The sequence below is a fragment of the Salminus brasiliensis genome, chromosome 2 (genome assembly GCF_030463535.1).
Source record: "Salminus brasiliensis chromosome 2, fSalBra1.hap2, whole genome shotgun sequence".
Taxonomy (NCBI): Eukaryota; Metazoa; Chordata; class Actinopteri; order Characiformes; family Bryconidae; genus Salminus; species Salminus brasiliensis.
Genome location: NC_132879.1, coordinates 14,058,933 through 14,131,021, shown reverse-complemented (window position 1 = coordinate 14,131,021; position 72,089 = coordinate 14,058,933). Strand labels below are relative to the sequence as shown.

The 72,089-nt window shown below is 40.4% G+C and overlaps 1 protein-coding gene and 1 long non-coding RNA gene across 2 annotated transcripts; both read left to right on the top strand.

Annotated features, from left to right (window-relative positions):
* The first annotated feature begins 29,788 nt into the window (after window positions 1–29,788).
* On the top strand, window positions 29,789–31,037 carry LOC140549833 (uncharacterized). The gene is made up of 3 exons (XR_011979035.1): window positions 29,789–29,905; window positions 29,989–30,162; window positions 30,607–31,037. It is a non-coding gene; the product is annotated as an uncharacterized lncRNA (long non-coding RNA).
* Window positions 31,038–42,222: 11,185 nt separating this feature from the next.
* On the top strand, window positions 42,223–47,394 carry drd1a (dopamine receptor D1a). Its single transcript, XM_072673574.1, has one exon. It carries the CDS (start codon window positions 43,572–43,574, stop codon window positions 44,640–44,642), a length of 1,071 nt encoding a protein of 356 aa, XP_072529675.1. The 5' UTR covers window positions 42,223–43,571; the 3' UTR covers window positions 44,643–47,394.
* Window positions 47,395–72,089: the final 24,695 nt, after the last annotated feature.

The window sequence follows — 72,089 nt, the reverse complement described above, 5'->3', positions numbered from 1 at the left end:
CACCGCCCGTACGATTGCGCCATCGACCTAGTAGAGGGAGCGGTCTTACCTAAGGCACGGGTTTACCCCCTCACTAGGGAGGAGGAACGGGCGATGGAGGATTATATAGACGAAGCCTTAGCACAGGGGTACATCATGCCGTCTAAGTCTCCCGTAGCGTCAGGGTTTTTCTTCATTCAGAAGAAAGGGGGGGGGTTGAGGCCGTGTATAGACTACCGGGCACTCAACGCTATTACCAGGCGCTTCCCCTATCCCATGCCGTTGGTCCCGTCTGCCCTCGAACAGTTGCGGGGGTCCCGAGTGTTTAGCAAGCTGGATTTGCGCAGCGCGTATAATCTCGTGCGAATCAGGGAGGGGGACGAGTGGAAGATGGCGTTTATGACCACCAGGGGGCATTACCAGTATCGGGTCATGCCGTATGGCCTAGCCAACGCCCCCTCCGTCTTCCAGTCATTCATCAATGACGTCCTGAAGGACTACCTCGGACGATTCGTGGTGGTCTTTCTGGACGACATACTGGTGTACTCCCCCGACCTGGTCACCCATGTGCGCCACGTCCGCCTGGTCCTGGCGAGACTCAGGTCCCACCTGCTGTTTGTGAAACTGGAAAAGTGTGTGTTCCACATGCCGGAGATACCTTTCTTGGGTTACATCATCAGCGAACGGGGGGTTCTTATGGATCAGGCAAAGGTTCAGGCAGTCCGGGACTGGCCGACACCAGGCTCGGTCAAGGAAGTTCAAAGTTTTCTGGGGTTTGCGAACTTCTACAGGAGGTTCATCAGAGACTTCAGTAGTTTGGCAGCGCCCATCACGTCATTGTTAAAGGGAGCCCCGCGGCGCATCACTTGGACGCCCGCCGCGGAGGACTCGTTCCAAGCACTCAAGCGTGCTTTCACGTCGGCCCCGTTGTTACGACACCCCGATCCCCGTAGGCCGTTCGTGGTGGAGGTGGATGCCTCCGGTACAGGGGTGGGGGCCGTCCTGTCACAGAGACAGGAGGTAAGCGACCGCTTACACCCCATTGCGTTCTATTCCAAGAAGCTCACAGGAGCAGAGAGGAACTACGGGGTAGGGGATAGGGAGCTCCTGGCGGTTAAGATGGCACTGTCCGAGTGGCGTCATTGGTTGGAGGGGGCTGCCCACCCATTCCTAGTCCTTACCGACCATAAGAACCTCGAGTATCTCCGGCAGGCTAAGTGTCTGAACCCCCGACAGGCCAGGTGGTCCCTGTTTTTCGCCAGGTTCCAGTTCCACATCACATACAGGCCGGGCTCCCGTAACACTAAGGCGGATGCCCTCTCCCGCATCCACCAAACGGCGGAGGGGGGGGAGGTCGACCCGGTACCCTTGTTACCACCTTCGGTCTCAGTCGCGGCGATACAATGGGACCTAGATACGGAGATAGCCGAGGCACTTTCCCGCACCATCGTTCCCACGGTGTGCCCCCCAGACAAGGTCTACGTACCGGGCTCGTTCCGGGAGAGGCTCGTTGGCTGGGCCCACGCCTCTCCAACGGCCGGCCACCCAGGTGAGACCCGTACTTTCCACCTACTGGCGGCCAAGTACTGGTGGGAAGGGATGCGGGCAGACATTCACCGTATAATTGCTTCATGTAGCACCTGCGCCCTGTGCAAGACCCCCAAGACGCTCCCTTCGGGGAAGCTCATGCCTCTGCCCGTCCCCGACCGCCCGTGGTCTCACCTGGCGGTAGACTTTGTCACGGATCTGCCCGAATCCGGGGGTTACACGGTGGTGATGACGGTGGTGGATCGATTCTCGAGGGGGGTTAAGTTCATCCCGTTCCCTGCGTTGCCCACAGCAATGCAGACGGCCCAAGCCCTGGTAGACCAAGTCCTCCGGAATTTCGGAATCCCGGAGGACATAGTATCAGACCGAGGGGCCCAGTTCACATCCCGGGTGTGGGGTGCGTTTTGCGAGCACCTGGGGGTGAGTGTAAGTCTGTCCTCAGGATACCACCCTCAGACCAATGGCCAGTGCGAGCGCACTAACCAGGAGCTGGGGAAGTTTCTGCGAATCTACTGTCACGACTACCCCAGCGACTGGTCGCGGTATCTGGTTTGGGCCGAGATGGCCCAGAACTCGCTGAAGTGCGCGACCACTGGCCTCACCCCCTATCAGTGCGTGTTGGGCTACCAACCCCCGTTGGCCCCTTGGACTGCTGCGGAGACCCCGGTACCAGCAGTAGATGCATGGATGCGCCGCAGCGAAGACGTCTGGACCAAGACCCATCAGCACATCCAGACCTTCCTGCGGCGCTACAAGACACAGGCGGATAGGAAGCGTGGGGAGACCCCGTCATACGCGCCAGGAGATCGCGTATGGGTCTCCACTCGGAACTTTCGGACTGGTCTTCCGTCTCAGAAACTGGCAGCTAAGTACATGGGTCCATTCGAGGTTGTCAAACACATCAATGAGGTTTCGGTTAAGGTTCGTTTACCCCCACACTCACGAATGCATCCTGTGTTTCATGTTTCGCAGCTCAAGCCTGTGGTGTCAGGGCCCCTGGACGAGGCCACCCCGGCGGACACGCCGCCGGGTCCTGTAGAGGTGGAAGGGACACCCGCTTACACGGTCCGGCGAGTACTGGACTCCCGACGGCGCGGGGGCCGGCTGCAGTATCTGCTGGACTGGGAAGGGTATGGTCCGGAGGAACGCTCCTGGGAACTGGCTAGTAACGTCCTGGACCCGGCATTGGTCCAGGAGTTTCATGAACGCTATCCGGACAAGCCGGCTCCCAGGCCTCGCGGTCGCCCCGAGTGGGCCCGCTCCCGGACGTTCTGGGCTCTCAGGCATCTGGCCGGCGACCGGGGCGTCCCCGTCGGGGGACCCGACCGGCCGCCTCGGGGGGGGGGGTACTGTCAGCCCTGCGGCGCCGCGCCCCCCCCAGGGGCGGCTTCGGGCCGCGGTCCACAGGCTCCTCGGAACATTTCAGTCAATGTTGGGTTAATTTCTATGTTCACGTACTTTCTGTTCCTCCCGTGGGTTTTTTCACTAAGGACTTTTATGTTGACAGCGGCCGCAGCAAGGCGCCATGTTTTCTGTTTAGTTCGGATTTGTTTCACCTGAGTGCTGGAGTACAAAGGGAGCAAACGCAGAGGCATTGGCGCCGAGAATTACTCTTGCGATGCCAAGCTGTAAGGTTGGCTTCATGGTCTGGAGACTTCTAGGAAGTTCTACAAGTTCAAATAGTCTATGCTCTATCGGAGCGGTTTCTCGTACAGGAGTTCGCTGTCTGGTTGGTCGCCAAGGGGATTTGGCGTCCGGTTCCCTAGCACCTGAGTCGAGTAAGTTCGTCAGCGCCTGACGAGCGCGGTTTGTCATTTGTCCCCTCTCGCTTTGCTCCCGGACGGCTTTCCAGCCTCAGGTGGTTTTTTCTTGGTTTATCCCCTTTCGGTTTTCACCTGTTTGTTTTCTGTTTCTGTTTATTGGACCCTGTACTTTGCTGCCTCGTTTGTTTGTGTTTTGTTCTGTTTGGTTTGTCCATTAAAGACGGTTTCTCCGCATTGCTCTGTCCCTGCGAGTGTTCCCTTGTCTCGCCTAGCCAGCATGACACAAAGTGAAAACATTTTCTATTTACTTTATTTAAATTGTGTTTTTGTCCTTCAGTAAAGACATATTTTAGTTTATATATGATTTCAAATAAATCATACATATAATTTGAGAAAAACTAATATGTTTATTTGTAACAAAGTAGAGTAATTTTTTAAAGTTTGTCCAAAGTATCTTTTTTCAGTTTATCTCTAAATTGCACACAAAGACAAATGACCAGATCCAAAGTATGACCATGCTAATGCGCAGGAGCAATAACAGTCAAACTAAATGAATCAAGAAGTTGTAAATGTTCCTCAACTAAGGGTTTAAAAGGAGAACAGATGTAAATATCAATTTTTAAAAAATCTGCAGTTTATCTGTACTAGGTATTAGAGTATTAGGTCTGTTCTAAATACTCTCCCACAGCATTTAAAATGGTTATAAAAATAGTTGTTGTGTGTCTCCTCCTCAACCAGTGGTTCTAGATGGGTTAAAAAAGGTACAGTCATTAGGAGACTGCTCCACAAGGTGCTCCAAAACCCATGTTTCAGCCACAAAGAGAAAGTCCAGCCCACAGCAGATGATTCAGTATAAAAGTCTTATTTGCCAGTGACCTTGCATTAACCAATGCTATATTAAGGGTATCGTGTGTAAAAAATGAAATGTTTGGCAATATATATTTCAGAGAAGATGTCATTTAAGTTGACACTGGTCTAACTGGACAGCTGCAGAGAACTGAATAAATAAATGGAATATGCTTGTCCACAGCAATGCCTTCTCAGAATTACTTGGCACTACATGGTATAGAACAGACTGTAGATAAATCCAAACAGGACTAGCATAGCCAGATGCATATTCACAGCACACATCATGACTTTCCCATTTGTACATTCAGGATTCATCAGTACATAATCCACTTATTCTCAAAAGGTTGTGTTAAACTGTCAATAAAAATACTTCTCACAGACAAACACTTTAAAGAGAGAGCAGACCATAAACCACATCTTCAGATGGAACAGGAGAAAATATTCTTGGCCTGGAGTCCTGGTTGGCTTTCCTGTGGTCTGTGCAAGGCACAGGCCCCCTATTAGTAATTGTAGTTGATTTCTGTGGTCATGTGTGTGTGTATGAGTATTTGAAATGCTGAGGACATCCTTCAGCCAGATTTAAAAAATTGGTGTGATAATAAAGACATACTGTACATCTGAGCTGAATCATTGTTTAAGTTCTTTCAGTTTGCAAGGTTCTTCAGACAACTCTTGCAGAACTGACTCATTTTCTCATGTTCTTCATTAACAGGTTCATTGCTCACTAAAATGGATCATTTTCAGGATGCTGACCCCAACACTCGGCCTACATATGCTATTCATTATTCACATACATAGAATTATTGTATTTTCAACAGTGTTTGCAAAGAAGCTGTTTGTTGAGCTTGCTGTGTGCTGATTTTTAATGGTCCAAAAACAAGCATTGATGGTTTATCAGATATTTCTAGCTTTTTTATTTAGTGGGTTAGCATTTCTGTATTCTGAATTTATATTTACAATTCTTTTATTCTGTTGCATCCCAAACCTGGATAAATCCACGTACTCCTTAATTGATCACATTTATTACAAAGTTATCTCACACACATTTTTCAAGGATATTTAAATGTATTTATTTCTAAGTCATTAACTTATCAAGTATTATATTATATATTGTGAAATTTTGTAAAGACAAAGCAAAAAAATGTCACATTATAAAGAAAAAGCATTTAAATAAAATGTAAATGAGAATTATTAATATAAAAATATATTTGTTTTCTGCAAATAAAATATAGATGCTAAATATCAAAATGACATTAATAAATACTAACGCTGTGCATACATCTTCTGGGCGCACTGTTGTATGTTCTTCAGAAGATCCTGAAGTTCAACTTTGTGAATTGATGCTGGGTGCTTACACTGAATGTTCTGTGGATGAAACACACAGACATGTAAAACTCTCAGAGTTAATCAGTCATAAAGATGATCAAATAAATAATTTTTTAAACATCTATTAAACATCTTTCTGTATTCAGGGAAAAGAGCTGATGCTTTCACATCACAATGACTCACTCTAGTGTAGGCCACCAACATCCTGGGCAGCAGCCAGCCCTGTCCATTAAGTCCAAGGTCTTCTGCTTTCAATGTATCGAGAACATTTCCTGCTTTGCAGAAGTTTTCATGCTAGAATAATGTGGAGTTTCCAATATTATTATAATTTTAATATAATATCCTATATTATTATTATTATTATTATTATTAATAAAATTAATACAAAAAAGGTTTATGTAACTTACAGTGCAGTGCTTAGTTGTTATGACTTCTTGAACCATTATCTGTGAAAGCAGAAGAACAGTTGTTAGGTGAATGCTTTTTACAGGACGTTTTACAGTAAATAAGCCCACTGCTCCCAGAACTAAGAAAAACTGTAACTAAATAAGGTCTTACCTTCTTTGCCGTATTGCTTAAGGAGGTTTCCAATTGCTTCACATTATCCATGATTTCTTCTAAAATCACACTCTGAAGTTTATGCACATCTGAAGGTGCAGAAGGTGCTGCAGTAACACCTACAATGATCACGAGGAAAAACCAGAAGATCTTCATGATTCAGGTGGTGTCAGTCAGTTGTCAGACGCTGGAGTGCTTTGTGCCTTTGTCTTCTTATAGTCCTGACAGAGGATGTGAATGTGCTTACATTGCCTGTCTGGTAAGCATTTCAAATATCTTGATTGAGATGTCCTTGATTACACGTCAGCCTGAAGTTTGAAAATCACCACTAACTGTGGTCTTCTGATGGAGATGAGGACTGGCATTAAACAGAACATTTCTCAAACAGGTAATTCATCATTAATGTTACAAGAAAATAAGATCATGACCAGTTCACATTTCTTTAAGGCTCAGAAAATGTGTTTTTTGAAAGGCTTTTCTGATCTGCAAGGTTCTGTATTGTATTGTATTGTATTGTATTGTTAATTCTTGACTGCTAAATCCTCTGTTGTTAACAACTGATCCGAGTAAGCAAAAGCTGTCCACCACCTCACCATCATCCTACATCTTCACCACGAATGGTAAAACCAGTGGCTGTTCCCATATTTTCTCTCTGTTCTTGAACTTTCATTGTAAAGGCCATCAGATATTCCTGATTTCCACTATGATTTGGAACCAAAGCACTGAATTCCTAACCATGGAACAATGAACAATAGAAATCTACAACAGCACCTCAGAGAAAACAAAGGCTCTTGCCCTAAAAACAGCATCCTACGTCACAGTAATGGCCCACTGGATTTCAGACAATTTGGAAATGACTACTTAAAACAAAAGAGCTTAGAGAAAGCTACACTTTCATAAAACATCTTGAACATCTACAGCATAAAAAGATGACCATAACATTGTTGCCACCTGCCTATGGCGTCACAACAAATCTGACCATTCGAGGTATGGACTCTACCAGACCTCTGAAGGCATCCTTTGGTGTCTGGCACCAAGACGTTAGTAGCAGATCCATTAAGTCCTGTAAGTTGTGAGGTGGGGCCTCCATGGATCACATCAGTGAGCTTTAAGTGCACATGACCCAGCTACCAGTTGACCGGTTGTCCTTTCTTGTACCACGTCTGGTAGGTACTGACCAGCGCATAGCAGAAAAAAACCCTCAAGACCTGCCTGGTGTTTTGGGAATGTTCTGACCCAGTCGTCTAGACATCACAATTTGGCTCTTGCCAAAGTGGCTCAGATCCTTATGCTTGTTCATTTTTTCTGCATCACTTTTAGGAACTGACTGTTCACTTGCTGGCCAATATTTCCCACCCCTTGACAGATGCTCCTGTAGATGAAGATAATCAATGTTTCTCACTTTACTTATCAGAGGTGCAACTTCAAGCAGACTTAGAGGTAGGATTTCAACAAATCTATCCGTGAGAGCTACCTCTTTCAAGAGTAACCACAACTTTTGGGATAAAAACATTTCAGGATTTTAAGAGACACTTCCAGATATGATGGAACAGTACATATGAGATGATCTGCCGCGCATCGTAGCAGTAAAACTGTCTAGAATGGTGCTGACCACAAGTGTATAGTCTTTCTTGAAAAAGTTGAGCACAGTCTATGAAATACCTGGCCTGTGGGTTAAGGCAGTATTAATTACTTTCTTTGTGTGAATGCTGTATTGTGAAAGCCTGGACAAATCTGTCCTAATAATAATAATTAAAAATAGGTAGAATTGTGGCCTTAATTTTAAAGTTAAGGTAATATTATTTACTTACTTCGCTAGTTCAGGCGGCTTCTGCATCTGGTAGAAAGCCAGTTTCCCGTCTCTGATAAGTGAAGCTAAGAATAAGAGATTTGACAGAGGTAAAGGGAGGAGACAGGGTGGTGGAGGGTTACAAAGACTTGTCATAGACATGCGAACAAGGCTGAGATGGCATTTAAAGGATGTGAGATTGGGAGGAGGGTGCAACTCTCTTCTGGCTGGTCTTCCTCTGCGCACTATCAGGCCCCTGCAACTTATCCAGAATGCAGCGGCACGGGTCGTCTTCAACGTTCCTAACTTCAGCCATGTCACTCCTCTGCTGTGTTCTCTTCACTGGCTTCCTGTAGCTGCTTCCCGCATCAGATTCCAAACCTTGACGCTGGCCTACAAAGCCAAGAACGGACCAGCCCCTCCGTACTTGATGGCAATAATCAAAAGCCGATCCGCACCAAGAGCCCTTGAAGCTTCAAGTGCGTCTCGGCTGACCTGCCATCCCTCAAAATCCACGGAAGACAAGCGTCCAGGCTTTTTTCTGTCCTGGCACCAAAGTGGTGGAACAAACTTCCCCTGGGTGTCCGAACGGCCGAGTCGCTCGCTGTCTTTAAACGCAGACCGAAGACCCACCTACTTGGGTGAATAGTAGAGTGGTCACCTTATTGACTTGTGTTTAGGAGTGTCTAAACTTAGAGGTATCTTTGAATTTTTAGCCAGCTTTTTTTTAGCTTTTTTTTTAAATCAGCTGAGATATCCACTAGCCTTTTCACATGTGGACTATTTTGTTTTGGTAAATAATGTGTAGGCCTCAAGGCCTAAGGCCTCATAGTGAAAGTAGAATAAATAGGCAGGACAGTCAGTGACAGCGGAATAAAATACTGACCCAATGAAGTCCTTTTTTTTTATGCCAGCATTTCGGGAGTTCTGGCATCACAAATTTGAGAATCCCTCAGGGTAAATCATCTCACATTTGATTTATTTGTGTGCTTTTATTTTAATTAAACCAAAACATTACAAATGTGTACCCTACTGTAGGACTGAATAGATACTGAATAATGAATGGCTTCATGACTGATGTCAAGAAAAAAATAACTGTTGTTCCATGGTTATCACAGTGCAGCTCGCTTGAAGTGCTAAATGTCCATTCTATATACTGTGACATTAAATATGTTTATTTTAGCAATGGAATCAGTATGTATTATAATTGCTTGAAAAAAACCTGTTTAAAACACTGCCCTGGTCCAGACCTCGCCTGTGTTTACACTGAGCTCCTGTCAGTCTGTTTGACACGCTCTTCAGCGCCCCATTTCCCCACCCCATCTCCTTAATGAGCCATTTCTCCACCTCATCTCCTTAACACTCCATTACTCAACCTCCAATTAAATGCCCCATTACTCCACCCCAGTTCCTTAATAATCTATTATTCCTCCCCATATCCTCAAGATCCCATTACTCCACCCCATATGCTCAACACCCCATTACTCCACCCCCATCTCCCTAACACTCCATTACTCCACCCCATCTCCTCAACACCCCATTACTCCAACCTCATCTCCTGAACAAGCCATTACTCCACCCCATCTCCTCAACACCCCATTAATCCACCTCCATCTCAATGTCCCATTACTTCACCCCATCTTATCAACTCCTCGTTACTTCACCCCATCTCTTTAACACACCATTATTCGCACTGTGCTGCATATAAAGGGTCAACATTCCTGCTCTACATTGTACAAACTGTTTTTGTAGCTACAGCAGTACATTTTTCTACTATACAAAACTGGATCCTAAAGAGCCATATTACTAATATTGCAGCACCTAGATGTCAGCAAGCTACATTACCCAGTAATTCAGGCTATTGCAGTCGTAATTCTATGTGGCTTATCATCCTTATTTGATGATAACAACAAAAGTACTAAAAGAGGTGAAACCCAACTTTCAGTCTGGTCATGCTAAGCAGTGTAGGTCAACTTGTAGGGCATGGCAATGCTCTATTGTGCTTCTAAGCTGGTCCTTGATGGTCTAGGTAGTTGAAAGGTTGGTCATTCAGAAGAAAACATACCCTATACTGGTGAGCAAGCTGGTACCACTGGATTACTTCTGACTGGCAAATCATGCTGGATTGTGCAGTGGTTTAAGATTAGACTGCAGTCTAATGAAAAATTCATTTTTGTCATTGAAAATCAAGCTTAGTGCCAAATATGGGCATCGTGAAGACTACAGGATGATGCATGACTTCAGTGGTCTACACCATGCCTATTAGATTAAACAGGTGCAATAACAGTGTGTCACAAACATGTATTTTTTACTGAAAATAAGACATGCTACCCATACCTCAGTTGATGTCTGGACATTTTAGCAGCATTCATATTTAGCAGTGATCTGAACTCATTTTCTTCACAGAGAGTTCATTAAGAAGAAATAATTTTCTTATCTCAAATTCGAATAGAAATATCACTAATATAAATGTGACATAATCACAACAACACAGAGTGCATAATACTGGGACAGTATCTGACCTCGTCCAGTTTGGTGGTCAATCTTCCAGACTGGTGTTAGGTATAACTAGGTCAGTGGCTTAACTGAAGCTTCTTTAAAATCTTGTAATATTTCCATGAAAATGTTTGTATTATTACATAATCTTGAAGCAATTGTGTTGAGGGACTGCAAAATGTACACCTTATGTCTAGGAAGCATGCCATCTATCTTGATAGAGATATTGTTGATTACACGTCAACAGGAATTTAGATAAAACCAATTTCCCACCACCAGCTATGGTCTTCTGCTGGGGAAACTTTCTGTGAAAACAGGTAAAAGATTATTCATGCCGGAAGCTATTAAAAGTGCTACTGGCAGAGGGTTTTTTTTTGCACCAAAACTGCTTTACTTTCATTTGAAGGACAAAGAAGGACCAAAATATATTGAGTAAAGTATGGAGGTGGGTTTGTGATGATGAAAAAGCTGAAGTACATAGTCCACAAGACCAAGGATTCCCTCTGGAAGAATGATTTCAGGGCCTTTGGTGGTCTCCTAGCTTCAGCTTTAGCTCTCTAGTAAGTGTGTTAAAATATATGCTAACAAAAGGGCTGTGGAGAGAAGAGTATGTTTGGTTTTGAGAGGTCTTTTGAAGCAAAAATGTAAGGTGAGATCAAAAAATGTTTGAGGTGAGACTTTCACCCAGAAAAGGATCACCCTAGAACTTTCTTAAAACATTTGTGTAATTAGAATGATGAATATACACTGTGTGCAAAATTATTAGGCAAATGAGTATTTTGATCACATCATCCTTTTTATACATGTTGTCCTACTCCAAGCTCTATAGGCTTGAAAGCCAACTACCAATCAATTAAATCAGGTGATGTGCATCTCTGTAATGAGAAGGGGTGTGGTCTAATGACATCAACACCCTATATAAGGTGTGCTTAATTATTAGGCTTTTAGTATTAACTTCCTTTCCTTTGCAAAATGGGTCAAAAGAGAGATTTGACGGACTCTGAAAAGTCAAAAATTGTGAGATGTCTTGCAGAGGGTCTTGAAATTGCCAAACTTTTGAAGCGTGATCACCGAACAGTCAAGCGTTTCATGGCAAATAGCCAACAGGGTAGCAATAATGCGATACTCAGGGACATGGCCAAGGTAAGGAAGGCTGAAAAACGACCACCTTTGAACAAGAAACATAAGATAAAATATCAAGACTGGGGCAAGAAATATATTAAGACTGATTTTTTAAAGGTTTTATGGACTGATGAAATGCGAGTGACTCTTGATGGGCCAGATGGATGGGCCCGAGGCTGGATCAGTAAAGGGCAGAGAGCTCCACTCCGACTCAGACGCCAGCAAGGTGGAGGTGGGGTACTGGTATGGGCTGGTATCATCAAAGATGAACTTGTGGGACCTTTTTGGGTTGAGGAAAAGGCCCCCAGACCTACTGCCAGTTTCTGGAAGACACCTTCTTCAAGCAGTGGTACAGAAAGAGGTCGGTATCGTTCAAGAAAAACATGATTTTCATGCAGGACAATGCTCCATCACATGCATCCAAATACTCCACAACGTGGCTGGTCAGTAAGGGTCTAAAAGAAGAAAAAATGATGACATGGCCCCCTTGTTCACCTGATCGGAACCCCATAGAGAACCTGTGGTCCCTCATAAAATGTGAGATCTACAGGGAGGGAAAACAGTACACCTCTCTGAACAGTGTCTGGGAGGCTGTGGTGTCTGCTGCACGCAATGTTGATCGTAAACAGATCAAGGAACTGACAGAATCTATGGATGGAAGGCTTTTGAGTGTCATCGTAAAGAAAGGTGGCTATATTGGTCACTGATTTGTTTTTGGTTTTGTTTTTGAATGTCAGAAATGTTTATTTCTAAATTTTGTGTTCTATTGGTTTACCTGGGGAAAATAAACAAGTGAGATGGGTATATATTTGTTTTTTATTAAGTTGCCTAATAATTCTGCACAGTAATAGTTACCTGCACAAACAGATATCCTCCTAAGATAGCCAAATCTAAAAAAAACCCACTCCAACTTCCAAAAATATTAAGCTTTGATATTTGAGTCTTTTGGGTTGATTGAGAACATAGTTGTTGTTCAATAATAAAAAGAATCCTCTCAAATACAAATAATTCTGCACACACTGTATATTTGTAATAGATCTTTGCTTTGTTTTATTGTCAGTCTTTTTTCATTGCTTACTCAGATAAAGTAGAATTTATAAAATATGATTTAAGACAGCTCAATTTAACATGCAGTGTTATTCTTTGTAAATGAAATAACCAATGACTTAAACTTAATTAAGTTTTTGAGCAAAATAGACTACAGATGAGTTACAGGTACATTTTAAAACTAGGATGATTACTAGCAGAGATTACATTACAGCAGGGCCTCAAATACACTGCCCTATAAAGGGTCTAGTCCTGTCAGCCAAATGAATTCAGAATCCATCTTCTACCCAAACCGCGCTGACTCTACCATATAGGCGGGAACAGGGAGACTCTGCTTAACTGCAGAACCAATTAGAATATGTATTTCAGCCATGGGTGGGACAACCAAGTCATATGCTGCAGTAGAACCAATCAGAATCAGATAGAGGTGGGACAACAGAGAGGCAAACACAGAGACAGAATCAATCAGAATCTATATTTTAACTAAGGGTGGGACAACAGAGCCATACTTTGCAGCAGAACCAATCATAAACCTCTATTTCAGCTAGGGGTGGGACAACAGAGTCAAACTCTGCAACAGAACCTATCAGTATCTCCATTTTGGAGAGGGGTGAGGCTTCTCCTAAACATGGATAGTTGTTAATAAATGTTTTCACTGCAGGCCATAAACTAATATTAATACACTTATTCACTGTTTATGTTAGTACATGTCCACAGTACAGTTTGTATAGTGCTACCTCACTACAACAGGACCTCATGTTCTCCAGAAATGTTAACTAGCTCAGTTAGAGTCTTGTGCGCACCTGAATGGCTAAACAGGTTTACTGGGAAATGTCATTGTATTACAGTTCTGACAGACGCCCTGTATACAACTTGTCAGTCAGTCAGTCAGTCAGTCAGTTGTCTATTATCTAACAGTCAGAGGGAGTTGTCATTTGTCAGTTCCTGTTCCAGTAGCTGTGTGCTTTGGTAAAAAACCTAGGGAAAGAAATGGTTCCTCTATGGCAGTTAAAAAGACAAGTAAAATAATTGTAAAAAGTAACTGAAAGTAATCAGATTATGCTACTGTAATATAGTAATCCTTTGGATTACATTACAGATAATCAGGAATCTGTAATGGAAGTCTCTCAACCCTCTGCTCTTTTTTGACACTTTTCTTAAAGGGTGGATTGCTGAGAATAAAGCCTTATTAAAATGAAAGTGATTCACAAAAAAGGTAGAACTGAAATATGTAGGACTACAAATTTTGAAGACCTAGGCCCCCTACAGAAAACCGGTGACATTACATGTAATCATTATGTCCAAAAATGCAATCTACAGGGGTGCACTGAGGTGCACTGATTAGATTCAGGTTCAACAGCACCAGCATCTCGAGTTACCACAATACCCTGTGTCCATGAACCCCTGGATCTGTGACCTCTAGCTAGGGAAACCTTAATTAAATTCCCAAAGCTAAACTAAGCTAGTGATTTTTTTTAGCCTAAACTTGAAGATTGAGACTCTTGAACATTATCTGAAAGGTTGATCCATTGTTGGGGGGTTTATAAGAAAAGGCTCTTCACCCTGTTGAAGCCTTCTGAAATCTGTGAAGTAGTAAAAAGCCAGGACCCTGTGATGGTTTGAAGTAGGAGATAAGGAGATGATGTCTCGCTTGACATAACAGATAATACAATAAGTCCATAGTGGCACCCTGAAAAGCTCATTTTGCTAGTTCGGACCAGGCCTTCAGCTTATGACGATTAAGGAGACGCCTGTAAGATAGAGGTGGGAACTCAGAGAACATGGGGCTGGAGTTCAGGTGGCTTCTGGTTGTGGTCAGTCCTGCCAGTCTGCCATTCCCCCTTCTGATATGTGGAGCCAGGACTGACCAATGACAGGGTTAAAAGGGAGGTTGCGGGGGAGCGCTGGAAGATGGAAGTTATAGAATGTTAGATTTGTGAGGACTAGCTGTAGATTGGGAACTCATTTGCTGTATGTCTTCCATGCTGGACCATGTTATTGTCCAGCAGACCAGCAGGAGGCACTGTTTTGTTGGGTTTAGATGTGTTGTCTATGAGATTACTTTGCCACACTCTTTTTGTGGACATGTTGCTTGAGGTTGTGCTTTTTGACAGGCCTCGTTTTACAGTGCACTCTTCAACAAGAGGCAAACATACCCTGAATCAACCATGTGTGAACACACCACCAAGACAACCGTTGAGGAATAACGTGGTACGGTGTGGTCTTTGTTGGGTGATGGATCATTTTGAAGGAAGTAAGGAGAAACGGATTGTTACTGATTGTTGTTTTGTATTAAGTAGTAATGAACAAACAAAGAGTCTTGAATCATCTGACAACTGTGATCATCACATAGGTCAGAGAGGTGCGAGTCGACAGACGGAAGAAAGTTCTGGTTTCATTGTAAGCTTCCAAACCTTTTAGAGATGATGATGTGCCTTTACGAGCATATGTAAATAAAGTCCCGAAGGCATTAGAGAATGAATGCAGGTTCCTCCCAACCCCTCTATCCTTTAACTGGACCAAAAGAAAGAGTGTACATTGATGAAGATGGTGAAGTTGTGCACGTAAAATCAGGTATGGCAACTTCTGATGTATTTTTATTGTATTGGAAACAACAACTAGGACACCTGCATGTATATTTAATGCTTTCTTCTTCTTTTCAAGCTTCAAGATTCATCTCAGTCATCCATTTCCACCGGATTTGGACCTGAAATTTGCATTTGCCCTACACTCTGCTATGCTAAACTGCAGCGTAGACCATGTGTCAGCATTTGTCAGTAAGTGTGCTTGTGACACATCTGTGTCTGATGTGGCCTCAGCATGCGTGGAAGCGATTCTTATCTCTCTCTCTCTCGCTGTGCAGCTTCCTGCACAATCAAGTGCAGTCTCAGGTTTGCTTTATGGACAGCAGTTTAATGCAGCAATGATTACTTGCTTAGGCCATGTGAGCTGTTTAGTTAGACCACTTGCTTTCACTTGTTGTCTAATCACAGGACCGTAGTGACAATCTTATGGGACACTAGAAAACAAACAAATAAATGATTACATCAAGTTTATATAAATAAAGAATTAGAGTTATGAAGTAGATTCTACTCGCTCTGTTTCATACTGGGTAGGTAAAGCCAGGACACAGGATACAATAATAGACATGGTGCATTAATAGACAGTTGAGGAGAGAAGCACTTCAGGCATTTAAATTGGCTTTACTCGACAACACAGTGATCTCTGCTGGAGACCTTGAGGCGGTGCAGATGTTTATGCCTGTGACTCATCTGCCTTCTGATACAGGGCCTTCGCTCTGCACCACTGGCTTCATGTGGCCCTTGACCTGCTTTGTGGAGAAATGCTGATTTGGTGAAATGAGTAAGAATAGAGTGCACATGCTAGCAAAGGGAAACCTCCTTTTTTAATGCAATGCACTGTCCCTACCTCACTGCATCACTTTACATTAGCTTTTTTACATTAGTATTTTGGATAGACATGCAGTACTGTTCAGTTTAGTTTTAGACGCCTAATCAACCTGTTTAAATGTGTTCATTTTAGCCAAAGGAGATCACAAATGATTTTTATATGTTGGTAAAAGAAACTCCAGATCACAGATCACATTAGAACAGATGCAGGTAAACATAAATGCAATGAAAAGTAACAAGAATTTCTCACATTGAAGAAAGTAGTGGAGATCTTGTGAGCTAGTTTGAAGAACAAAGCTTGCCTCCAGCCAGTATAGTGTGAACGTGTTTAATTCCTTCAGCTGATTTAACCATATTAGCATAACAGCACTGATTTATTAAACCAGGGGTTGATATAGAGATCTATTAATAATACTAGACTATCATGAGAATAACTTTGGAGACTTTTAGCATTAATGGTATTTGTGTTTATTCTGATATTAGTGTCACAGGACACAAACACTTACTGTCCAGATAAGGAGCTTTTTTATTTTTTAATTGATATTTTATATTATACTATTTTTATTATATGTTTATATTACAGCTTTTGAACAGTACTGCAGATTTAATTTGACTTCACTTAAAGAACTGTATTCTAAATGAAATGAGTGACTGTGAAGAGCCTTTCCCAAGATTGAGGAATCTATTCGTAGTGTAAATGCTCTATGAAAATAAAGCTCCTAAAAACACATTTCAATATAACTTGATATAATATATATAGTACTAAACCTGGGCGTTAAGTGAAGAGTTCGGCAAAAATATGATGAAACACTTCTCAGAAATCACCAAAATGCACTGATCAGACCTCTGGGCGTGTTCAGAATGCTCTGGGTGTGGTCTTAATATTCTAATAAACGTTCATGACTGACAGCCCTCTATCACTCTTTCACTTGTTTACGTTACCGTGGCAATGCACACAGCCTTCAGAAAGAGAAGTTATATTTTTAAGGTTTTTACTTTGAACTGGGATTGTGATTTCACAGATCTTAAGGGTTTACTGAGGTTCTGATGTCTGTTACCAGCACATACATAGGTGGGGTATGGTTGGGCGATGGTCAGCAAATCTCCCTGGTTACATTGCCGCATTGGTACCTCCAATACATTGTGGCACCCTGCAGCTAAATACCACAGTGAAGCGAAGAGGGGTCGGGCAACGAACGAAAGGGACGTCGGGGCAGGCGGCGCAGCCACTCCCCAGTCACAGCTTGAGCTTTAGCTTGCCAGGTTTAGCCGAGCCATGTTAGCCTTGTGATTGGTCAGGGGTATTCTGACGTAACCGTGACGTAACCACTTTTAGGACCAGGAAAGGATAAAGTACAGAAAGCATTTATTAAACTTTGGGAAGATATTCAGAAGACATACTTTATACATTCATAGTGGAGGCCCTAAAGAGCCAGAATAGCTTATTTAGAAAGTTTAAGGTTCCCTAGGAGCATTTTCCATGTAGGAATGCAGGAATGGAAACCTTGCATGATACCACTACACCACTGGAGCAGATCTTACAGAAACATCCATTAAAAGAAACATACCATTGAAGAATCACTTTTAGGTCCCTAAAGAACCTTCCAGGTTCTGAGTTATTTAAAGAACCTGTCCTTATTTACTTACTGTTGCATAGTTTATTATGTGGGGGTTTTATGTATTGTCTGTATTACAGCTGACTGTTGTACTGTACAGCTTATCTACTTCTGTAGCTAAACATAGCACAGGATGGTTTATCACTAAACACATGGCTGTAAAATGAAGGAATGACAACAATGTTTGACTTCTATGACAAGTTATTATTAGTGGTTCTGCTGCAAACCCATGATCAAGAAAATAAAACTATTCTAAAACTACTACTACTACTACTACTACTACTACTACTAATAATAATAATAATAAACCTAAACAACTGAAGACCTTCTTACTTAATGGATTTTCCTCTCTTTCCATCTGTATTGAAAATCCCTCTATCCTACGTACATTTTCATCACCCATACCCCTTCCATCACCAGCTTTTTCTGCCATCTAGTGGGCATACAGCTATATGTCACAGGACATACCGACATGGACAGTGTGGGCATTTCTGTGGAGATAACTCTGTAAAGTCAGTCTGGAAAATTTGCTGGCTGAGTCATCTGCACTGTGAGTAACCTGACGGCGAGCTAACGCTCACAGGTGTGAAGGCTGGTAAGGGGTAGCAGCGTAATGGGAGGAACAAGGGCTGACACTTCCTCCAAAGGCGCATATCATCACACCATCTAACTTATGTGAGCAGCACTTCAGCTACTCATACCATAAATAGCCCTTGAGCTTTAACCACTAGCCTCTGTAGAGACAGAGCCATGTATACAAACCAGTCCTACGCAGTGACAGTGACAGTGACAGCGACAGTGCCTCATTGCTCATAAACGTTCATTGTGGGAATCTTTGTTATGCAAATTACAAAGGAATAGATGTCAAAGTATAAATTACATGGAAATGGAAAACTGCATGGAATTATGATGCTAAGTGAGCGGGTTGGAGAGAGAAGAGTAGAGCGTGAAGTGAAACTACTCAATCCGAAACATTCGTCTAGGAGAACCAAATAGGTAAAGGAAATACCTTTACGGTTTCAAATAAACTGTAATTGGGTAGAGTACGGGGCATGGTTTTGCTGACTGACAGTGGGGTTATCCTTTACCCCATCTTAAGAACGATAATCCATCTTTCGCTAACTCCACAGCTAACTATCGTAAAAAGACTACGGGTTCCACCAAAAATTTGAGGATGCCAAAAATCAACAGTTGTGCATAATTTATAATAATAATAAGAATATTAATAATACTAATGACAGTTGTGCAGTTATCGCATTTCGGCCTACCTTTGCAGTTTCATTTTTTTTTCAACATGAAAATGACACACGAACACCAGAACTCCTTGCCAGAAAAGCCCCATGGTGAATTCCGCTGAACGCGAACTATTTTGTGGGCAGAGGCAATGGAATAACCTCATACCTAGGTAAACCAGTGCTGAAGATGGTGTTAAGACAAAGTGACAAAAGTGTCATTTCATCAAATGTAATAACCAATCAAAATGAGTCAGAACTAAAAAAAAATGCCGAGCGTGCAAATATGCAGGTCGCAAAAGAAACGAGTAAATAAAAATAAACTGTGCCTAAAAGATGCAAAAGTAATCACAAATAAAAATCTGCAGATTGATGGTATTCAGAGGACACACAGCTTTGTGAACTGGGTTCTCAGCATAGAAACATGGTGAAACAAAGAACGGTTTAACCTTCCTAAAACTACCGAGCTCCCACATTGATCTGTGAGAGAGTTTCAGTCTGGCGGGGATGCTATAGCAAGTGTTTATCCTCGATTCAATCAGAAGAACCTCTGTCCTTATTATCACTGGGCACAGTCTGTGGCAACACTAAGTGCATAAAGTAGGCTAACAGCTAATGGGCCGACTGAAACAGTGGAGAGTAGAAAAGTAGAAAAGAAAAAGGAAGTGAAAGCTCACATGCTTCATAATGGTTGAATGAATCTTCGTCCCAGAATGTCTCATTAGAAGACAGAAACATGTAGCCTGTCTTCATTGAGATCATTGTAGATGTGCTTTTTTTTCGTTTTACAGAAAACTGGCTCAAATCTCCTTCAACCTAATGAGAAGCTGAAGAACATTTTGTTCTAGGGTCGCTCAAAGTGCTAAACAGTGCTATTTAATCACAATGCTAGCTAACTGATGTGCAGCCAAGCTAATACTTGCTCGAGTACACTACAAAAATAGTGATCTACGTTTCACACATATATAAACCAATATCCTTCAGCTTCCATTGCTCATACTTGCATATGGGCAGTGATGGCAGTGGTCAAAAGCCAATCCATACCAAGAGCTCTCTGAGCTTCACGTATGGCTCTTCTTGACCCGCCATTCCTTAAGATCCATGGATGACAAGCATCCTGGCTTTTTTCCGTCCTGGTGGAACGAACTTCTCTTCGGTGTCTGAACAGTCGCTCACTGTCTTCAAACGCAGACTGAAAACCCATCTCTTCTGAGAGTATGTGGGTGAAGTTTAGAGCCGAGTATTATTGTCTCCATACTAACTTTTGTACTTAGTAATATCTACACTTAAAGGCATCTTTTGGATCTAAGTCTTTACGAACTAGCTAAGGATATTTACGGAGTAAAAAGCACTTGTGTAAATCGCTTTGGATAGGAGCGTCTGCTAAATGCCTTAAAGGTAAATGAAAATGTAATATCATTTTAAATTCACTAAATATGAGCATGCTGCAGTTCACGATCATCTGAATTCAATGCCATTAAGACGTTTGTCTACAATCACAGCAAAGCGATACATAGCACAAGCCATACTAAGGCAGTGTTGAGGATACTGGAAGTAAAGATTACTGTGGCGAACCTGTGAACACCACTTCAATTCATATTAGCCTCATTAACCACGTACTTCAACTCACTGTTAGCTACTCCTTTGTTAGCCAACACCCATCCAATTCATCACTGCTCATGACCAAATCTCATTTGGGAGGTGGGCCAGTCCCAGCACATCAGTGACAATGACATGCTAGTGTCTGTGGTAGTGTGTGAGTGTGGTTCTGGTACAAGAAGTGTATGAGGGCACAGCAGTGATGCTGGGGTATTTACACATCAGTTTCACTGTTAGATTGAAAGAGGGCCACTATTCAAAAATATGAATATTTTAGTTTGATAGTTTTTTAAATGTGGAAATGTTGGTTGACCTTAAAATATGACAATACACTGAAAAGCTTGTTCTTTGTCATATTGGTAAAAAGCATACATTATTCATCTCTACCAGATGATGTGTGTCTTGTAGTTCTCCAGCAACTCATTGTTTTTGTTAGTTTTTGGATTTTACCCAACCTTTCCCTCCAATACTTAGTTAGGTCTCCCCCTATCACCTGATGCACCAAACTGGAAGGGTGAAGGCTAAGGTGCTTCCTCCAAGTCATGTAAAACCACCTCATCTTTTCAAACGGTTCAATGAAACAGCTCAACACACCTGGAGGTGAACGCTGACTACAAATCTGGTTATATCAGCTAAGAGATTTATCTAGGATCCAATTATCAATGATCACATTGGATCTGGTGATCTGTTGATGTACCCACCCAGAAAGACCAAGGCTAATTATGCTGGCTTTGACTTCCCAGGATCGAACTCAGAAGGCCCCAGCAATCCATTGCAGTACTTTGCTGTGGACATGCTTTCAGGTTCTATGCTATATTTATATTATACATATTGTTGAGTGTGGTTGTATGTCTAAGGTTTTACCATTAGCAGTTTCTGCACTAATATTGATCAACTCACAGTCATATCCAAAGTTTGAGCACCATTATGGGAGAAACATCCTCAAGATTAAGCAGGGAGGAGCAGGTACAAACTAATGCGCGGCGAAATTAGTGGTTGGTGTGGCGCAACAGATAACACCACTAAAAGCCAGTGAGCCGCCATGCCATTTGGGAGACTGGGGTTTGATTCCCGGACTAGGTGACTATGCTGCGCTACACCATTAAGAGTCCTTGGGCAAAACTCCTAACACTACACTGGCCCTCCTCTGTAATACGAGTAACTCTGTAAGTTGCTCTGGATAAGAGCGTTAGCTAAATGCTGTAAATGTAAAATCTACCATGGATGTTTGATGTAGATAAACAGATTGAAGTACATTATGCTGTGTGGACTTCTTCTTGTATGTTCAAGCAACACCATCTGTAATTGCTGACAGCAATTGAACAGACATTTCTCTGGAATTGTAAGTGATTTCGATTACTGAGTATGTTTTTGAGGACTGAGAATAAGATCCCTTTCCTATTTCATTTTAATCTTCTCCCTGTTTGCTGTAAAACATCAACAAATCACTGAAGTCACTGAACACCCCTTGTGCATCCCTGGAGTTCAGTCAAACATTTAGAAATGGAAGAAGTATGGCACATGTGTAGAGCAGGCTATCCTCACAAACTGTCCTTGCAAAAACGAGACTGGTGAGGGAGGCCAACAAGACGTGTATGACTACTCTAAAAGAGTTTAATTGATGATGCCTCTATAAAGCTTAATGGTAGGGATGGTGTGGTTATGGTGACGTGCAGTGTTTGATGTCTGCCAAAAAATAAATTCTAGTCTGATGGCCAAAAAGCTCCATTTTGGTCTAGTCCTTCTTCCAGTTGACCCTGGAGTCTCCCACATGCCTCTGGGTGAACTGTAGTCCATTTAATTTTTAATTTAACTTTGCTGTTCTCCAAAACCTTTGTCTGGAGAGGAACCTGGGAAACAGTTGTCATGTTCAAAGCCTCTTCCATCTCGGCATCTACTTGCAGTTATTGTTTTTGCAGTAATATTAATTTTACTGTTGCTGTCTAAAAAGGGTGTTCTTGGCAAATCCCTGTTTAGTCATGACCTGTTTAAATGGCTGTAGCTTAGCTTGCTAGAAATACTGGGAGTTTTCACACACATACAAAATTGATCTTGTTTAATTTAATTTAATTTTACTTTAATCCCAAAAACAGCTGATATTAGCAAATTATCAACAATTTTAACAAAGAATTTTAAGCCAATTTTGTCTTTTTGTCATTTTTGTCTTTGTAGTCTCCAAAATTACAAACAAGTTTTCAGTAGTTCTTTGTTGACTCTGATGCTGTGTATGTGCTGTAAAGGCACTGCCAGTTGAAAACTAAACCACCAGTTTACATACATTTTCTCTTTTTTTTTTTTTTTTTTTTTACCAAAAAAGTTTCATCAGGCAAATAATTATAATTAAGAACTAATAAACAAGTATTTACATTTTTTATACTGGCATAAAAAGAAAACATGAAAAACAAGTTCTATCTATTGCATATGAAGCTTATTAAGTAAAATGAAAAAAAAAAAAATATATATATATATATATATATATATATATAAAGGTGCTGTTGCAGTGCATAGAACCAGTGCGTCAGTAAGTTTTTTTTTGAAGAAAATGTTGCTGCCTCCTTAATTTTTGAGGTAGAACTGCAGATAAACATCAAGTTGAGATTTGCTTAGTGAGTTACGAATGGGTTGAACAGGTTCAAGTTATACACCAGGGTTTCAGGAAACACTTGTTATTTTAAGAATGTTCTTTAGCATGAGGTTACAAAGTACTTAGCATTACAAGTATTTTGGGGAAACCCACCTCAGATCATTTAGGTGTGTTAGAGCAGCAAAAATAGTTTTTTAGAGATCCTTGTTGTTGGGCCAATGAGAACAAAGGGCACGAGATTGACCCCCAGTGGAGTTGGCTTCCACTGCAGTTCTTCAAAACCACACAGTAGAGTGAGATTATTTTGACAATGATAGATACAGTACACACATGCTACACAGCTATTCTTTTGTGATGTATTGGTAGTGTTCTGGAAAAGCCTTTTTTGGGTGGCTGTGTTAAGATTACAAATACAATGTTTATAGTGTAAAGTAGTGTAAACCTTTTTAGTCTAAGCTACTAATCGCCCATGTGTCAGCTGTCTTATGAGTCAATAAAATGCAATGTGGCCAGACACTGTAGATTTTTGTCATTTGTTAAAGTCATAATGAGCTAACTGAACTGAACAGGGAAGTACGATGTCACACATTAAGACCAAGATATGAGAAATTCCTACCAATTACAATAAATATGAATGAAAGTCCATATATAGAACACCATAACCAGCAGGAAAAGCCCTGTGACAAGGCAGGCAACACATTCTTCATTAATAGTATATGTTTCACACATACTTGCGTCTTGGTACAAAACTGTCATTCCGGCCTTACCATGGGTGACAGTGTTATCTATTTATATGGTCTCCAAGCAGCAAACCACATGCAAACTCTGTCACTCGAGATCAAATGCTAATGTTTAGTATGCGGATGTAGCTTGCAGAAATGACTCAGGCCCTCAGTGAGGTCCAGCTGGGGGGGTCAAATTAGTTACAATGACACAATGACTTATCTTTGCAAAACGAGGTAGAGGTAGAGGAGTCTAATTTGAATCAGTCTGTGGAATATAAACAGTGCAGCAATTAAGACCAATTATACGTTCTGACTGTCACAACAACGCCTCAACTTAATCTCAACTTAATGAGCCTCTTTGCATTTTTAATGTACAGAACCATTCAAAAATTTGGACACATCCGGTTAAATGTGTGCTGATAATCAAATGCTACAATGACCATATTTTTATTAAAAAAAAAAAAAAACATTGTGGAGTTATGATGTCATGGCTGGGAGGTTTCAAGTAGGCCTAAGTTGTAGGACCATGGCAATGTGTATGTGTGAGGGTAGGAATACCTCTCAAAACAGGCAACTACAGTGTGTTTTACTGGGGACACATGTTAGTAGTCACAGTGTTGTGGCTGGGGGGTTTTAAGTAGGCCTAAGTTGTATATACGTGTGTCCTCATTGTCCTCTTGTTTTAAAAAAAGAAATATGGTCACCCTGGCATTTGGATCAAATTTCTAATAAGCACACATTCAACCAGGTGTGTTTTGACGATTTTATTTAGTATAACAATTTTGAAATGTTGAAATGTTTGAACAGTGTAATAGCAACTGTTGTTTTGTAATTATACTATATTATATTATAATTAAGGAGCTTCAAATGGTGCTTTGTGTGATACCATAGAATAACCACTTTTGGTTTCAAAAAGAGCCATGTTTGTAATAGAGATGTGTGAGGGTGAAGAACCTTTACATGAGATGAAGGTTCTTTAGCCTTTTAACTTTTTTTTTTAACCTAACTTCTTCATGCTCACACATCTCCATTACAAACATGGTTCTTCTATGGCAAAAAAAGTGGTTTCTCTATGACAGAGGTCAATAATTGACGGACGTTGTTCTAGGTCCTGAACCTGTAAACACTCAACACACTCATTTGAATGGATCTTTGTTGGAGCACCATTACTCCAGAGAACACAGTTCCACTGCTCCACAGGTCAATGCGGAGGGCTTTATACTCCTCTAGCCCACACCTGAAATTAGGCATGGTGCCAATAGGTTCATGTTGATCTGCTTCAGAGCGTGCTATTTTATTGGCAATGCTTCTCTTCAGGGATTAGACTAGCTGTGTGTGCTGTCAACAATGGATGCAACTTAAGATTAGCTTAATACATGCATTAGATGGAGTGTCCACTTGGACATTTGGACACATGAGTGTATGAATGTAAATGCAGTTCTTTGATTTATAATATGTAAACAAAGTGATTCAGACTGGTTTGGTGTGAAATGGACTAGTTATATATATATATAGTCTGAGGAACATGTGTAGGTTCACTGGTGGTTTTGCATAGTGAATAAAATGGCTATTGTGTTGTAGACATAATTTGCAACACCTTGTTCCTATCACCATCACTGTAAATAAAATAGATGTGTTATGTTCTTAACAGTAAGCTGGTTCGCACTAAACTACTCACAATGACTTATTTTACACATCAACAGATTATGTATGAACAACTCCCCCCCTTTAGTATACAAAGCACTTATGGACCTCACAATACCTGTTATTTTATATTCAGCTAAGTGTTTCAAATACTGATGTAATTGCTGTCTCCTGTTATGTAACAGAACTGAGTGTATGTATCTGCATCTATGCACAGTAACTGGATTGTTACATATGACATATGATTTTGTAGATTAAAAAAAGTGTGTAGTTGCATAGCCAATGTTAGGCCTATGCCATTACTCCACAACCTCGATCGTATCTCCGCTGCCTCAGCAAAGCCACAAGCCGCTAAACGTTCTCATTAATCAGCTACATCCATCAGATAACACCAACCAGATCTTTTTTTAGGTGTGATCATTGCAGATCATTAAAAAGCTGATAAAGGCTGGTAGATTAAAGCATACTGATAAATACTGTTTATTCACATTAGTTCATTCAAATTCATCATCAAAAAAGTTATATATTTATGTCTTCATTAACGACACAACTCAAGTTGTCATGAAGAAAACCTAATTTTTCATTTGGCATTTTTGGAACTTTACTTGTATGACCTCATGGACATACAGTGTGAAAAGTCAAGAGGACAAAGTCTCCTACTCATCTTTTAACAAATTTCAAACATGCAAATAACAGAAGACAAATGACTCACTCCAGCAATGGCTATACATAGATATTTGAGATAGATTTGTAAAAGTGCAGAGATACAATATAAAGTACTTGGCTGTACAAACTGTCTCCCATGGGTGGGGACTGGGGGTTCCCACTGAAGAACTGATAGTTCTTCAGTATTTTCATAAAGAATTATTCAAAGTATGTCTGAAAATCTTGTACATGCAAGATCCAATCTGATCACGTCCCAAGATATTCAACAGCAATATCTGTAAATCTTTTCCAGGAGGAAAAAGTTATCATTCTTTTTAGGATGACAGTGATCATAAACCACAAATGGTAAACCTTAACAGATAGCCAAGCACACTTCAAACACCTTAACCAATCATATTTTATATCTACCACTATTGTTAACCAGCCATTCTTCGGTTTCTTTCTTTGTTGTGACAACCTCAAGACTGTATCTTTGTTCACCTGTGTTGACCTGAACCCCTATAAAACATGGATTGAAGAAGAGAGTTCACAAGTAAGTACTAGAGACTTTAGAAAAGCCTTGAGAAGATAATTAATATGATTGAATATCATTATAATTTATATTTGTGACACTATCATGCAAAGTCTTTTTTGACTTTCTGCCACGTCACTGTTTTTTTTTTTTTTTTTTTTTGCAACAGTAGATGCAATTGTTTAGAAAAAGGGGCTCATTGCACCAGTTTGGCAGTATTTTGTTTCACAACCATATGAACACATAATTCCACTGGATGTTTAATAGTGTTACATGCCCTTTGTGCAAAACACAGATCACCACGTAGAGTGGTAACAATAGCAGTAAAAGCTCAGGATTGTATTACGTCCCGATGGCTTTGCCACACTCACATATCTAAACAATTTCTGGACTTGCTCTGCTATAATGCTGGGAACCCATATATCATTTAATATATTCTTACTAGGAATTCATCTCAGTGTTTGTGTTTGAATGAGTCTTGCTTGCTTAATATATATATATATATATATATATATATATATATATATATATATATATATATATATATATATATATATATATTAAATGGGGAGAGAGCCATCTCCCCATTTAAAAAGTAAGACAATTGTGCTCTCTCAGGCTCCGGCTGCTGATGGCAGGCAGCATGACCCGGGATTTGAACCAAGGATCCTCAGGTCATAGTGGCAGAGCCTAGTTCACTGGATCAGCTGCTCAATACTTTAAATCAGTAATTGCAAATTCGTTTTCTTGAACATATACATTTACTACTTAAAAATGAGCCACAGGGTTCTCTGTGCAGTGCCATAAAAAACTTTGGTTCCCCAAAGCAGTGGTTCTCACAGATTTGCAACACAGTAAGAGAAAGGCTTTTCACCATGTTTGAAATGTTTAATGGTCTTTAAAGTTAAATAACTAGAAAGATCTATAATCTTTACATTATAAATATCTACTGAAAGTTTTTCATGAAGTTGTTCTATGGCATCATGCAAGGACCACTTTTTGGCACATCTAAGGCGGTGTTGTTTAGTGTTTGCTAGATGATAAAACTCCTGAATGAGAAATACGATGTGTAAATCCAGCAGAAAAATAAAAGGAGAAGGAAAAAAAACAGAATAATATAAATTGTATAACAATAAAGTTGTTGCTGTGTGATAACATCTAACTTACTACATTTAGATAATTAACTAGAAGGCTCTCTAAAAACAATAGAATAGATAACGTAATCACAAATGTAAAGGTGAAGTGATATATAAATCTTCTCCAGAGCTTAAGTTTAGAGTGAAGGTTTAGATTTAGATTTAAATTTAGAATTTTTACAACATAAACCAAATATTTTACAAGTTTGGGCTTTCATCCATTCATTACAAATGAGAAGCTTACACTTATATAGCTACAAAAAGTCATCGTCATTTTCCAAATCCCTAAAACAAGCATTGCATGTGGTCTGGAACATGTACTGGCTTTACAGCGGCTGCAGATGAGGGTTTTGCAAAACTCACCTGATGACTCATTTGTCTGTATTCCTGCAGTTGTTTCTAATGTATTTTATTTTTGTCATGTGTATTTTTGTCATGCTGTATTGTAAGAATGTAGCTCAAAGGATTGCAAACTCATTGTCATGTTTATGAAACCAACTTCTGCGTGTTGACACAGTGCATTGTCTTGTTGAAGTAGCCCTCAGAAGACACGTAAATTGTGGTCATGAAGTGATGCACATAGTCAGCAACAATACTCAAATAGCCTGTGACATTCCAGTAATGATTGATTTACAAAAAACAATTACACCATTACACTGCCGGCAGGTTGTGTCCATGGATTCATGCCTCAAATCACGATTTATTAAACCTGGCCTCATGAGTCTGTGCCTGTTGCCGCCTCAACTTTCTGTTCTTGACTGACAGAAGTGTGGTCTTCTGCTTCTGTAGCCCATCAGCCTTAAGATTGGACATGTGCATTCTGAGATGCTTTTCTGCTCACCACAGTTGTACAGAGTGGTTATTCAAGTTACTGTAGCCCCTCTGTCAGCTTGAACCAGTCTGAATATTCTCTGTTGTACACGCTCAGCAGCAAGGAACAGACGCTCACGGGATGTTTTTTTCTTTATTACTCCATTCTGAGTGAACTCTAGAGACTCAGATCAGCAGTTCTAGAAATATCTCATTAGCACCAACTATCATGCCACACTCTGAATTATTATTTGTGTAAAATCTAGTAATATTACTTTACCGCCACAGTCCACATGCTTCTTTCTCTTTTAGTGGCGGATCTGTATCTCTCAGCTTGTCCAGAAAAGTTAGCTTCCCAACTCTAGGGAGAGGCCAGGAGGGCCTCTCTTAAGCTCACACTGCCACAAAGTGTTTTGGTTCCCTAAAGATCCATGTTCAAAAACAGAGTCAGTGTGTGTGTGTGTGTGTGTGTGTGTGTGTGAAGAAGGCTTAAAGAGTTTGGAATAATTTAGGGTGTATACTATTTTAAGTGTTCTTTATGTGGAAGTTCTTAACACTGATTAATGACAGACTGGAGTGTGATTCTCTGGTCAGGCAGCAACACCAAACGCCATAAATGTAAGCATACATATACATATAAAATACAGATAGGTATTTTGCATTTTGAATGCCATGCCACAATAGATGTGCTTAATATGAACAAGAACTATGAACTATCAAGGTAAGAAAAGGTTACATTTGATTTCAGGTTGACTTTAAATAGGTTGTCCAGTCATTTGTGCATTCAGATCAGAGATGGATATATAGATATGTATTGGTGATATAGAGGAGATCTTATCTCTATCTCCAGGGGATCCCCCTTCGAACACATGAAGCTATTAGAAGGGAGACCAGTGGCCAACAGAGGAAATCCATGGCAAGTATTATCAGAGATCATCTGATACTAAATAAAGTTCACAGAAGTACTTAGTAACTTGTAGCATGCCAAGTAAACTCAAGTTGAAGGGGCAGCTCAGAAATCCCAGAAAAGTGAACGAGCTGTTGGATGCTGACTCACCTATAACAAAACACCTTGGAATCTGGGAATTAAAGATTGCTTGATTACATTTATGGTGTCCAAAAAAACCTAAATAAAGTTATGTAAAGTTGCACAACTGTGCTAAATAAATATATTTAAAAATATATGCACAACATTTGGATGTTCCAAACATGCGTACCTACAAGTTTTCCACGTAGGCAGTTTTCACAGTCAGTATTTTCCCAAAGATGACTTTACACGGTAATTTTTTTTTGTGTGTGGTGAACAAACTTCCTGTCTGGTATATATATATAAAGGCGAGAATGCAGAGAGAGATCATTATCACTAGAAAGCATCTCTGTGAAGAGGAACATGAGGACGCTAATTTTTCTCATCGTGCTGTCTTTCGGCTTGGCACAAGGCAGTTTACATGCTTTAACAGAAATCATAACTGATCTCACAAATCTCACCGTGCCTGTAAGTACAGATGCTGCTGCTGTTTATTGTCATATGTTAACATGTACATGTATTGGTTTTATATCTGTATGTTGTGTTTTTAGGTGAATGCCAGTTCAGCTTTCCTGATGCCTCTTCTCCACAAATGTACTTGTGACATACAGGCAATGGAACATTTGCAAGACCTGCTAAAGAATCTACCAACAGATTCTGACAGTGTCCTTGTGGGCAGAATTACAAAGAATTTAGAGGCCGTTCTTAACACCAAAAATGTTCAGGTAAGTCCAGACTCTTTATGTTCGAATAGTAAATCTTCACTAGCGTTTTTGGCTTGGTCTACTAATAAGGTGACTGAACTAAGGTCTGACTCCAGCATCTGATTTTCTAAATATTTAATGAGAAATTTTACACTATGCACAGTTAAGTAAACCCCATAACACAGAAAGGCTTATTACACACTAAGGCGTATGATCCAGAAACTACAAGGACTTCTGTACAAACTGGTGGGGCTGTTCCTTGTTAATAGAAGTGTGTAATAAAACTTTCAGGCCGCCAGCGGGCCCAAGGCTGTTTAAGGGGTTTAAATAGCAATGCTCTCAGTGTCAAAACCAATGTGTTGTAGTAACATGATGTAACTAAAACTGAAGTTGGTAATGAATCAGTAATTAATAAATGTTTTTCTTTGAATAAATTGTTAAATTACTCTTTTTCTTTTCTTAAAGGAGGCCAAGAACATGAATGTACATTGTCAGCGAAAACGTAAAAGAGCATCAACTGTCAGAAATACTCAGCACTGGGCAAATTACATTGCCAGTATTCGACACTGGTTTAGAAATTGTTCAAACCATGCTTAGGTTGTCTATTGAACTATTTATGCATATTTATTTGGAAGGCTGTTATTTATTGGTAATTTATATTTATTTTTGCTGAAGTGTTGGTAATATTCACCTTTTGTAATTGTCGTGACTTGACAATTGAATGGGAAAAAACTGCTAAAAAAAAACTAAGATTATAAGTAAACAGTTTGTCTGTTGTTTCCAGTGTATTGCAACAATACAGTGCATCAGATCTGCAAATGCAGAATGGAGAGGCTGGCCTTTATTTTAAAGGCCCAACTAGACTTTATTTGTTCACATAGTAGAAATGACTTCAATAATGCCTAAACAGTATTCCGATGCTGATTTTTGTTAAAATAAACTATTCTGAGAAATTTGTGAAACTGTGAAGAACGTGTCTGCTGTATTACTCTTTCATGTCTCATTATGAGCCACAATTTAATTAGTCTCTTTTAACCTTTTAATAAATAGCCTGTTTTATGCAACAACAGAACTGTGATACATTACATGTACAATACAGGTGACTGAAACTCCGGCACAGCATGAGTTAATGTCTTCCCCTGATTGCAGAGAAATACGCAACTGATTTAACTCAGGGAGGGCTTGTTAATGAACGGGTCCAGGTGTAAGCCTCTTAGCTCAAAGATGACTCTTCAGTTTTGAGGATCACACTGAACACTAAAATGCTTTTGAGAAACCCTAAGATGTTGAATCTTTTTAGGAGCTTTGCTCTGAAGTTTTGATTGCATTCGGCAACATTCATGTTGGATGAGCACCACTCCACCTCATCCCCAACTTCCCAATGTAGTGTATGGAGCACCAACCATTGTTTCAGAGAACTGGAATTCCACTGCTCCACAGCGTAATAGCCCTCTGTCTGCTCCAGAGAGTCCTATTGCATTGTCAGTACTTCTCTACAGGGACTAGACAAGCTGTGTGTGCATTTGCACATCTGTGTCAGCAATGGGTGCACCATATTCTAGCTGAATTCATTCATTAAAAAAGGGGGCCACAAACATTTGGAAATATATCTGCCTATTTATATCATTAGTTGGGACTGTAGCACCAGGATGGGGACAAAATGTTTGTCCTCAGTTTCAGTTCAGTTGTGTAGATTAAGTGGAGAAATGTGGAGGTGCTAAACCCCAACACAACTATATTGCATAACTCAGTCCACTTTCTGTCCAGTGGCTTTTTTGTTCTCCAGCTCCAGACCTCTATTTAACTCCAGTGCTGTTTCTTCTCCCTGCACCTTTTCTCATCTTACAATAGGCAATGTTAAAAATGCACTTCACCTGACATGGACCAGGATTATTGCCACAGGGGGAGCTCTCAGAGAGAGCTGAAATTCTTTTATTCATAAACTCCTTCTGCTGTGGATGAGACTTGACACGGACATGCAATAAGATAGCTGATAGCTATCCCAGCTATCCACCTCATCCACTCTTTGTATTGCCTTTATAACAGGGGAAGCTGTCACATGCTGTTAGTTTCTATCATTGCGTTTCAGCATCATCCTGATACTGCTGTAATGCAGTTCCTTTGCATTGACCAAACATTGTATCAAGTATCGAGTCAAATTTAAATGCTTCCTCCTGATGTCCAATTGAAAAGGTATGATGTGCTATGACAACATCTGTGAACTTAACAAAAACTAGACTAAACAACTGAAGTATAAGGCGGAATGAAAAACACCTTGCAAGTAACTGCAGTTTTAGTACAAGGATGATCTGTGATGTACAAGGGGTGATTGCATTTGGGCATGCCAAAGGCCATAGTGTGAAGGAAGTAGCTATATCTACCAGCAGCAGCAGAAATCCCAGTCTACATGAAATTGTCTTCAGAATTGTGGCCGAAAGAAGAAACTGATGGAAAAGGACTGCTGGAATGTCTCACGGCTTGTGAAAAATCGTTTCAACGCAGGTCCTTCTCCACCACTCTCTGAAGGAACACTCCGGAGGAAGCTGCATACCATGAACAGACCATGAACATCCCAGTAGACTGGAATGTCTGCCACTGCTGGTAGACCCGTATGACCGTACGCTTTGAGACACCTACAAATACAACTCCTACCTTTACACCATGACCTTTGACACATTCAAATGCAATCCCTTCATTTTGCCACTCATTGCCGTGAGATTGTTCACACATCGAATAAGACATTCATCATATTCTACCTATTCTCAATCTATTAATCCCATTGAACATCCTGCATGTATTTACAGCCTGATCATGCTTGTGCAACTCCATCTGCAGGAGCCTAAAGAGACTAATATCTAAAATATGGTCTCTCTCTCTCTCTCTCTCTCTATATATATATATATATATATATATATATATATATATATATATAGTACATTGTACTTTTTTTAAAAAAGGAGTAATGAGCTAATAATGAAGATCTGCAGCTGCTGTATCCTCTCTTTATGATCATAATATCATCATGCACGAACGGACAGGCTAAACACTAATGTTTGTGAACCTATGTAGCTATGCTGCTTTCTATGCTATTACAAATAATGTATAATATGTTGAAGGAGGGGTTTGCCGGCGGGAGGGCCTACAAGCTAGAACCCTTACAGAATTTAACAGGACTAATTGAACTGTATTTAATTGAACATGCACCATGCCATCCTTAGGTTGATCAAGCTCTTTTAAGACGATGGAGCTCTTTTTAAAGTTGCCAGAACTCTGTCACAACATTGGCTGCCGTATGTGCCGTACATTGTAAGGTGCTCTGGTTTAGAGCATCTAGTAATAAACACATGTAAATGCAGATATGAACAAGTAAAGTACATTTTGTTGTTTTACCTGTAAAAAAATATATATTTCTTAAGATTCTTAGTCTGTGGTGACAAAAACAAAGGTGCTGAACAACTGTGATTGTGATTTTAGGAATATTACCCGCAGTACCATCTTTCTGTTGCTCTCAATCTCTCTCTCTCTCTCGCTCTCCCTCCCACACATACCCACTTTGATGCTCTCCAGCTCAGATACATTTGTTCAAATTGAGACAAAATCAGATTTGGTGTGTTTTCATTGTTCTAAGATGACATCTGTGAAAATGCTCTGGTATATAGTGGTGGGGAAAGAGAGACCCCCTTTGTCTGGCACAGTATGCATGTGTGTCTGTGTGAGTGTGCAAATATACATAGGTGTTGGTGGTTTTCCTCTGTGTAGTGGGTCAAGGTTTGTATCACTCCACCACAATGCTCCTTTAAGTGCTGCAGTGGCTTCTACATCGCAGGGTGTGTGAGAGGGAAGCAGTGTAGCCTCTGAGGGAAGCCACTTCTGTCACTTTATACGACAATCAGCACAAGTGTGGCACCAGCTGCAGGTTGTTTCTCTGCGGAATTGCGCAGGCTGGGAAGGAACCGTGTGTTTGAAGTGGTGATTTATGTGCGGCCGGTGGCCGTCTCCTGCTGTGTCTTTGATGCTGTTTTTAAAGTGTCTGCATTTATTGCTTCTGTCCAAGAAATTAGGAGCTGCCTGTATGCTGATATTTCGGTCACTGAAGCAGGTGACCTTCACGAAACCTGCCACATTAGTGTCATTGCTGCACTGAGAATGGACCCACACCCAAACAATATCTGGTCAGCGGTGGTCCTATGTCCATGGGTGGTCTGGGGTAGTGAAAAGCTAATCATTTGCGCTGGACGCCAAATTTCACCCAAACTTATTTAAGCGATGCATTAGAATTTCTTCAGTTGGCCTAAAACACACCTGACTATCACTGTTACTGGCATTAAAGGATGTTTTCGGCTCAATTTTGCAGCTATACGTACTGAGCTCCAAAAAAGTCTTTTGGCACATTTATTCTTAAAGGGGCCCTTGAATGTCTGTAGTTTTCTTGGCGTAGTAGAATAATAAGAGATCAGTTCATGAAACATCAAACACTTTTGTTCTCATTCAAAAACAAAATCCACAAGTAAAATAGGGCTGTAAAACAGGTCAATTTAAAAGAATTCCCAAAAAAACTTTAAAAATTTACACACACCCATGCCCAGCTGGACAGGCCAAACCAGTGACAGTCCGAGGTATCACATCATGGTCAGGAAAGCCAGGGGAGCTCTGTTGGCAGCTGAGAGAGAGACTAAAAGCTAATGCTAGGCTAGCCACAGAAGGGAAAAGGGCCAGAAGGGTACAATCTCACAAAGCAGAGAGGACACAGAGAGGACAGCAACACTATCCTGTAAAGAAACAGAAGCAGAAAATAAGTTTTTTTGTTTTTGTTACAGTGCTAAGCTAGGCTAGGCTAAGCTATGCTATGTGGCTGTGGGCCACCTCAATAATGCCAACAGGCCAATGAAATCTGATCTTATTGGGTTTTTTTCCCCCACAAGCTCTCCATAAATAATAATGTTTTTGCTAAGACATCAGTGTTGAAAATAGCCTTTCACCAAAATCCAAAGTCACATAGTTGTAATTTATATGAAAAAAAAAAACAACAAATAACAATATCTTTGGGTACCTACATAAAACCTTGGATTTCTACTTAAACACTTTGAGTGGACTTAGGAACATGCTTGACGCCCCTCATCCCTAATCTACCACACAATAAATTCCATCATCCTGTCACCTCCCTTTTAAACTTCTCATCTGTCATCTGGCTTCCTGGTTCACATATCAGAAGCCACCTGAACTCAAGCCCAAAGGTTTTGCCCTCTCTCTCCTACAGTCTTCTCATGAATCTTCATAAGCTGAAGGCATGGTCCAGACTATTCAGGCTTTACCTGAAAAAGCTAGCTAGTAATTATACATTCTTGGCCTAAAATGCACCAGTCATTGATGTTTCTTTCAGTCAGACAGTTGGTCAGCAGTGGAAAATGGCGGTCCAGCTACTTTATGGTTAATATGAGACCATATATTTTCAATGGGGCTTAAATCTGGAATCTTTGACCATGAACATCAGTTGCTAAAACATCAGATTAGTTGACATTCCTTCCAGTCTATTGTGCAAAAGCATAAAAAGCATAAATGTTGGTCATCTCTAGTTGAGGTGGTTTGTGGTTTCTCTTTCTCCTGCCAGTTCTCTTTCAAACAATTCTACAGAAAGACTTACTTCTCACTATTGAGGAACTGTTTGCAGAAGTGACCACTCAGAGGTGATTGTTCAGTGCTTACTGCTTACCTATAAAAACAGTTTTGTTCTTACAGATCCAAAGCACTATGTAGTGCCTCTGTTTGCTTTCCCACTCTTATTGACCACATGTATGAAATGTTTTCTTGTTAAGCTGCACCTATATAACAACATTCTGAAGTCCACGATACTGACACCAGCGGATTCTAGGTATCTTCCAGCATGTTGCTCCACAAGGTATTACCTGCTTGTCTACTTTTTCAGTGTTCCCACTTGGGGCTTTTAGCCTTCACCTTTTACATGAGAAATACATCCTCTAACCTGATCGCATGACTGACTTGGTCTCTCTAAAACTTTCCCAGTTGGCTGATTCATTGTATTGATGAAGCTTTATCATATGAATGAATATAGATACTTTTATGTTTGAGTATGTTCGAGTTGTATGTGTTTAGTTATAGTACCCCCGACTCTCAGTTTTAAATGTCCTTATGTTTAAACAGTTGATAAAATGTTAAAAGACAAAGGTTTCCATGAGGTAACAGGTTATCTTTTAGCTTTGCACTCATTTAGTGATCAACATGATCAATAACACTGTATTCTCTTGAAGTTGGCATCATGTTTTACTGTTTCACCAACTTTGACTAGGGCTTTCCCTAGTGGGCTGATGAGTTAGACTTTTTGAAACTGGCTCATTTTACAGCTCAGGCTTAGTTATGCACAACAGTTTTTGAGGTTCATGATTTGTCACTTCCATGTACTAAATGTGCATTATTCAACTATGCCAAGGAAAATATAGTTTGATATTCTAGGGCCTGTTTAGGATATGGAAAGCTCTAATGTCACCACTGTTCACCAGTGATTTTTTCCTTCTTAATTATGTATCCAACAGCTGATATTGGTATGCCTTACAGTTAATCTTTTTTCTTTGATTGGTCTTTTCACATTTCTATCCTCATTGCTGCCTGATACACCTATATGGTGTTTTTTTATCTCCATATTGGCAATCAACCATATTGAACCAAGAAACAAATGACTATCTTTTAGACAATCAGTACTGAAACTGCAGATAAACCTACACAGCTAAATTAAAAACAGCATCTAACTTACTGTAAATGGGCTTGGTCACCCCTAGATGACCCATAATAAAAGACAACAACAAAAGCACTCTTTGTTCAAGAAGACACATTGCCAGCAGTACATGTGACTCTTACTTGAAGAACATTATCACACATCAGAAGTGTTGTATTCCCGTGGCTGTTCAGCATTGGGTTCCAGTGTTCATTCAGATAGAGGTCACTGTGCATTAGTAAGTGGGTTCATGCAGATCCTAGTGGTTTCTCAGTGTGGGTATTTCTACACCTCTGCTTTAATTCCATCCCATCTCTGCCATATTTGTTCCAGAGCCGTGAGTCAAAACAGCACAGATGTGTTGTTGTCTAGATTCTTCACTTTAACCTGTTTCAATATTTGGAGTGTAGAAAATGGATTTATCCACATAGGATCAGTACTGTCAGTCCTTAAATGTATTGATGTTATTTATTACTTTCCGATCACAGTTGTTGACATTTGTTTTCAGTGAAAGATGAACGTTGCGCAGGAAGCAATTATCACATACAAGCATTTAGCCAGGCTCCTCCTTTAAATCAATAAAATACATTATGCTTATGCACTCATGTCTCAGTGCTGTACTGCAAAGACAGCAATCAGACCAAAAGTGAGAAAACTGAGTAGGTGAGTGGGTGGGTGGTTACTAGCATTTCACGAGAACTTGCGTTCGCAAGCCCTTATTTGCAGAATTTTTCCTGTCTTTGGCTCTCAGTAGCATATATCATCATACTATTCTCACCTTTGCTTTTGAGCTAAGTGTCCCCTCAGCTTGTTTTTAAAATGGACAGCATAGTGGTCAACGACTGCTAACCCCTGGAAAAAAGGATCTGTTGGACTGGGGAAGTCAGGATGTGATTAGTTCCAATTCAATGTAAGGGTTAAACAAAAATTTCTGCATTTGTCGTTTAGAAATTACAGACATTTTTAATATAGTCAATCTATTTTCACAGGCTTAAAAGTAAGTGGACAACCTAACCTAATTACAAATAAAATATTTATAAAACAACCTAGTATTTAGGTTTTCTAAACTCTGTAAACCATCTGTATTTACATAAATGCGTCTTTTCAAACTATAAATAGCACCTCTGCTGGCTGGTTACAGTATGATGTATAGCTCCGCTCATCCCAATTTTTGTTTCATCTCAGAAATGAGTTTTTAATCCCTTATTCTCCTTAATCGTAAGAACACATGAAGGGAATTGAGTAATTGACAGCCTTGACTGGAACAGACCATCTGCAGGACACTGCATTGCATCCTTTCTGTTCATTACAGGGAGTAGCTGAGTTGTAGTGGCACTTTTACTGTTGAAACATTGCACACTGGACAAACTTGGTATCCAAAGGGGAAATCTGCTATGAGCTCAGTGAAGGCAGTCTGAGACAAGCATACTCTGGGAGGAGGGGACGGGTTTACCAATGAGTAGGTAAGTCTGATTTTACTCTGGTTGCAAATTTAACAACGTGACGGACAGTTCGGCCTTCATTTCTATTGAACAGAAGGGAATTGAACAATGGCGTCCATGTGTCATTTTGGTTGATAGAAACATTTCTAGTAATAAATGCAAAAAATTGCTGCACTGTTTGTAAACAGTGTTTTAAATGACAGCGCATTGTCTCATTGCAAGAAAAATATTTTCAGAGGACGTTTTTCAGGGGCATCAACAAATACATATATGCAGCGTAAGCATGGGTATAGTGAAGTAAACAAAAATGCTCCATAAGTCACTATATGTCACTTAGAACTTGCGTAGTTTATGGACCCTGATAGCGTGATGAGTAACTATAGCCCCTGTATAGCCCCTCTGTCTCACTGAACTTAACTTACAACAGAAAGCTGATCAGTCATAATAATCTGCAATCTTTCGTCAGTAGCAGTAATATCGGTTCTCACAGAGGAGGCCTTGGAGAGGATGATAAGAGAACTGTGGGCAGTTTCGTACAGTCTGACAGTCTCACTGGCTTTTGTGACTAAGCACAAAATTCAAATCAGCATGAAATTTCAGTATTGAGGTTGGAAATGGAGAATGGAGGAAATGTCCAAAAAATTCCATGGATGTCTTTCTGTATGGGAGACAAGCTGCTTTGACGTATGTGAAAAAAAAATGACAGTCATGTGTTTACCATGTCAATGATGAATTCAACCACTTCAGTGACTTCTGACCCCTGAGCTTCTCATATGACTCAGCTCATTTCAGCAGTAAAAGGAGGAGGACTGAACTCACTCTCTGTGAGCGCATCATTTCCAAAGCAGCCTGCAGACAAGTCCTCAATGCTGACTAAGAAAGACTGCAGATAAATTGTGCATAGTTAAATTCACAAGATAATACTAGTAATTATTTACTACAGGCAGTGTCTATAAGGCAGCATGACACCTACATAAGCCTGAACTACATATACACTATAAAGCTTATTCCAATTGTCATTAAGGCTGCTTTTGCTGTTGTGACACTTGTTAGAATAAGCCTTTGTGCTGATATGTACATGTATATAGGGTTATGCTAGTCATGTACAGTTTATGTAGGCGTTGTGTTCCCTTGAATGAATGTAACCTAAAGTGTTGAAGTGACAGTGACTTGTAATATACATTTTTAAGGTTCCAGATTAGAAAATAAATCTTCAACAGAATATTTTTTTTTTCTGACAAGCTCAAGGTCGCCTTACAGATCAGTACTAGACCGTTTGGGGTGGGGTGGGGTGGGGGTTAGAACCCTTTAAAGAATGCTATTTTATTTTAAGAGTATTTGAAAGTTCTTTGATGTATAAATAGTGAGTCCAGAGAACACCCCTGTTGGACTGGGTGGATATAAATTTTAGGTTTGAATATAACAAGTCAAGACTGTTACAAAACAATTTCAGGGTTTTCAGAACTGGCCCACTTTCTAGCCCTGTTGTGATTATTATTCTGGAATTTATTTTTAAGGAGCACAACACAGATGTGCAATTTCAAAGGTTTTAAAGTATCAAATGTTTTAAAGTTGGAACTGATGTACACTGTCAAAAAAGGGTACATTTTTCACTAAAGTACAACCTATGTATGTTCCCCTGGAGGATACAGAATTCTCCCTAAGGTCCAACTGTGCAGCTTAAAGATCAACTACATTCATTTCCCCAGAAGAAAGGAGTTAATTTGCACCTTTTCATTACCTGATTATAACAGTTTAATAAATGGTGCTAAAGTGCTAAAGCAATGGAAACACGAGAGGGAGTTTCATGAAATGAAATAACAGCATCATCACAGCCGTGCTATTTCACGATACAACAGGACCTTAAGTGTTGTATTGTTTTTATACAAGCGTACAGAAAGTAAATAAAGTAAGAAATTAATAAATGGAGTTGTGAATGTAGCATTTAATACGTTTATAGTTATAGTTTCTTAACAAGCAGCTTGTTGCTACTTCACAGTAACTGCACAGCCTGCAGTTCCTTCTCCCCTCATTATTCAGATCAACTAATTAAACTCTGTTTCACTCACTCACAGTTGGTTTCTTGTCCATGTGTTTTGTTGTTAGTGTGTATCCTTGTCTTAATCCTTTTAGTTTTGTTTTAGCTTATTCTGGTTTTCTTTGGCTCAGACATTTACGTTATCTATACCATTACAAGTTACATGTGCAGTAGCAGCATTCTGGTATGGGGGTGACTGCTACATAACGTTGCTTTAAATGATCGTAGTCCAGACAAAAATGAATTTTAATTGAATTTATTTCTATATTTTTGTTGTGTCAATAGTTTTGTCCCATTTATACATATTTACTGTTTATTTTAATTTGCACAGGACTTTGTCTAGCTCTTGGATTTTTTAAAATGTGCTCTATTACCGGATTTTACATAAATATGACTCAGCTACACAGTGTTAGGCAGTTCTTGCGAGGATTATCCTGCCTGTTTCACCAAAGTTACACAGTTCAGTCAGAAGCACACCGAGCCTGAAGTGACAATGCTAGAAACTAATTACAGGTCAGAGACGCACCAGCATGATTTTGAGGTAGAAATGTTACACAATGCTTATTTAAGAAAATGCTTCTTTAAACAGTGTGTGTATGCTGTGTTCACATCAGAAGACTGCTGAAATTTAAACAATTAAAAGGAGAATTCTACACTTTAAGACTGAAAATTCTGCAACCTTTATTGTACTTGCTTCTGTTACTTTTCGCTGTTACTGCTTTTTTATTGCATATCAGAGCACTGCTTTAATGAGGAGACCACCGCCCACCTGGTTTATTTCTTAAAACTCCATAGTCCACATTTCTGTATGTTCCTTTTCTTTACCTATTGTATCTAAAGGTGTTATTGTGTGCTTTTTAGTGTTGCTGCTACCCAATCAGCACATGAGTACCTCATTTGGTTTCCTTTATGTACATGATGTTCTGGAAGGAATATAAACACACTAATTTCAAATTCTGTCACATGAATTTAAAATGAACTCTCCTATTATGTTTAGCTGTAAGGAACAGCAGGAAAGTTCCCAGGTCACATTGATTGACTGATTGAGCATTAATACAAATATGTCTCTTTATAAACATTATCTTTAGTTCGATTGATAATTATCATTTAATTAATACTGTAACTTTTTATTTAATCATTTTTTATGGTATTTATATATTTATCACAAAATATCAGGATATCAGAACAGATTTCATGGGCATTCTCACTTTAAGACATGTCACCCTCTGCTTCACTATCTCGATCAAGGATGTATTCCAGAGCCTCCTTGGCTGTCAGTCTTTTCTCATAATTAATCATTAAGAGTACAGATGCATGCTGTAGGTAGGACTACATGCACAGACCCTTTTACATTTGTCTGTCTGTGTGCGTGTCTGTCTGTGCAAAGAAAAGTAATCAATATTCAAAAATAATAAAAAAATCAGTCTGAATTTTATATTTCTATCCTTTGTAGCCTCTATTGTCACTGCTGGGGCAACTGGTGTGCTGGGGGAGGGGGGTGGGGGGTGGGGGTCAAGTACACAGAATTTGTCATTATCCATTAACAAGTTCATCACAGTAATTAAGCCCAGAAGCAAATGCTTCATGCTCCAGAAATAATTCCAAATATTTTGAAACTTTAAAACAGGGGGAAATTGAATAAATAAAGAAAACAACAACAACAACAACAACATGTTCTGAAAGGTTTGGGACCTGGTTAGCTCCTCTTATAACAGGGAGCCGGTCGTCAGTGTAAGACAATCTGAAAGGCTGTGTATCCGAGAGACCGAGATGAGGAGATAGAGAGAGAGGGGGGGGGGGCGTTTCGTCATCGTCAGCCTGTGGTTTTGCAGCTGGATGAAAGCTGAAGCGAGGAGTCCATGCAGTCGTGCAGAAGAGACGTGCGTAATGCAGCCTGACTGAGGGAAACGAGGGCGCACACAGAGCAGGACGCGTCTGCAGCGTTTAGAGTTTGAAAGCACGGAGGATCAGACCTGAGGAGCTGAAGAGAATAGTATTTGTCTTCCGTGAGAAGAAGAAGAAGAAGAGGAGGAAGAGAAGGGAGTTGGGAAAACACGAGCCCACCACATGGGGTGAAGTTAAAGTTGCCGTTTTCTGTCGCTCGTTATTTAAAGCGCACGCCGTGACGCGACAGGAAGGAGCGGATGGACGGATTATGGGAAGAGCAAATGCTTTTTGGAAGAGTGCAAAGGACGGACATAAACAAACCCATCTACCCCGGTGAGTGGACACAGGGGGACCAGACCGGGGTCTGCAAGAACCTAAAGAACGAATAGGTTACTCGTGTCCAGAATGCATTCGTTTCTCTTAAATGGGCGAAAACGTCAGTGTTGCACGTAAGGCTAAATTTCTATGAGTTTTATACACTTTTTATGGAATATGCATGAGTTTGCGTTATCAACCGTGCGCTGTTACGCAAGAGCTCAACGTACTGATGCGTTAAGGAAGCTCCACATTTCACAGAAGCAAGAAAACACAGGAGGGCAGAATTAGGGCAAGTGGTTGAATGGGAGTACCCTGGTATTGGGTATCCAGCAAGAAACAATAGTAACAGTAATAATAGTAGAAATAGTAGTCGGAATTTGAGGGGGGGTCAAGGAGATGCCATTCTTCTAGTCAAAAAGAAGGTAAAACTACCCCTTTATTTCACCTCTGCATTAAAGGTCACTAAAAGATTATCAGAAGTATCAGTAACATGTTAGGGGTTAAAAACAGATTTCTTTAGTTTTATAAACTTATGCAAAGTGTAAGGGAAAAAAAACGGTGAAAACAGTATAACAGGATCTCAGGGCTAATTCGTGCTAAGAATCTGATCTTCAGATCTTTTCGTGCTAAAAGTAGGTTTTCATTTCATGTCTCGTAAAACTACTAATAACAGTTCGTTTTATTGCTGACATTAGCGTGAAAGTTTCTAATAATGAAGGACCAACCCTATATCACAGCCATCATTCATAATCTGCAAGAGACCATTGAAAACTAGAGCATGCTATAAGGAAACATTAAGATGGATTCTGGCCTCAGAACATCTCCAACCAGCAATGTCTGAAAGAACTATGTAAGAATTTGCTTATGCAAATAACAAACGGAACCCTTAAAACGATCAGATGGAGCAGACACCCCATGGCAGTGAGCTCAACATGTCGCCGGCTCTGCTCTTGCTCTTTCAGTGGACCCCTGCCTCTTAAGATGCTGTGATTTTTGGAAGGGGAAAAAAACGGCAGTGATGGATTTGAACCTAACAGTGATTGACAGTGGCTTGTTGGAGAGCGACCAATCAACCAGAGTTCTCACTGGTTGCTTTCTGTCCCTGCTCATTCTGTCCACCCTGTTGGGGAACACGCTGGTGTGTGCGGCGGTCACCAAATTTCGCCACCTCCGTTCCAAAGTCACCAACTTCTTTGTCATCTCGCTAGCTGTGTCAGATCTGCTGGTGGCCATCCTGGTCATGCCTTGGAAGGCTGTGACAGAAATCGCTGGCTTCTGGCCTTTTGGATCGTTCTGCGACATCTGGGTGGCTTTTGATATCATGTGCTCCACGGCGTCCATCCTCAACCTCTGTGTTATCAGTGTGGACCGGTACTGGGCCATTTCCAGCCCGTTCCGCTATGAGAGGAAGATGACTCCCAAGGTGGCGTTTGTGATGATCAGCGTGGCCTGGACGCTTTCCGTGCTCATCTCCTTCATACCTGTGCAGCTGAACTGGCACAAAGCTCAGCCGGCTAGCTTGTCGCTGCCCAATGCCTCTGGAGGGGCGCCCCTCATGGATAACTGCGATTCCAGCCTCAACCGGACCTACGCCATCTCGTCCTCGCTTGTCAGCTTCTACATCCCCGTGGCCATCATGATCGTGACCTACACTCAAATTTACAGAATCGCCCAGAAGCAGATCAGGAGAATCTCTGCGCTGGAGAGGGCTGCCGAGAGCGCCAAGATACGTCACAACAGCATGGGCAGCAACTCCAACATGGACTCCGAGAGCTCCTTCAAGCTGTCCTTCAAAAGGGAGACCAAGGTGTTGAAGACCTTGTCAGTCATAATGGGGGTGTTTGTGTGCTGCTGGCTGCCCTTCTTCATTCTGAACTGCATGGTGCCATTTTGCGAGCACAGCCTTCCGTGCATCAGCCCCACCACCTTTGACATCTTCGTCTGGTTCGGATGGGCAAACTCTTCCCTCAACCCCATCATCTACGCCTTCAACGCAGACTTCCGCAGGGCTTTCGCCATCCTTCTGGGCTGCCCGAGACTCTGTCCGGGTAACAACATCATAGAGACCCCTAGTCTGAACAAAAACTGAAGCCCTCCACTGTCAGATCAGAGGACTGTGAGACTAGCCTGCTCTAAAATGCAGCCCATGTCACAACCCTCAGTGCCAGAACAAGCATCTGGTCAAGAGGGGGGAAGGGATTTGGGATTAGAACTCTGGAAGAAAGCCCTCCTGTCGTGCCAGGCAGCAGACAGAGTGGTTAAGATGTTTCTTTTGAGGGAGATAATCTTTATGACAGGCAATGCCATCCTCCAAGGACTGATCCCTGGATGGCCTCTGAATCCAACACCCTGTGGCTATTTCAAGCATGAGCAAATCATACTTCTGTACCAACAAGTGACTTTTGGGAATTTGCCGCATTTCTCGTTTTCCCGGTAAATGTGTTTCACATATGGACCTTAACCATAAGAATGAAATAAAGAGAATGTTGTTTTTATTTTGTATGACAGGGAGCTTTAAACGTGACAGAAACATCTGCAAAATAAACAGTCTATATATGTGTGAAGCGGAATCGAAACTAGTGACTTCTGCTGGGCAAAAATGCAATACAATGGGACATGTTGTCTGTAGAGCTACTCTTCCTGCAACTCATTTCCAGTTTTTTTTAACCCAAGGTCTTAGACCTACAAGCCAGACACTACGATAAAATGAAAAAAAGAAAAGCGTGTAGTTAATTTATGGAACAAAATGGGAAAAAGGTATAGTTAATTTATTTAGCACTGAATAACCGAAATGATAGCCTCCAGTGAAATGCTGTGTAATCAGGCTCTGGTAAATTGTAGAAGGACAAAATCAACTTCATCTGTTTTACTTCTGTTACACATCCCACAGGCCTTACTTTATTCATGTGGTGTTGCATTATGACCGAGGCGGTTCCAAAACAAGGGGGCAGATGGTCAATTATGAGATGGCCGTTCCGTGATTGTCATAATGAATATGTGTCCTGTTCATTGGTGCCTGAGCTTCTCAAAACTTGCTTTTCTATTACTAAACACTGACAGCTGAATACCAAGACAAAACGGAACAGATGGCCGTTAAATATGAACGCAGAGGTGGGAATCGACGATGATGTATGCGTCCTGGTGAATGTGCAATGGATCCATTATTGTTATGACCTGTGTACCTGTGTACAGCAGGCTGCAGTCTTACCTAGGACAAGGTTGACTGCAGTCTTCAGTGTGTGGGGCACCTTGATCTCAACATGGTTTTGTTGCTGCATTAGTTGATGTGAGTAATGTGCAATATTTCTAATGTAGCTGTTTGGTGAAATGGTGAACGCAAGTGCTTTGTGGATGAGAATATCGTCATTGTTTAAACCAGGGGTGGCCAATCTTTGGGTCCTGGGGATCTACCAGCCTGGAGATTCAGATCCAACACACTTGGGTCAGATGTTGTTAGCTGCCCTTGAAGGACCTTCATTACCTGGGTCAAGTGTGTTAGATTACACCTTAAAAAAAAGTGTGTGTGTTGGGGGTTAGATGGTACTGCAGAGGGGCTCTTTGACAATGTTCAGCCCTTTTTTGGTGCTTTTAAAGAAGAAAGGTTTTACTTCATAGAGAATATTGAAAATTGTTCTTTAAGTAAGTTTGCATGGTTCTAGATACTAAAGAACCTATATACTAAGTATAATTATATACTAAGATAAATTTAATGGGTGTTTAAGGGTGATTACAGCTAAACTGGTAGATTAACATGAACAGGATTGGGCACCCCTGGTTTAAAGGAAAGGGTAATATGTTTTATATATGCTTTATATGTACACTGCAAAAACATAGTACAGTTTTCTCATTTCAAGCTTGATTTTAATAAATAAACTAAATTATCTTCCCATAGAATAATACTTAATTAAGTTAACAAAATCTGGTAATATGTGGAAACAACAGTGTTTTTGCAGTGTACAGGTCAAGAGTCTTAGCATTATGTTAGTGACGTGTCCAGCATGTCAAGGTGTTTACATAATGGAAATCGATTGGGTCAAGCAGACTGACTTCCTCCATTAGGCTTTAGTGTGATCAACTCCAGAGCCCGTCATTAACTTTATGTCCATCCATAAAGTACAAGTGGAGCAAGTACTGTTAGTGAATGTTTAAAAAACTCGAAAAATCCTTTCCTGTTAACTAACGTCTGCAGCAGCAACTCTGCAGGAATGTGTTTACAAGTCACACACCTAATTATGTTTCTTCATTTTACAGTTTCCCTCTTCAGAACGGCAGAAATGATATATGATCACCACCGCTGTAGGTGATGACCTATGCTCTTTGAGTAGTTTGCACGATATAAATGTACCGTTATGCTGTGTGGAAAGACTTTAAGTAAAAAAAAAAAAACTCATGAATCCATTGTGGTGTATGAGTGGCTTCATCTTACCATGTGCTGTGATCAAGATGACCAGTTGCATCAGCACTGGTCAGCCACACTCTGACCAGAATAAAGGTTCTTAATGGTTCTTGATTTGAGTGTATGGTTCAAAGAAAAAAAAAGCCCAGTATTTCCAGTTCCCTTTCGACACCTAGTTAACCTAATCAGCCCTTCGTTAAAGTAAATCAGGTGGTGGAACTGCTGGTTGAACTGAACAGATACATACAGTTTTGTAAGTTCACAGAGAAGATAACAGCCAAACCCGTGTTCTTCTAACTGTTATTCTAACCAACATTTCTAAGGGGAGTAAAACCCCCAAAAAACAACACTTTGGATATTTCCTTTTTTATTTTAACCCAATACATTTATAGTAAATATATTTATAAAAAAATGGGTATAAAACCCTTATGTGGGAATAGCTAATTATGGGGGGCTTCTAATTTAACCTCCTATTAATTCCATCTGTACCTTGTCACATGGCCACGCTGGGTTAAGAAGCATTAGGAGTTCGTCATACTAAAGTTGACAACCACCAACCAGCCAACAAGCCTACATCATTGTACATTCATTAACTAGAAAGATTTGTTTTTAAACACACCAGTGATGACCTAATTAGCCAGAGTCCTACCTTTTATAGCACTAGGTCTAGTTGTATAGGGTGAGTTGTATTTTGGTTTGAGAATTTTGAGGTAGTGCTCCTTCCTCATTATTCTATCTGCTTTGTGCAATGTACCAGTTCCACTGGCAGAAAAACAGCCCACTGCATGTCGAAACCACCACCATGCTTAACAGTTGGTAAAGTATTCTTGGGGTTGAATGTCTCACCTTTACTCCTCCAAAGACCTTTTTCTTATCTAACTATAAAACTGTCCTTTAGAAAGCTTTTTTTTTGCTTTATCCATATGTTCAGCTGCAGACTATTATTTATTTTATTATTTCTTGTATTTATTGTACGTTGTTTTTCTCTTTACTAGCTAAATAAATATTAACACATCAGGGATCAGGGTGCTGTTGACTTTCCATTCTGCACCTTGAATTTTTTTAAACCAGTAATGGTATGTGAAGGATAGCGACATGCAGCCACGCAACCCACTGTGATAGTGGCTGCTGAAGCTGGTGATCATAGAAGAGTTTCAGTGGTCACTTTTATTTGCCTAGGATGTAAAAAACAAAGACACAAGAATGCAAGAACACAGCACCCTTATATTCATCTTGAATTATAAGTGTACAACATAATTGACTATTTCTAATATGTAAGAAAAAAATTAGCTTTAGCATTTTTTTTCAACTTTAGCTTTTAGAGAAACCACCCACTGACAAAGCAGTAATACTTTTTTGTTCAGTTAAAGTTTATTTTTTCTCCCGTGATCTTCCTGCTTTGTTCATTCTCGCATAAGTGCAGCTGGAGCTTCCCCTGTCAGCACCGCAGTTTCTTCTCTACACAGAGGCCCAGAAACTAGCGCTGGCTGCATGTCACACACGCTCTCGTCCCCGGCGCGATGAGACCTGAACGGGAAACAATAGCAGACAAGGGGAATTGGGCCTCAGCACCCCTTACGGTTTCATTAGTTTCTACAGCACCGCGTGATGCAGAGCACAGCTGACATAAATACAGATAATAAGGTCAAGCCGAACCAGAGGAACTCCAGAGTCAGGTAGGGTTTTTTTTTTGGTTGTCTTTTTTTTGAGAAGCCAGTCTTTGTGACTCTGCAATAAATGCTAGCGTTCACAGCAGGGCCTTCAAAGTTGTCATTACAGCTAAGGCTCAAATTCAAAGCTCTCATGTTAGGCACAATGGGTAGCATATTGAGTGACTCATTAAAGACTAGATCCAGAGTGAAGGACTAGTATTGCGGTGTAGTGAGTCACCGTGGTAATCCAATGCTGTGGTTGGTGTCTAGGCCACACTTGCAGGCGCAGGTAGCAATGGAAACACTCGGAGTAATTACCTTGCTGAAGTCCATTAGTATTTTATGACAAGCTCGGCAGGGAAGCACGGTCAAAGTAGTTACAAAAACGCCAGCTGGGTGTAAATCCAATTTTTGCTCTTTGAAGGTTGACACCTTAATACCTCACGTCATTGCCTTTCTTGCAGCGACATTAGATTAACCATTATAACCCTATAAAACAGTGTGATATAATGACAGCATTGCGCGTATTCAGGTTGTTCAGCATAGTAAACATAACCAGCCAAATTACCATAATGAAGAGAATCTAAAAACCCATTTCTCTTCTCTAGTCACCACAGACAAATAAGTGAATAGGATAGTGCTGTTTTTTCATCTGTGACCACTCGACGTCAAGGTCACTGACTAGCTTTGGGGAGTTTTTATTCATTTTCAGAGAAAGAGAAAAAGAGAGAGAGGCAGACAGAGATATGGAGAGGGACTTGCATAACTAGTCAATTAGAACAGTTTTTAACAATCCCAGATATATTTACAGTATACAGTTGTGAGCAGTTTTACAGAAACTCATCATGCATATAAATGTCATGCCTATATTGGGCTTTCAATGATTTCTTGGCAATGGGGCAGATGGTGTGTACAACACTTACTCATTTTTTAAGGCATTCTGAAATCCACACAAGATCCAAATACAGGTTATGAAATCTACCTACACCTAATATTTGGATAAAACATCTTTTAGCAAGTCAACCTTGACTACATGCTTTTGGTAGCCATGAACACACTTCTTGCAGAATTCTGGTTGGATATTTGACCACACGTCTTGGCAGAATTGGTAGAGTTCAGAGTTCAAATTAGCTGGTTTCCTGCCACGGACACTGAACACAGTCTACATATCTGAGATCAGGACTTTGCAAAATGGCCATTGCAAAATTTTTATGCGTGAGCGCATCCAACTTCCCTGAGAAGAGCAAGCTCAGTATTTCCAGTTCCCATTTGACACCTAATTAACCTTATCAGTCCTTTGTTAAAGTAAATCAAGTGGTTGAACTGAACATACAGTCATTCTGAATGACTTTGTTTACACCTCAACCACAAAATGATGCTGATATTTTCTAAAGCATCTGTGGAATTCCCCTTAAAACATATTTTCTCTTCCTACTATGAATCTGATATTTCAGAGATGCAAGGCTTTCCAACATCACTGCCAATATGGAACAAACACTGCACTGAAATAGGGATGATCACTCTGATAATGAGAAAATTGATACTCAATTATCAGATTCCATTCTATGTGATGATAACTTCAAACATCTTGCACAGTTTTCTTGTCAAAATCAGTCAGATTCAGACTCAGAAGCATGTTGATACACACAAAGAGTTTGGTTCTGGCTGTTCTGGTGTATCTAGTATTACATGCAATATACAGACAACGTACATATCACTTACAGACAATATACAATATACACAATATGTTCAAGCAATAAACAGACTAGGCCAGCTATGTATGAGGTCGATGGCCTGAGGATCGAAACTGCTCCTGTGTCTGGTGGTCTTTTTTTATACAGGGTTCTGTAGTGCCTGCTGGAGGGGAGAAGTTGAAAAAGATTGTGCCCAGGGTGGGAGGAATCTGTCATTCTTTTCCCTGCCTGTTTCTCTGGTTCTTGAAAAGTCCCGAAAAGTCCTGGAGGGTGGCATGTTATTAGCATAGAGTTATGTTACTCCACTTTTAACAAATGTGTTCATTTGTCACCATTTCAAAGTTGTAGCACTGAAATTGTCATGCCATCATCTTTTTTTTTTTTACCCTATTCGTTTTTGGATTCTCCTTAACCCCATAACACAGAAAGGCTTATTACGCACTAAAATGTATTATTCTGTATTATTAACTACAGGGACTTCTGTACAAACCGGTGGCGCTATTCTTTGGTAATAGAACTTCCAGTCCGCCAGCCCAACCAAAGGCAACCAAAGGGGTAAAAAACAACAACAACAACAACAACAAAAAACAACAACTTCCAGTTACATAAAAAAATGGGTTCTTTATTAAAGGCAATGGATCTATATAGAACCATGATAACTAATTGATTTTCAAAGAACATGTTTACTAATATGGTTCATTATAGCACAAAAAACACCCACTGTGTTTTCAGATATTTCAGATTTAGAGTAATATTATGTTGCATTTTTACCTTAAACTAACAGCTTTAACATTATTATGATGCTCCACTGACTGTACGATAATTTAGGTCAATATAATTTACACTCAACGAGCTGCTAACAGCATAACATAACGTAGAAGTGGGCAGGGCAATGCTCGCGAGAACTGCTTAATGCTGTGTAACCCGAGCCATATTTGTGTAAAATACAGTTAGCTAATAAAGGTTAGCTTAGATAAGCCGTTTATTTTCACTGTCACACAAATGGCTTTAAGCTGAAGCCATTAATTTGTCTAAAAAATCATTAAATTTTAGGAGACAATGTAAAGAACTACTGCCTGATTCATTTTTTTCTTTATCTAGGTTTTTAGACCTAGAAAAGATAAAGGAAATCAGATTAAGAATCAAGGTTTATTTATTGGATTTCTTGAACTCCGGCCTTAATCCAATCTAAGAAACTGGAGTATGCTGTCTACATGACCACCTGAATAATCAAATAAGTGCCGAAATCTGATAATGATGGTGGTTTTGGTGTGCATGTAAACACACTTACTGTGACACCGGAGCCAGGGAAGTGCAATCAAGTGTTTAGATTCAACCCATTTGCTGTCACTTAAAAATTAATATATCACAATTGATAGTGCAATGCTCCCAGAGCTAATGCATTTGTAATAGGTCATATGAAATTGCTCTGACAGGATCGTGAGTGGAGCAAGAGAGGGGGTGCAGTGAGCACAGGGGGAAATGTGTCAGCTTGTGCGCGCCTTGACTGACACTGATGCATGTTTGCTGTCCTGGGCTTGCGGTGGCTGCCGTGTGTCTGGGTGGCTCAGCGCTGCCTGGGATGATCAGAGATTTTGTTTTTCCACAGCAGGCTCCTTCGAAGCCTCAGCAGGATCGATGGGGCTGTTAAACCTGCCAGAATAACTATCAGCTCACTGCTCTCCTAAGCTCATCCACCCACCCTCTGCACGGCTGTCTGTGTTTAGGGTATCCCCTATTATTGTGGTAGCATTTTGTTTTTTTTAGGGGAAGCTGACAGGTAAATATGTAGCAATTACAAATAATGTCAATTACATGCTGTTTTAATGTATATTAAAATATGAAGTAACTTAAAGGGCTAATATGATATTTTATTAAATAACAAAGAGTTTGATGTATATGTAAACATTGCACCATTAATTTGCAAGTGCACATGGTACATATGTGAAAACTAAGCTGCAAAAATACACTGGTTTTTGTGATGTTATTTTTGTGATGTCATGAAACAGTGTATTTTAAATTCGATACTTAGCGATACCATAGCCATGTGTGGCTGGGAGCCCATGACTTAATAATTGGGCTCGCTCTCTTTGGATGGCCCTCCCTCTTCCCTACTGTAATGTGAGAAAGCACATGCTAAGAAAGGGGGGAAAAGAGTTTAATGTTTTAGTATTTGATATATTAGTTAAAAAACATACTATTCGCTCCTTAGTCCAAATATGGAAAGATTATGGAGGGCATTGTTTTTGTGATGTCATATTTACGTACATCGACCTATTCAGCTTACAGCACTTTACAGCAGTTTAGTGGCGCCGATTCTTGTTAAAGGAGTGGTTCAGCCAAGTTGGCTTTCAAAGTCAATCGGAACAGAGGCCATTTGCATAATTTTACATAAAACTGCTTGTTTGCTTTTAAGCAAAGAAAGGTTATGTAAAATATATATATTTAAAACCTTAGTCATAAGTGAACATCATAAATAAAAATAAAATGCAAAAATGCAATACACACTGAAGCTACTAGCTAGTGTTGCAATGCAATATTGCAATATTCAATATATACAATATTCCTGTACATTCCTGGTAGTTTTTGTACTGTGTAAGTTACTATTGTATCCTTGTATATGCCTGGTAACATTTCTATAGGTTAATTTTGTATTCCTGTACGTTCCTGGCATTGTTTACATAAATTACTACTGTACTGCTGTACGTCCCTGTTAGTTTTTATACTGTATAAGTTACTATTATATCCCTGTACATTCCTGCTAGTTTTTATACTATATTTAAGTTATTACTAAGTTACTTCTATATGTACCTGGTAGTATTTAAATAAATTACTACTGTACTCTTGTGCATTCCTGCTATTTTATACTGTATATGTTACTTTTCTATACTGTATAAGTTAGTTTTGTATGTAGGTGGTAATAATGTTATGGCTGATTGGTGTACAGTGTATTTACTTTTTTATAAAATTTACCATTTACCACTATATTACTGACCTACTATTACTACCTACACAAATTACTTACCTATAAAATCCCAGGTACTTACCATACTGTTAAATATAGCCCACATCACGCTTGTGCCAGACATTACCCAACTTTATTACAGCATGGAAATGAGGGAATGCACCATGTAGGGCGCAATAACACAGCTCCCGCTAAGATGAATCTAAGCAGCCATAAGGCAAACTTCCCCATTAATCCACTCTGATCCTCACAGGCCATTCACATGTCAGGCCCAAATACAACAAACACCCCGCGTCTCGCGCCCCACGCCCCGCCAAGGAGGCCCCTCGGTGGGACTCAACAGGGATGGCCAAGTTCCTCTTTCGAATGAAAACATGCTTTAGTTGATTTAGAGCGATGATCCAAAAATCACTTGACCGCTGATACAACTCTTGTATAAACAGCTGCGATGGTGGTTAAAGCTGAGCAGGTGAATCAGACACAGAGCTGATGGTAAGGGTTAGCTTCATGGTGAGTGCAACGTCGCAAATCTTATTTTTATTACTTTAATTCAGGCCTTGTCAGTCATACTTAGCATCATGATTAAGGGGAGAACGTGGGCCGTTCAGACCTCTGATATTAGCATTTAAATGGCCTAAATCAGACCACAAAAGCCCTTGTTAAAAACGTTCCACTTACCCTGTTGAAGACCTTCAAATCATTTTCCATACATAGAGCGATAAAGGAAGAACTTGGCCAATGAATAATGGTCATAATGTAAATTACATGTGTATGGATTGGCCTTTCAGAAATAGGCCTTCTTTGCCCACTGAAGGATGGCACGAAGGGAAGCTGTGTCATGTTTGAATGGATGAAATGCTAATGCGCTGCCCTTTGGGCCTGTTTCTGAAGTGCTGCCTGTACAATCTGACTCATCTCATCACATCAGTGCCATTTGCAGACAGATGCCCTCTATCATTATAACAAGCAACCAGCGTCAAGGGAGAGGGCCAGAAACCAGAGGAACGCGAAGAGGAGGGGGAGAGAGAGAAAGAGGACAGAGAGAGAAAAGGAGAACGAGAGATTAACACTGAATTAAAGCTGTCACCATTTTTTCAGTTAAACTGAATTACTTGACTTAAAAATTTATCAAATAATTAAATGTTACCTTATTGAACAGACAATGATAAGATATCGACCTGCATGTTGATATTGGTAATAAACAGAGTCGAAGGGACACTTAACTGTTCATCTCTATATATGTTCTATGTTTTACATGGTGTGCTATTTTATGATGACTGGACCAATAGAAACTATCCAAACTCCACACCTATATTAACAAAGTAAAAGTGGTTACATCTCCCTTATCCATATTGGAGATAATGATGTAGTGGTGCTACATAGTGTTTATCATAGCAGTCAAAAGTTTGGACACACCTGGTTGATCATCGTCTTAAAATGATTTGGTCCAAATACTAGGGTGACCATATTTTTTTTTTCAAAAAAGAGGAAACTGGCTGTCATGGCTGGGGTGTTTAGGCCTAAATTGTACACTGAACTGAAAGGAGATGATTTGGTCACATAGGCTATTAATGCCATTTATTGGCCTTTAATTGAGTAAATAAGTAAAATTAGTACATATATTGTGGTTGCATGGTTTGAGAGGTATTTCCACCCTCACACATACACATTGCCATGGTCCTATAATTTGAAAAGTAAAGTTGAAGCCATGATATCCTATTTATGGTGGCGACCCTGTTATCTTGTTGCTTGTTATCACTAGTGCTATGTCTCTGCTGATGCTGATTCTTATCTAAGGTTTAATCCACTCTCTTGGAGGTGAAATGCTGGAAGTGTGGTTCCAAGGATTGATTAACCCCTTAATGCAGCAAGTCTTATTACACACTAAGTGGTATTATTCCTCCAGACACACATTCAGAACTCCCTGTACGTTTTTGATCTGTGTTGTTATCATGAAGGATTTGTCCGAAAAGGGATACCATGGATGAGATGTGTTATGAATAAGAGGGAGGTAAACAGAAATCAAAGGGGGCAAACGTTGTACTACGATCACCAAAAACCTGAAGTGGGACACTAACATCTACTGCATCATTTAGAAAGCCAAGCAGAATGTATGTCCTGCACCAGCTAAGAAGTTCAACCTGCCTCAGGAGCTGATGGTCATCATGGAGTTAATCATCACCAGCCTCTATCATGGTCTGGATCAGCTCTTCCTCCAAGCACACATTCAGAAACATTGCACACACAAGTACAGGGATTTCTGTAGATACGGATGAGGCCGTTCTTCTGTAATAGAAGTTTGTAATAACATGTTGGTGAGCCCTACGCTGTTTAAGGTATTAACTGCTTTTGACTTGTGCTGTTATCCAGGGGTGTCAAGTAATGAAGTACAAATACTTTGTTAACTTACTTAAGTAGACATTTTGTTTATCTATACTTTACTGGAGTAATTATTTTTCGGCTGACTTTTTACTTTGACTCCTTACATTTTCACGCAATTATCTGTACTTTCTACTCCTTACATTTTAAAAATAGCCTCGTTACTCCTGTTTCATTTCGGTTGTTTTCATTGCATCTTGTCATTGTTCAAAAAAACGACAACAAAATAACCCTATCCAGATAAATTGCACCATCCAGAAAGTGTGAATTTGATTGTGGTTGGATGAGAAGTATAAACACATATCATTCTGACACCATTAAATACATATAGGCAACTACTCATCATATTTTCCGCTCCATGAAACACACGTTAATGCTCAGTAGTACACAAAGATGCTCCTTTAATATACTTGATATTACTAGGGCATCCCAACATTTTTCAGCATTAAAAGTTTAATATAACATTATAGTCATGTTGGATATATAGTCATTATAGTCATTACTTTTACTTTTATACTTTAAGTAGTTTTGAAACCAGTACTTTTACACTTTTACTTGAGTAAAAAGCTTAAGTCGATCCTTCAACTTCGATCGAAGTCTTTTTAAACCATAGTAGCTACACTTCTACCTGAATAATGAATGTGAATACTTTTGACACCTTTGCTGTTATCATGAAGGATCTGTCCGAAAATGGATACCATGCATATGATGTGTTAGGAATTAAGAGGGATGTAAACCGGCATCACGGCTATGTGAGTAGCGTTAAGGGACAAGAAGAGGTGGGGTATGATATTAAGAAACTGGACTTTTCAATGAGTCATAGTGAAACAGTTGTATCAGCATCTATATGCGGGGACCCTATAAAAACTTTAGAAAGCCCCCTGTACCGTGGGCCCAAGTGTGAATAATCTCCCTGCCCACCCAGTTCAACGCCATTTGTTTGGCCTTAAAAAAACTCAAACATACTCCGTCTAAATGATCTACAAACACCAAGACATTGTTGTCGGACACAGATAAGGACACACTCCAATGTCTCATGTTTTAGTGTTCTGTGCTAATTTCCCTAACCCTGAAAGATGACTGTTACCTCAAGTGCCAGTTGGATGCTTTTCAAAGAGTGCGAAATGCAGCCGAGTGTGATTGTGAGTCCTGCTCGTCATGCTCATGACATTCAGAGACAGAAGAAGGGCATCTAGCTCTCAGTGTGATGAAGGAGCCGCTTTCAGAAATGAGGCATACCTCAAGAGAACACCTGAGTGTCAATCTCCTACTGTGAAAATCACCCCCAGCACAAAGTCAACACTAAGGAAAAGGAGTCTCGAACAAAAAGGACAGAAGAAAAGGTCCCACCAACCTAGCTGAAGATTAATTACCCTGAGAACATGCAGAACATTAGAGATGCCCTTCAAAGAAAAAGTCCATATGGCATGAATAGGCTTACATGTACTGTTCTGAGACCTAGTTTTCCTCCCTGTCCTAAAAAATCTAGTATTCGCTATACAACCAAAAGTTTGTAGAAATCTGCTCATTTAACTTTTCTATTAGTAAGGTTAGCCTTGTTTGTGCAGTCCTTCAAGGTCCTAGAAACTGTAATCACCAAAAACCTAAAGTAGGGCACCAACTTCAACTCCATTATTTAGAAAGCCTAGAAAAAAATGGATGCCCTGCACCAGCTGAAGAAGTCCAACCTGGCTCTGGCACCATCCTCTGTCACAGTCTGGATCAGCTCTTCCTCCAAACACACATTCAAAAACACAGCACATCATCAGATCTGCAGAGAAGACCATCTGTGTTCACCTGCCCAACCTGCTCAATCTGCACACCTCCAAAACCAGTAAGTGTGCAGAGCGCATCACTGCTAATCAGTCACACTGCTGCCATTACATAGCACCAGCTCCTCAGCCAAATGTGGGTTTTTTAAGGATCTGAAAGGCTGCCAGTATTTTACTCTTCTGAGAAGGCCTTAGACCTCCTGTTGGAACATTGGAGTGATGTTTTGATTGCATGCACCCTTAAGAGCATTAGTAACATCAGGCACTGTTGTTATTTGAATCACCAACCTTTATCATCCTAGAGAATGCAGTTCTACAGACCAGTACTGGGGGCTCCAGCCAACACTTGACATTGGGGATGGTGACCTTAGTCTCATGTTTTATTGGGATAGAGTGTCCCAATCTAATGAACACTGGCTGCTCCTAAAACTACCTGAATGGTTGAAAGTTGACAGTGGTGTGTATTGAAAGTCAGCAGCTTTGTTTCAGCATTAGATAAACAAGACGAAACAATATGGATATGTTAAAAGCAGAGTGGTCAAAGCTCTATCTTAAATCCAATTAACGAATTAGTTCTCCTAAGTGCAAGAAAGAACAGGGGATTAGCAATGACCGATGACACAACCACTTAGCAATGCTCAGCGACAATGCTCCACCACAGAATCAAGCTGTGCAAACATTTTGGTGTATGAACACCGGCTCTGAATTTAGTCACATCATAGCTCCTGTGGAAGACAGTCTCTAAAAATTTCATAACTACAAAGGAGGCAGCAAACAATGGGCTAAATCTGGCACTGTTGGAAAAATGCTTATGTCAGATTAGTCTCTGGGAGCCAGCCGACCCCCCTTGAGCAAGAGATGGGTCAAAAAAAACTCAGCCAAAGCCACAGGCACAGCTGCACATGTTCAGGGAAGTGGTTTGCATCCTACAGAGAGTATGTCCAGCACTTTATATCTAGGCCAGCCCCTACAGTTCTGCTGCAATAGCAAAGAATAGTTACCTCATTTGGTCCTCCCCATGCATGAATCACATTTTACAGTGTAAAATGGGAAAACAGCAATTGGCAGCAATTCCATTACTGACCAAGAACTTTGGATAAATACTTGGGGTGAACTTTTGATAAATGGGATTACTGACTTTCAAAAAAGCTGTTTCACTGCAATACTGTTAAATGAGACCCCATTCATGTCCAGCAGCTCAGTTTAAAAATAATGGCATAAGACTTGCTCTGGTTCATTTAAAGCAGTGATTGTTTGTTTATTTATATCTATGAAGAAGCTTTATAGGTTTTATATACTGCTGCTGTCAAAACATAAAAAGGCAACTTTACAGGAGAAGGGAAAAAACATGTAAATGGGAACTAACACGCAAAAAAAAATATTAGTATTGTAATATTAGTAATAGTATTGATGTATCAGGTGTATTGAACAGCTATATCCGGGTCTATATATATATATGTGTGTGTGTGTGTGTGTGTGTGTGTGTGTGTGTGTATTTTTGTGCGTGTGTGTGTTCTTTAAATAAAGGTCATAAACAACTACTTTTGGTTCCATGTGTTTGTGATAAACAAACACTTCACTTGATGCATAGCTTCTTTACGGATGTAATGATTCTTCACACTCACAAATCTCTATTGCAAACATGGTTCTTTATGGAATCCAAAGTACAAGTGGTTGGTGTGGCGCAACAGATAACACCACTACCTGCCACTGAGCTACTACACCATGTGGGAGACCAGGGTTCGATTCCCGGTCTGGGTGACTATGCTGCGCTACACCAATAAGAGTCCTTGGGCAAGACTCCTAACACTACACTGACCCACCTCTGTAATATGACTGACCTTGTAAGTCGCTCTGGATAAGAGCGTCAGCTAAATGCCGTAAATGTAAATGTAAGTAGTTGTTCCATATTACTGTTCAAAGAACCTTGTGAAGCTCCTGTCTTATATCTATATTTTTGTCACTTATCTCCAGTTTGAGACGTTTGGGAACCCTTAGTGGTCCAGTGGAAGGCGCTGTCAATATGATCGCTGGTTCAAATCCCAGTCGTGCTGCTAGCTATTGGCAGCCAGGTCCCTGAGAGAGTGCTAATATATGCCTGGATGGATGGTGCTTTCTCCCTGCATCACCTCAGTGTGAATATGTATGGATTGGATAATTGGTGATTCAAATTGGGGATAAAATCCTAAATAAAATGTAGAATACAAGTTAATGTAAATAAGAGTTCATTATATAAATAGAGCATTTCTATTGGTCTATTCATGCACAATTATACAGATGCCATGAATTAGATTTAATATATAATTAAATACAACATAGAGATGGTAGAGATTACATAAGGCCTGTAGTTAAACTGCATGGTTTGAAATATGTTCAAGGTCCTGTGCTCTCTAGACTAATTAAACACGCCTGGGATTCTCTGAAAAAAGAACTTCTTTTTGTCCACAAGACAACCATCTGTCCATCTGCCTTACAGCAGCTAGTTATGTGACTTCCTTCAAACGAGAGCTGTTAAAATGCCCGCTCACAGTCTGAACTAAAAACAAACACAGGAAAAAGAGGCCTGCATCTGAGCTGGACTGGAAATAATACATTCCTAATAATCCAGCGCAAAACAGACTATGTGAGATAAGAGGATTGGTTCCAAGATGAAGTATTTATTAATTGCAACCTCAGAATTCCCATTCTCTTCCACTAGACATGCTGTTATATTTACCCATCAGTGTAAGACATGCCAATGAACACACAGCCTTCAGAGCTGAGCTGTTTTCAGGAAGGAGCGAAAGAGGCTGTCGTGCACCGCCGAGTCCAATAGAGATTGATGACTCAGTTAAGATAAAAAAAGCCACTGCCACAGAGAGGACATGCCGTGGCACATTTGAGCCACAACAGTGAGAACTCCCAGGAGGTCACTCAAGAGAAAGCAAATATTTCTGTTTTCATGACGTTCCAGCTGTGAAGTAACGTAACAACTGACCTTTACAACCTTGCCCTGTTCACTACATAGTGCACTATTTTGACTATGTCTGAAACTATGGGCAATTTACTATATTGTCACAGTCACACAAAAACCTTGTATCTAGATCATTTTAAAGCAAAATAACAGGGTTGTAGACAACTGAGCATTTTTCACTAAACCAAAGTCGCACACATTTTTATATCAATAAAGCAACTTAAAATATTTAATTTTCGCATTCTTTGGCACTTTTAAGTGCAACAGTTGCTATAAAAAAAGAGCAAAATACATATGTGGGCTCTGATCAATCCAGCCGTTACAATCGGATGCAGCTGAGCATTCGGGAAACATCATCGAAGCCCTTGAGACGCACATTCCAGCCAAGGAGAGTCAACACTGTGACCCAGAGAAGCTCCTAAAGAGTTCCCACAGACATCGCATTTATCACACTGTGCCATCGCATTGCCGAGCATAGAGGACACAACCCAGCTCTGCTTTGTTAGTGTGACCTTAAAGCATCCGAAAAGAACATATCCTAAGGGGCCATGTTTTGTATACATTGTGTCTTCCTAGAAATAGGCCTATAGAAGAGAGCGCCTCTTCTTTCAGCTCGGCAACACTGTGACCCATTTGCATAGATGACTTGCTCCTAGTTGGCTGAGAGAAGCTAAGCTGAAGCGTAGTTCATGAGTGAAGGCATTTGATGTGGTTTCATTTTTAGCAGGCTGGTGACTGTATTTGTCCTTCTTGCCAGTGGATGATTGTCACCAATGGTCACAACCTACTAAGCCATCACCTCCTGACCTTTCACACAGAAAAATGAAGAAGAAATAAAAGGATCTACATATGAGAACATTTGTAGCCCGGGGATTAAAGTCAGTGAAGTGCAAGGCCACTCATTCATTCAGTGAAACCGCGTCCACTTCTGCAGCATCAGGGCTGCATAACTGGACTCTACATTCCAAGATGGAGAGGCGCAGGGATGGCGATCTAACATTCTCAGACAGTCGTAGCCGAGGGGGTCCAAGCTGTGATCTACAAAGAGTTCAGAGATGGAGGCCTCTTTTCACTACGCTTGTTTTCGGTTCAAACTCTGAGCACACTTAAGCCTGAGGGATATAAAAGCAGCAGCCTATTTATTTTCATGACTAAAAAATCATATTTGTACTATTTAATAAGCGCACCATTTGCGTCAACAGAGAGACGAGAAACCTGCCAGTCACACTCGCCGATGAGGATTAGCTGTTGCAAAAGGGTGGTGAAGCTAATGAACATGAAAAAAACACTCTATAATTTATATTTGTACTATTTAATATCAAGGCTACTTGCGTCAACAGAGAAACAAGGCATTTTCCAGATGTTGACACTGACTTCCTGTTAAATTCTGCATTTTGTTGCTGTACACAGAAACCTTGTATGATCAAAATAGCAATTTTACAGGAGAAGAAAAAAAGTAAAAAAAAAAGTCAAATATGAAAGGTTTGTGTGACAATGTTGATCTGACAAGAGGTGCATAGTTCTGGATACCAACCAATACAAATAATATATTATAAATTGTATATGTGCACTTGTGTGTTTGACCCTGTACGGCCTGACACATAAAATAATAATACAAATAAAGGTATTTATGTATAAGTGATCGTCTATCGTCCATAATTTTGCTCAGTTAAAACTTCACTTTCTTAATTTCTTTACTTTTCTTATTTAACTAAACTATGAATTGATTTAAATGAACAACAAATGTCAAATACATGTTTCTGCCCTTCAAAACATATCAGAAAACATACCACGAAGCTGAGGAATCATGTATTCGATTCCTCAGAAGAACAGTTTGAGGCTAAATATTTATATATTAAATAACTGACAGGTTAATAATAATATAAAAGTAGAATATACAATGTTTTGCACCTAATTTGGCTACAGTGATGAACACATTGGTCGAGACTTAAGTATTAACTAAACTTATTTATTTTATATTAGTACTGTTAAGCAGCAGCACTTTGTCAATATAAATTGAAAAGTTGCCAAGCCTGACCAAGCTGATCATCCAGCTTCACCAAACTAGTCAAACAGTTTGACCAACATGACGACCAAGTTGATCATGCTGATCAGATAATCCTTCAAACTCAAATAAAAAGACATTGTCTGTGCTGGTCAAGAATTAAACCAGTTAGCTAACTCAGCCAGCCGAACACGGTATGTTTGTGTCTGGATGACCAGCTTTTTGACCACCTTGACCAGACGTAGGCAATTTGAAACCAGCTACAAGCAAAACCTGATCTTCAGCTGAATTTTTCAACAGGGTTGTAAACAGTATGGCAAGTACAACAAAAGAACGTACGTATAAGAAGAACAAGAAGGTACATATACTAACAACAGAGGGACAAGGCACCTGCCGGTCACTCTTGCTGACAAGGCTTATTTGCTGCATTCTCTGTATGGCGAATAGTTCAGTATGCCTTTCAATACAGGCTACTGTTCATCAAAAAAAAAAAAAGAGAGAGAAACAGCATAAAAATCCTATTTGTACTTAATAACTGCACTGTTTATGTCGATAGAGAGACGAGAAAGCCTGCTGAGAGGATCCAGCTATTAAATTTGTTATATGCTAAAAGGGGTGGTGCATAATTCAGTGCATCAATCAATACAGACTAATGTACATGTAAAACACTCTAAGTTCCACTATATTTATGCTGTATAATGCATGTCAAAAGAGAAGGCCGAAAGCTACCAGTCACACCTGCTGACAGCAGCCGAGTATAGCATTTTATGCCAAGAAGAGCTGTAAACAGCATGGCAACAAAAACAAGGTAATATAGCCATATATAAAAATATACATATCTGTCTTACTTAATCACCACATGTCAACAGAAGGACAGAAGGACAAGGCACCCGTCAGTCCAGCTCACTGACAGGGATTAGGTTAGCTGTGGTGTTCACTATATATGCTAAAAATAGTGGTGAACAATTCTGAAAACTGACAACTAACACAAGCAGCTAATGTAGATGTAAACACACCCTGTGTGGGAAAGCTCTTACGGGGAGGAGTGCTTCTTGTCAACCTCGTTTTCCGGCTCTTGGGAGGGTGAATAAAGCAGGAGCTGCTTCATAAAACACACACCTGCTCAGGGGCTTTGAAGACAAGATAAAGGGATTTCCCATAATGACACCCTCAGGAACAAAAGACTTTCTGTTGTATAGTACGCTCTGGAAGGCACTGTTGCCTCTGCTCTCATTCCAAGCCTTTTGTGCCTGCGCCCTCATGGTACAGTTGAACCTCCATAGTGGAAAATCGATCTTTGCTACCTCAGCCTTTTGTTGGCACCTTGCCGGACCAAATTTGACCTCCATTGGCACTAGAAGAATACAAAAGCTCAACATCATATATAGAATGTATGGGTTTTTTGCTCCATACAGGGGCCGGTGTGCTGTGTCCTACAGCAGGCATCTCCAGCCTTACCCCTTCACATCCTGCATATCCTGAAGAGATTAGGTCAGACTCAAAATGAGCTGAGCCTGCTTAGCAAGGTGTAAACTGACACCCGGTCACTCGAGTAAGGTGCATGTTATATTAGAGCAATGAATAAACTCTGAAAAGAGAATCTCACTCTAACAGCGCCTTACACTCCTAAAGGGCTTGTATCTTACATTTCTTTGTATTAGTGATCCACTAATCTATTTTTTTTTTTACGTGACCAATTTACAGCCTTTTTAAGCCCTTATAATCAAACAGCATTTTTAGTTACTGTGCCTTTAAGGCATGCAAATGACCTCTGTTTCGATTGACTGCCTTGTATTGTTATTCATTGAGAATGCAGTAACTATCTTATGTAGCCTAACTACGTAAATGTGTGTGGCTACACTGCTGTAGGCTAAATAGGTGCAGATGTGCACCTCTGAGTGATGCTATAGAAGAACCACTTTTGTAAAGGAGCTGTGAGTGTAAAGAACCTTTACATTTGTAAAGGAACTTTACACTGACATCTTTAAACCTTTAAAAGGTTCTTTACAAATATATCTCTTTTCCAAATATGGTTCTTTATTAAATCAAAAAATAAATCTTCTATGTTCACATACTACAATAAACACTCCGTGGTTTAAAGGGGCAATATACAATCTTTTACTCTGATTAAGGAAAACTTATAACGTGTGTTTATGAATCAGAACACTCATAACTCACTTTTACAATCTATTTATTGTCCCTCAGACTCTTTTGTCATTGTGCTTTTAGGAAAGATATATGTAAATGAGCTCTGTTCTAATGGGCTGCACTGTATTGTGCCTCATTCCAAAGCAACCCAGGCTGAAACACTTCTTATGACTTAAACTGAAGAATGGGCATGGCTAGCTTACCATATAGGAGCTCTGTGTAGTTCTATAATTACAGACTGTAGTCCATCTGTTTCTCTGCAGAGTTTGTTAGCCTCCTTTCACCCTGTTCCTTAGTGGTCAGAAACCCACAAGACCACCACAGAGCAGATATTATTTGGGTGGTGGGTCATTCTCAGCACTGCAGTGACCCTGACATGAGTGTGGTCTGTTAGTGTGTGTTGCGCTGGTACGAGTGGATCAGTCACAGCAGTGCTGCTGGAGTTTTTAAACACCTCAGTGTCACTGCTGGACTGCGAATAGTCCAGCAACCAGAAATGTCCAGCCAACAGCGTCTTGGGTGTAGTGTTCTGTGACCACTGATGAAGGATTAGACACAAACTGTGCAGCAACAGATGAGCCTCTGTCTCTGACTTTACATCTACACGGTGGATCAACTAGGTAGGAGTTTTTAATAGAGAGGACATTGAGTGGACACTGCTTTGTGTGATCCATTCGGACCAGCACAGCACATGCTAACACACCTGCCATCATCCTGTCAGTGTCACTGCATGCTGAGAATGACCCACCACCCAAATAATATCTGCTCTGTGGTGGTCCTGTGGGTTTCTGGCTGTTGAGCAATAGGGTAAAAGGTGGCTAACAAAATATGCAGAGAAACAGATGCACCACAGTCTAAAATTATAGAACTACACAGAGCTCCTATATGGTAAGTGGAGCTAATGAAATTGATAGTGAGGTTAAAAATAAGGAGATGATGTTAATTTTATGGCTAATCAGGGTATACCGATGTATTGTGTGATGTCACAGACACATGAGCTAATGAATTTCACAAGTGTTTTAAGCGGTTTTCGAGTTTGAAGAACCTTTGCATGTCGTAAAAGAACAGCCGTAAATCCAAGCCTAGAGAAAGTGCACAGTTACTGGGAATCAAGATTTAATGGATATAGCTTATATCCGTTCTTAAAGGCCAAGTATGGCCTTAAGTCTCATTTGTAGTAACTCAAATACAGCATTAAGCCTTTTCATCCAGCAGAGCCGTGCAATGTTTTTTCAGGCCAGTGAAAAGAGTAGAGGAAGATAATATCAACATGAGTCACCATATACAAGCTTGCCTTTTACCAAGTGTGACAAATTCTCATCGAAAGCTGCACAAAATTCAATCAGCACTTTTACATTTCGGGTAAACACATTTTCTCTAAAGCTTAGCAAAGACAGGAAAAAAATTGCGTGTGCTTGTGTGTGTGTGTTTGTGTGGGGCTTTCTCTATCTCTTGCAAAGGTTTAGCGGCATGCTTGGCTGAGCCCGGAGATGACTGAGCCGCTGGTGATGTTGGCAGGTGTGCGAAGAATGCCACAGTGGTGTCGCTCAGCTTCTTCTCCAACCCATCAGAGCCATTGTGCTCTTTGTCAGTCAGTTGTGCACTGCTCTGAACAATTACTGAGGCTTATTGGGCCTCGTCCTCCCCTCACTTAGCCTCTGAGTTAAAACACACCAAACACACTGCAGGGACAGCTTGCCATGCTCTGGTGCTCGGTGGACTATCTCCATGGCACTGGTAGGAAATCCAAACTGACGGTTTAAATGACTTGTAAAACAAGCCCACTGAAATGATTTAAACAGACTGCAAAGTACGATGCTGTACGACACTGTGGGCCGTACGTATTTGCAGTGCACATGTAAATACATCAAGTAAACGACGCTGTCTTGCGAACATAGCTGTTTAAAGTAATGCTTACATTATGACTGTGTAATGACCCCGGTGAAAGTTTAAGAGCCTGTTTTTGGGCCTACACTTCAATTTCCCACATTTCTCATAACTTACGAATTAGTTATTATATCATTTATAATAGCTACTATAATATGTCTTGGGATTAATACATTTGCAGTACACTTGCAGTGGTAAAGGCGTATATACAGAACACAGGAGTTTGTATTGGTTGGGACGTTGTTAATGTAAATTAAAACTAATACATTAAGACATTTAAACTCTTTTACCAAAACTAATAAATATACTTAATAGCCTATATTGCTAAATCATCTACTTTCATTTCAATGTATGTCTTATAATAAAACCAAGTACAAGTAAAATAAGTAAAAAACATTTTTTAATTATTTTCATGCCAATGTAAAACAAACAAAAAAACAAACAAATAATACATCAATAAAATAAAAAGGTCAAGTGAAGTCAAACTGATGTGTTTTTATATACCTTTGCTGTGGTCAATTGGCTGTGGTGGGGAGCAGTTTGACCTTGTAGACGCAGGTACATGTAAATCAATAGTGGTGGTAAGAGGGCAGGACTTAAGCAGTTTGACCAATGGTTGATGTAAATGCAGGTAGATGTAGGCAAATAGTGATGGTGAGAAGGCGGGCATTAAGCAGTTTAGCCAATGGTTGATGTAGATGCAGGTACATGAAAATCGATAGCGGTGGTGAGAAGGCGGGACTTAAGCAGTTTGGCCAATGGTTGATGTATATGCAGGTAGATGTAGACCAATAGTGAAGGTGAGAAGGCGGGACTTAAGTGGTTTGGCCAATGGTTGATGCAGGTACATGTAGACCAATAGTGTCGGTGAGAAGGCGGGACTTAAGCAGTTTGGCCAATGGTTGGTGTAAATGCAGGTACATGTAGACCAATAGTGGCGATGAGAAGGCGGGACTTAAACAGACACATTAAAAGTTGTAAAAAGTGGTGACTCACTGTGTACAGTTTTTACACAATTTACAGTTTAGAAATCCCATTCAGACTAATTAACTGCTTATAACAGTTTTATTATTAGCAGTAGTGGTTTATTTTAGTTTCCCCAGAACAAAACTGCTAAATTTAAATAAATAACAGTACAATTACAGTAACAATAACAGTGTGTGCTTGCTTTTTACTTGGGTCATCTTAAGCTTGTAAGGTAGGCTGGTTTTTAAATATACTTTTAACTATATTCTGCTAATACTCTTGTCTTAAGGTTAACATAGAAGCTTGGTGCTCATTAGTTGATTGAGCAGCGGCACAGGTCGTCTTCAATGTCCCTAAATTCAGTCATGTCACTCCACTGCTGCATTCTCTTCACTGGCTTACTGTAGCTGCTGCCCGCATCAGATTCAAAACCCTGATGCTGGCCTACAAAGCCACGAGCGGACCAGCCCCTCCATACTTGATGGCAATGGCACTGTCTTTAAACGCAGACTGAAGACCCACCTCTTCAGAGAATGCTTGGACGAATAGCAGAGTACTATGGTCACCTTATTTACTTGCGCTTAGTAGAGTCTAAAGCTTAAAGGTATCTTTGAACTATTACTCTATTCTAACTAGCTGAGGTTTTTCTTGGGTAAATAGCAATGCACTTTAAGTCGCTTTGGATAAGAGCGTCTGCTAATGCCTTAAATGTAAATGTAAATGTCATTTTCTAGTATGGACAATGCCCTAGAAGGCTGAATCAGGGGCCAAACTCAGAGGACTTTTTCGGCTGGGGGCGGCTTCATGGTAGGAGTGTGAAGCCAAGCCTGACCGTAGCTGTGTTGTGCCTTGGAGAAGAAGGCAGTAGATGGGGTGGATGTGGGTGTGAAGTTGCTCATCATGAAAGTCCAGTGAGAGGTGGAGGGTATATATAATGCTTGTGGAATGAGGAGGAGTTTAGGGCATGGTCCTTCTCACGTGAGTTAGTTATGTTTATTTATGGCATAATGACTTAAATTAATAGGAAAGGAAATAAAAACAAAAAGAAAACAAACAAAAAAAAAAAAACAGACTTAAAAAAGTGGAGGCTGAAGCCTCAGCTAATACTGTCCATCCTTTTTACTTTACCATTCTAAATAGGTAGCCCTTTAAATAGGCGCGTTTATGGATCAAAACATCAGTAACTCATAATTAAAGTATCTTATTAATCCTCATAACTAAACAAGCTCAAAGTGTTACTGTGTCATTAAGACTGATATAAAAGCTGGGGTGTTAAGTTAGGATGAGTTAGGATGATTCTAAGGGCCTGTGACTGATGGAGGTGAGTATTTTTTGACCAGGGTGAGAAAAATGTAGTATTTTGGCAGAATTTAAGTTGCACCCATTGCTGACACAGATGTGCAAATGCACACACACAGCTTATCTAGTCCCTGTAGAGACGTATTGGCAATAGAACAGGACTCTCTGGAACAAAAAAAACATGAACCGAATGGCACCATGCCTAATGCTAGGCGTGGGCTTGAGGTCAGCACTGAACTGAGGAGCAGTGGAACTGTGTTCTCTGGAATGATAAATGGTGCTCCATCCAATACTTTTGGGATAAGTTGGGGTGTTGGGGATGAGGTAGGGTGGTGACCATTCACCCCACTAACACTCATGTTGCTGAATGCAATCAAATCCTCATAACAATGTTTCAAAATTTAGTAGAGACAGTTACAAACTGTTTTAAATACCCTTGATTTCGTAAGAAACACTGAATGAACGGGTGTCCCAATACTTTTGTCTATCTAGTGTAAGTCGCTTTAAATAGGAGCACCAACCAAATGCCATAAATATAGATAAAATATGCAGTGAAACTTTAACAGTGTTTACATATTACACCAAACTTACTCCAAAAACAGCGAGGGGAAATCAGTCATATGGGCCCTTTAAGAGAATATATTAAATAAGGTCAATCAAGGCAACTGTCTACTTGAGCCTACATTTGCATTTTACACCTACACATATTCCAAAAAGCAGATGCTCTCCTCCTGAGTCACCTGCAGGCAGTAGATGAGATGATATAAGTATGTGAAACTCAAAGAAGCACCAATAACATCAGGTAAATTAATTATCAAGGGCAGTAACCACATTACACTGACAGCTGCAGCATGTCTTCAGAACACTCTCAGCGCCAACAGCATCAAACATGCAAATACCTAAGAGAGGAACATGACGCTCATGATGAGCTTATTAACAGAGCTCTATAGCTTCTCTGGGGAATCCACCGAAACCCACAGTTTGACCTACAGATATGCAAGCTTCACAATTGGCTTAATTTAGCTCCCTCTCAGCCTGCCAGAAGAATGGCAACAGCACCATCTACAGCAAGCTGCATGCAGTAACCATCACCTACAGGAGCGCCTCCCATGTGTAGTCCTAGGCTTTCTACTAGAATTTGGAGCATTGCTGTGAGGATTTGATTGCATTGAGCAACAAGAGTGTGAGGTCAATGAGGTCAGGCTGTTGGATGATCACCACCCCCAGCTCACCCCAAAAGTATTAGATGGAGCTACTCCACAACTCAGTGCTGGGGAGCTTCATACCCCTCTAGCCCAAGTCTAAGCCTGGCATTAGGCATGGTGCCAATAGGTTCATGTGGTTTTTTTCTGCTCCAGAGAGCCATATTCTATTGGGAGTACTTCTTTCCAGCATTGTGCAACTTCAAATGTTTGTAGACACCCCTGCGTTGGACAGGTGGCCTTGCACCAATGATTCTGAGTAGGCCATGACCCTGATCAGGATGCAACGGAGAAGCTGAATGAATGGATGTTCTTGCTTTCTGCCCTAGTCCTAAAACTTACACCCAAAGCAGAAAAAGGTTCCTTTACAAGCAAACGTCATATTTGAGATTTCATATGAGTAATGCTCTGCCCTTTTGATGTTCTGTACAAATATTGATTGCAAGAAAAAGTAAAGCGTTTTGCTTACTTTGCATGCAGCAGCAGGGTACATGATAACTTGCCTTTGCAGCCAACAGCACTGACAAGTCTAGGCAGCTGACCAAGGCGTATTAGAAAGATAGCACAGATAGCAAGTCAGTCCAGGGGGAAGAGAACACAAAGAGGGCCAATAAAACAAGTAAAACCATATGCAAATAGATTGTGCCCAGGAGCCAGTAAGAAAGATGTTGAGGTTCACTTAACAGGGTTGTATTGTTCCAAAAAACTATTAAAAACAAGTAAATCTGACTCACTGTAGTTTACCAGAACACCATAGGCATTTACAGCACTTAGCAGACGCTCTTATCCAGAACGACTTACAAAAGTGCTTCACTGTTTACTCAAGATTAACCTCAAAGGTACCTCTAAGATTAAACACAAATCAATATGGAGACCAAAATACTCCACACTACACTTTGCCTAGGTACTCTTGGAAGAAGTGGGTCTTCAGTCTGCATTTGAAGACAGCGAGTGACTCTGCCGTTTGGACACCCATGGGAAGTTTCGTATCTTCAAATGCAGATGGCGTGTCGAGCCGAGCCGTACTTGAAGCTGGAAGGGCTCTTGGTACTGATCGGCTATTGACCATCGCCATCAAGTATGGCGGGGCTGATCCATTCCTGGCTGTGCAGGCCAATGTCAGGGCCATAGCTTACTCAGTGTTACGCATTTGGTCAGTAACATCACCAGGCTAAGTTTCGCCTGTCTTTAACTTTCCAGTCTTGGTGGGCCTGTGCCCACTGCAGCCTCAGCTTTCCATTCTTGGCTGATGACAATGTGTTGAATCCCATGCACTCAGTTATACAAAGCAGAATTCATCATTTCATAACATTTAAAAGACACAAAAATCTGTTTCCTCAATTTTTTGTCTTTTGATGGTTCTGTCAATCTGCATCAGTGGGTGGGGCAAAATAACATTAACTTATAATTTACTTTCACTTTCTATTCACATCCACCACCATGTTTTACAGATAGCCCAGAGACCTTCCTTGACACTTGGATATATGTTGCAGTAAGAAAGCAAAAGAATTTCAGATTCACCTTTAATTCACCTTCACCTTCATTCACCAAATGAAAGGAGAAAGAGAAACATCGAGCAACAGCTACATCTAGTGGCCTCTGTTGATACAACAAGCTTTCACCGCATCTCTGACACTGGGGAAACTCGCAGTATTTAGGGCTGACTGGAAGCGCACTTATTCACTAATAGCTGCTTTTTATTCTCTTAATGCTTGGAAACACACTTTGCCTCGGCTGATGAGAACAGAACAAAGTCACACTGCTTTACCCATAAATCTGCTCGCAAGCCTAAAACCATCTGTAATTTGTGTGCATTAAAGGCCTATATCTGGATTAACATGAAGTATCGTGCCACCTTTGTGGACCTCCCAGGTTTTAGGCATTTACAATCAAAGCCTTGCCACTAAGCAGACTGAGCAGCCGAGGAAACTTGGCGCAGACAGCCCGGGGTTTCAACCCAAAGGAGTGAAACTAATCTCTGGAGCCGAAAGGCAATTTTGCACCTCAAAAACAGTCTGTTATCAAACTAATGCTGGAGCTTGTTTTCAAAACAAAGGGAAGGAAATGGACTGTGAAATCACTCTTAATTGTAACATGGTTCCACGGGACTGAGAGGCAGTCAGTCAGAGCCAGCAAACGCCACAGTTAAGCGCGAACGAGAAGGTGAACCCAGTCATATAATGTTTTTTGCTCTTTATCGCCCGGCGCTGTTCACACA

Excerpts from the sequence above, each read along its gene's own strand:
- drd1a (XM_072673574.1), top strand. The coding sequence starts at position 43,572 with ATGGATTTGAACCTAACAGTGATTGACAGTGGCTTGTTGGAGAGCGAC.